The sequence below is a fragment of the Castanea sativa genome, chromosome 1 (assembly GCF_040712315.1).
Source record: "Castanea sativa cultivar Marrone di Chiusa Pesio chromosome 1, ASM4071231v1".
Lineage (NCBI taxonomy): Eukaryota > Viridiplantae > Streptophyta > Magnoliopsida > Fagales > Fagaceae > Castanea > Castanea sativa.
The window spans coordinates 24,752,355-24,824,443 of NC_134013.1; the positions used below are offsets into that span (position 1 = coordinate 24,752,355).

General features: G+C 33.6%; 4 protein-coding genes across 5 annotated transcripts; 3 read left to right on the forward strand and 1 right to left on the reverse strand.

Moving 5' to 3' along the window:
* Nucleotides 1-20,943: 20,943 nt before the first annotated feature.
* Nucleotides 20,944-30,872, reverse strand: LOC142639703 (vacuolar protein sorting-associated protein 45 homolog). Its single transcript, XM_075813848.1, has 13 exons — nucleotides 30,490-30,872; nucleotides 29,784-29,985; nucleotides 29,553-29,632; nucleotides 28,826-29,053; nucleotides 28,242-28,367; nucleotides 28,046-28,126; nucleotides 27,814-27,955; nucleotides 27,526-27,704; nucleotides 25,117-25,272; nucleotides 24,869-24,976; nucleotides 24,664-24,785; nucleotides 22,228-22,359; nucleotides 20,944-21,678 (listed from the first exon to the last, which is right to left on the reverse strand). Exons 1-13 carry the CDS (start codon nucleotides 30,577-30,579, stop codon nucleotides 21,618-21,620), a joined length of 1,707 nt encoding a protein of 568 aa, XP_075669963.1. The 5' UTR covers nucleotides 30,580-30,872; the 3' UTR covers nucleotides 20,944-21,617.
* Nucleotides 30,873-38,363: 7,491 nt separating this feature from the next.
* On the forward strand, nucleotides 38,364-41,902 carry LOC142622425 (uncharacterized). The gene is made up of 2 exons (XM_075795888.1): nucleotides 38,364-38,549; nucleotides 39,251-41,902. The coding sequence occupies exon 2, from the start codon at nucleotides 39,271-39,273 to the stop codon at nucleotides 41,728-41,730; it is 2,460 nt and encodes an 819-aa protein (XP_075652003.1). The 5' UTR covers nucleotides 38,364-38,549; nucleotides 39,251-39,270; the 3' UTR covers nucleotides 41,731-41,902.
* An 11,756-nt stretch (nucleotides 41,903-53,658) lies between these two features.
* Nucleotides 53,659-60,290, forward strand: LOC142622104 (putative UDP-glucuronate:xylan alpha-glucuronosyltransferase 3). Of its 2 annotated transcripts, none has more exons than XM_075795533.1 (5): nucleotides 53,659-53,784; nucleotides 53,905-54,047; nucleotides 57,213-57,419; nucleotides 57,680-58,311; nucleotides 59,098-60,290. In XM_075795533.1, the coding sequence occupies exons 2-5, from the start codon at nucleotides 53,992-53,994 to the stop codon at nucleotides 60,126-60,128; spliced, it is 1,926 nt and encodes a 641-aa protein (XP_075651648.1). In that variant the 5' UTR covers nucleotides 53,659-53,784; nucleotides 53,905-53,991; the 3' UTR covers nucleotides 60,129-60,290. The 2 variants fall into 2 exon arrangements, with proteins under 2 accessions (XP_075651648.1, XP_075651649.1); XM_075795534.1 differs by having other exon boundaries at nucleotides 53,670-53,784; nucleotides 53,908-54,047.
* Nucleotides 60,291-61,218: 928 nt separating this feature from the next.
* On the forward strand, nucleotides 61,219-66,297 carry LOC142605563 (uncharacterized). Its single transcript, XM_075776971.1, has 5 exons — nucleotides 61,219-61,776; nucleotides 61,877-61,947; nucleotides 62,058-62,233; nucleotides 63,500-63,608; nucleotides 65,841-66,297. The coding sequence occupies exons 1-5, from the start codon at nucleotides 61,458-61,460 to the stop codon at nucleotides 66,147-66,149; spliced, it is 984 nt and encodes a 327-aa protein (XP_075633086.1). The 5' UTR covers nucleotides 61,219-61,457; the 3' UTR covers nucleotides 66,150-66,297.
* Nucleotides 66,298-72,089: the final 5,792 nt, after the last annotated feature.

The window sequence follows — 72,089 nt, forward strand, 5'->3', positions numbered from 1 at the left end:
ACGGGTTGAGTTTGTGTCCAACCCAAAACCGACCTGACCAGATCGGGTGGTCAAAATTTCAACCCCCCGCCAACTGAAGTGGTTGATTAGATCGGGCAGGTCAGAGCTTCCACGGATGTTGGGCGAATCGGTTGGGGTTAATGATCTGGAAAACGACGAGAATCCGGCCAAGAAAAGGTGAAAAACAGCAGAAACCCAGAGAAATTTTTTTGCAAAACAACAGAAATCCGGCCAGATCTCCCTAGATCCAGCGAGATCTAGGCCATTTTTGGCAAGATCTCGGCTAGATCTAGCAATATCTCACTGAATCTAGCCTAAATCTTCCAAAAAAAAAAAATCCCAAAATACGCTGGATCTACACCTTCGCGCCGGAAAAACAGATGTGTCGGTCGAATCGGGTTTCTCGAATTTGAGAGGAGGAGATCCGATATCCGATCCGCTAATCTTGGTTTTTTGAGGATGAAATCTGTCGCCGACCGCCGAAGCAATCGATTGATCAGCGGTAGTGGGTGGGTAAGGTCCAACGGATCCTTGGACAACCCTAACTGGAACTCACAATCAAGTAATAGATGTTTAGAAGTAAAATGTACTTTTAAACTAAGCTATTTCTCAAAAGTAATCTCATGGCAAATATTTCTAAGGTTTTCTAGTAAAAAAAAAGACTAGAAAATAGAGAGTGATAAAGTATTTTGAGGTAAATTGTAGGCCAAAATGGGCAATTAGCCATAGTTCCTGAAGAATATAGTTAGTAGGCATTGGGTTGAAAGTAAATATAATTCTAACATCTCGAGTCTAAGAGAGTCGATTTTGGGCTATAAATCAAGTTTTTGAAGGTCGATTTTTATGGTCCGATTTCGTTTAATGTGGCATTTTTTCCACGTGGCGTTTACTTGGAAATCGAGTCTTAGAGACTCGATTTATAATTTGACATTTAAATGGTCGATTTATCCTACAAGACTTATACGAAAAAAAATAAAACCAGAAGCCACAGAGGATAAGGAAAAAAAAAAAAAAAAAAACCCAGCTGTTCTTCTTCCTCCCAAGTCTCTCCATGCTTTTGTCTCTAATTTCCCAAAATACAAAGTGATGAAAACCCCAGAACCCACAAGAATCTGCATGTGCAGGAAGAAGGCATGGGTTCTTCGGAATCGGAGCAACACAGCCAACGGCGATCTTCGATGGCATGTGGGTCGACGGCAAAACTTCAGGCCGCATGTGGAGGCGCGTCAGGCTAAAGATGGACGCTTGCTTCTTGGGTTTTACACATCGGAGGCCGAAGAAGAGATCCATGGCGTTGGTTTCATGAACCACCAGTCGACGGGAAATCTGTGACGGCTCGTGGGTCGACGGCCACCACGAATGGCGGCATGTGTCTCCTAAATGGAGATCGAACTCTTGGGTTTTGCAAATCGGAGGCCAAAGAAGAGATTTGCAACGTCGGTTTCGCGAAAGGATGGAGAAAAACTAGCAGATTTGAAGGGAGGCTCGAACTGTGGCTGTGGCTTCTTCTTCTTTGTTTGTTAAACTCAGGTGAAAGAGACAAAGGGGAAAAGAAAGAGAAAGAAGGAAAAATAATGGAAATTGTATTTAAAGTTGTTATGCTCTGACCCTTAGGAATGTTTGCTTATAAATCGAGTCTTAGAGACTTGATTTCCAAGTGGATGACACGTGGAAAAAATGACACATCAGACAGAATCAACCATGAAAATTGAGTCTTTGAGACTCGATTTTGGCCCCAAAATCGACTCTCTTAAACTCGAGATGTTAGAATTATATTTACTTTCGAACCAATGCCTACTAACTATATTCTTCAGCAACTATGACTAATTGCCCATTTTGGCCTAAATTGTAAATTCAAACAAAAAGAGAGAACATACTTGCGCTCCAAGCTAGAACATTCATGAAGGCTGGGATTTCCATCTCTATTCTCTAACATATCAATTTTTAGTGTTATTAGGTCATTTTTTCAATGGAAGCTAAAAATTTTTAGTTATTAGATCATTAACAAACTGCATCCAATGTCAATAGCGAGAGGACTGGGGCGCAGGGAAGAAAAGATTCATCTGTGAACGGTCACTCATTCCAAGTGTTTCGGGGTGGGAGGCGTCAATCTTGTTGGCTTATCAGAATGTCAATAGCAAGTACTATTCTTTCTTGTATATCTCTTTTATATATGAAGTTTCATTAAAAAAATATATAAAGAAATTTTTTCTATTAAGTCAATTTTTTTAAAGTTAAAAATTATTTAAAAAAAGGATAAAAAAGGAAAATATAGAAGAAAATTTTTAATTCAATATAAAAAAAAAGTAAAAACATATTGTTATGAGTAACTTCGTGTCTCAACTTATTATTTTTCCTAAAAATATGTATTAAGTAATAAAATTTGGAAATAATTAATAAACTTCAAAAATTGATATTGTTTTCAAGTTAAACAATAAATTTTTAAACACACAAATGGTTACCATATGGTTTAAAATCATTATAATTTAATCATTTTAAGAGTTTAACAAAAACCAATTTTCGTTGTACTTGAGATTTATCTAATTGTTAAAAATCATTATATAAGAATTATAAGTGGAATTTTGACACTAGAAAATTTTATAACACTCATTCAAGTTATAAAATAAAATAAGCAAATAAGCACAATGTATATGTTATTTTTATGGATTTTCTATTATTAAAATAGCATGTAATATTCATGTGAGTAACATTTTATTGTATAACTTGGTCTTAAGTATTAGAGCAAGACTTAGATACAGTACTTAGGTACTGTTCCTTAGGTTCCTCTCTTAAGATTCTGCTATGTGGCTTTTTTCTTATTAATAAAAGTATATTTTTTAAGTTAAGTAACCACGTAGTAAAATTAAAAAAAAAAAACCTAACAAACAGTACCTAAGTTACTATATATAAGTTTTGTCCTAAGTATTGTATAATATATATACAATGTGTGCTGTGCTCATCTATACTTTGTATTGATTTGCATATCTTTGCGGGAGCATCTTATGTGTGTAGATTATAAATTTTGTCCCCTAAAGTCAAATCTTAGCTCCATCATTGCTTGAAGCTATCGATGCAATCTTTACAAGATCAAACATTCTATTAAAAAAGAACTTAACTCTTTATTGAATGTGTTTCTCCCTCTTAATTCTCTTTTTGTATACGTTCAATTCAGTGAATATAATGGAAAATTTGAAAATTTCTTCTTCTTTTTTAACGATAATTTTATGGATAGAGAATGGATCGGTCAGTATCCTTGTGCAATTTAATCTCTATTTTTTCATAAAATAGTCACTTAGACTTCTCTATTTGCCAATCAAATAAAAGATAATATAAGGATATGTAATCGTATAATTTGGACATGAGTTATTAAATGTTAATTTTCTCAAGTATATTTTGGTGACAGTAACTAAATAACTTATTAAAATTATCATATAGTACACGGAAGGCTTTATAGATTCACATGAAATAAATTTTTGTGTTTGGATAAGTTTTAGTCTTAACTAATGTAAATTTCCGTTACTTTTAGTTTTTTTTTTTTATTAAATAGTAATACTTATTATAATACACATGAAAATAGTAATATTTCTATTACTATTACTATTTCCGTTACTTTTAGTTAATAGTGACTTGTCAAAGAACTTGAATTAAAATAATTTTAAAAGTTTATAATTCTAATAAAACTTTTTAAAATTCAATATTTAGTTCGAAACTATCTTAAATTATGGGGGAACTATTTAATTTATTCAAATTTTTAACAAAGAATAACCACTTGGAGCATAAAAAAGATAAATATTAGAACGATCATGATTTTTAAAATAAATGTTTATTATATAGTATATAAAATAAGATTTTTGTGACTTGTAAGCCCCTACTACTACTATTTTATATTATCAAGAGTCTTTTAACTTTTATAAAATAAAATAAAATAAAGTTTTGTAATTCAACTAATTGATACTTCTTTTCATATCAATAGTATTAATGGTTCAAAACTCCTCTCCCTTAATTGTAATTTATTGAATTAAAAAAACAAATATTCATCTTCTCAAGTCAAGTCCTTGATCACAGCACAAGTCCAAGTATTGGTGTGGTATTATTAAATTTTATGGATTTTTTTTTTTTTGAGTTTTAACCTATGGAGTCCTTTATGGACTTTTTTTTTTTTTAGTTTTAACCTATGACGTCCGCTTCTGATTTCTGATCATAGCTCTTTATCATTAGACCAAGACATCAATCAATTTTTTGTGTAGGCAGGGATTGAATCACAGATATTTTATTCAACCATCAGAGATTTTACCAGTTGAGCTAACTGAAACCCACAATTTTATGGACTTAAATTAATTAGTTTAAATATGATTACGTGTTCTTTATAAAAAATAATTCGTTCAAATAATAATAATATAAAGATAAAAACAATCAGAAAAGCAAAAATAGAAGAAAGTGTATCATTGTCAAGAACTTGAAATACTTTAATTGAGAAGAACTACTAATTATAATTTTATTATTATTAGATAAAATGCAAATCTGATCCTCTAAATTTTTTCAGATTTCATTTATGTCTTCTAACTTTGTTTTTGTTAATTTCAGTCCTCTAACTTTCAAGTTTATTCGATTAAGGTTTTTTCTATCAACTTTTATTATATGTTGTGGTTAATTTTTCAATTTTATAAAAATTTCTTCAAATTTTTGTAATTAAAAAAATTCAATTAATGATTGAAAAATATTTTTCAGATTTTTTTTTTCAAAAAATTATAACAAAAGTTAACGAAAATGTCTTTATTGAATAAATCAAAAACTTAAAGGACCGAAATGAACGAAAACAAAGTTAGAAGACTGAAATGATCTAAAGAAAGTCAAAATGTCAGTTTTATATTTTAGCTTTTATTATTACTCATAGCAGAATATATACAAAAGAAAGTATAATAAATTTGAGCAAGATTTAAGTACAATACTTAGGTGCTGTTATTTAGGTTCTCATTTTAAGATTGACATAAATTTATTTTTAGTCCCAACATTTTGACTTTTTTTTCCATTTTAGTCGCTACATTTTATTTTTACCACTTTTAGTCCCTAAACTAATTAACGTGGAACATTTAAGTCCTTGAAGTACCATTTCATCAGTCAACTAACTGGAAAAACTAACGTGGCTGATGTGGGTATTAAAATATTATAAAAAAAATTATTTGACATTTTTTAAATGGCAAAACAAAAAAAAAAAATAATTACTCAATTTTAATTAAAAAAGTTTAAACAAAAAACAAAAAAAATTTATTTTCTTTCAAACAAAAATTTTACTTTCTTTTAATTAAAATGAATTTTTTTTATTCCAATCTTTTTTTTTTTTTTCAGAAGAACATATTCTTGTTCTCTATGTTATTTCCCGTATATGGTTCATATTCTTACCAAATTAATCCTTATTTTCTTATCATTTTCTTTTCCTTTCTAGTACTTTCTTATTATTATTTTCAGAAGAACATGTTCATGTTCTTTACGTTCTTTCCTAGAATTCTTCCCTATAATCAATCTCCAGCAAAAAACAAACCCTAAACCCAGATCCTAACTAAACCCCAAACCCATATTCCCAGTAAAGCAAACCTGAGCCTTCAAACTCATAAATTTTATTGGCAAACAAACACAAAAAAACTCACTGGAAAGAAAAAAAAACCCCAAATCACCACCACCAAATCAAAGAACATGAAGATCAAACCTAAGCAAAAGAATAGAAACCCAACAACGAGCAAAACACCACCACCGAATTAAATCATCCACTACCACATCAACGAAACCACTCCCAGAAAATACCTTGCAATCCGAAGCCCAAACCAACAACAAACCCAACCAATGATCACCGATTTGACCAACCAACTAACTACTCCTGCAATCTGAAACCCACATGAACAGATGAGACCACCAGTCACCACCATTGTTACCGATCAGTCCATCAAGCCATTGCAACCCACACCAATGTCAAACCCAACCAACAATCCACCCCCACCGACCACCGGACCAACCACCACTTCACAACCATTGATTCGAGAAAGAGCTTTAGAGATTTTTCCAAATCCACAATCTGAGAGAGAGACTTTAGAGCTTTAGGAAGATGAAAGAGAGAGGGAGATTTTGGTCTGAGAAAGAGATCTTTAGAGATTTTCGTTTGGGTAAGCAAACCCAAATCTACGATCTCTTTCTTCTCAACCCAGCAAACCCACCGACCAGCGATTGTTGTTGTTGTTGTTGTTGTTGTTGTACGCAGCCGTTTTATGGGTTTCATTGTGTTTGTAAATGTCTTTGTGGGTTTCATTTTATGGTTTCATTGTGTTTATAAATCTGACTGATTGTATGGGTTTTGTTGCCAAGGAAATACAAGAAAAGAGGAAAAAAAAATTGATATTTTAAATTTCTGAGCAAGGTTTGTTGGGAAGAAAATGAAGAACATGATTAAAGGGGAAGAACACATGTTCTAGATTCTTTATGTTCTTCCCCAAAAAAGAGAAACAAAATTAATTTAATTCTTTTATTTTCTTTTTAAAAAAATAAGAAGATTATAAATTTTATTATTATTTTATTGATCCGTCAGTTTCTTCGTTAGTTTGGTGACGGAATAGTGCTTCAAGGACTTAAATGTTCCACGTTAATTAGTTTAGGGACTAAAAATGGTAAAAAATAAAATGTAGGAACTAAAATGAAAAAAAAATTAAAATGTAGGGACTAAAAATGTATTTACGTCTTTAAGATTTTGTCATGTAAATTTTTTTCTCATGAATAAAAGTATATTTTTTAATTAAATAGCCTTGTAACTAAATCTTAAAAGGAAAAAAATAGAAAAAAAAAAAAAAAAGTTACCGAAGATACTATAACTAAGTTTTTTCTAATAAATTTGATATGTGAATTGTGAGGAGAATAATAAAAAACCATGTAATGAGATGTGACAATGAAATGATTACCAGAGAGATACGCTGGGATATATCGGTAATCGATACTATGCAACAAAAGCAAAGAATCTGTGAAAAGATTTATAAAAAAAAAACATTATTAACTGCAGAGGCAGTAGAAGATGGCAGTCCAAAATTCAATTCGAAATCCCTTTCCTTTTTCTTTTTTGTTTGCCATTCTTGGATTGGATCAGAGGGGTTGAGAAATTTGCCATCAATGGGGGTGGCGGTTTGGTGATGGTAGTGAGCTTGTCAATCTCATGAGTACTGTAACTGGAATAGTGTAGTTTTTGCTGGCTTGAATCCGACAGGTTCATAATTTCAAAGGGTTTTTCATCATCATCAAGAGTCTGGGGAGGCACCGAATGGATGTGGATGTGAAAACTTTGTCAGATCTATATTTGCACGCCCTATATCTGCAAACCCATCAAATAGCAATCAAATCTCCCTCTCTGTGTGTATGGGAACTGCCGAACTGTGGTTGGGAATCACGCAAAAGTGGCCGACTCCAGGTACATTATGATGCAGAACTTTATTTGGGTGGGGTATACTCGTATCCACGTCGTAGCTGCTTCAAACGCGGAACATTGTATACCATATTTTTGTACTTGTGTTTCGGTTGTCTTTTTCTAAATAAAATTAAAATTAAAATTAATAAAATCCGGATAAAATATAATTACAAATTTAGTCGCAATTTTAAGTTACAATTTTACTTTATATATTTTTATTTAAGATGAATTTTCACGAAACTACCATTTGATTCATTGCAAAAAAAAGCTACGTTTCTAAGGGTTTGTAGCCACATTTTTTTGGATAAGGCCTATAGTCGCGTTCATATAGTTCTAGCCGAATAAAATTTTTATTATTTTAAAAGAGGACTTATACCCGCGTTTAATTAATGCAGGTATGGGTTCATCTGGAAATTTTTAAAAAAGGCCTATAGCCACATTTTTGAAACGCGACTATAGGTCCATCAAGAAAGTTATATATAAATATTTTGAGGACCTATTTTTTTCAATTATACGAACTGCAAGAAGAACAAAGAGATCTATAGCTGTGTTTTTTAGGGTCTTTAGTCGCATTTTTGTAAATATGGCCTATTGCCACAATTGAGAAGTGTGGCTATAGGTCCAACAACTTAATAAATAAAAAAGAGAAAAAATCGCAGATTTAAAACTGCAGTTTCAATTCTCTCTTTAACCTGATCTCAGCTTCTCTTTCACTTTCAGTCTTCGACTCTCCCACACCCTTATTGCCGATCTAGCCCTCTCTACTGCCGATATTATATTTTATTCTTATATCTTTTATGTTTGCAAAATTTATAAAAAATTAAATATAGGCTTATAGATTATATAGTAAATAATATCCGATTGACACAAAATTTGACATGTGTATTAAGAACGTAAAGAACATGCAATTCAATAGTTAAATTTTCAAAATATGTAGTAATATTTAATTTATTGAGTAAGGTTGTAGTCTTAGATTACAACCAATTTTGTAACTAAACTTTGTTCCACTAAAAAATTCTTATCTTTTATTTATTTTTTTAGTTTCAATCTAAATTCTAATTTAGTTATCTTTTATTTATTTATGATTCTAGATTTTATTTTTGATTTGTATTCTAATTTCTGGACATTATTTTTAGTCATTAATCATGAATTTAATTTATTTTATCCATTATTGCTTTTAAATAAATACTTAACAATATTTCAAATTATAAAAAAATAGAGCAATGCTACAAATACAAACTATTTAACAAAATTGATACAAAATACTAATGTGCATTAGCATTTTCTAAATAATTATTGATAAATAAAAATGTGATATTAGTGGCGGGCCATATTAGAAATAGTAAGAATTTGTCATATCAATAGTTTATAAAAATATTGTAAAATAATTTATAACTGTAATATTAGTCATAAAAATATATTTAATAATTACTTAATATGCATATTTTCGCCTTATCATGTCCTCATTTTTCCAAAATAATCGTGTTACTATATTGTAACCATGCTCGTATGCATGTTTTAAGTACAAAAAGTCTATTTTTCATTCAGATTTTATTTTTCTTTTCAATATCATTTAATAATGTAGTAAAAGTACTAGAGTTAAGACTCGAGTATGTTCAGAAGGATCAAATTATGATACTGATAAATCAATTAAAATAAACTCAAACTTATATATACATAAATATAAATATAAATGTATGAACAATACAAAAATTAATTTTATAATACTAGAATTTGCTTCATAAATATATTTTATAGAAAATAATGAATTTTAAAATGTATATTCACACACAAAATTTTAAAGAAAGCTTATTATCTTCTTGAACTCTAATAATTTTACAAAAATTGTCTTGTTTGTTATAGATATGTATAAAATATATTATAAAAAAAGGATTTAAAATATCTTATCAATATCATATCTATATTATATTAAAGCTGAAGCAAAGAGAAAATATAATTAGATTCCAAATTAGATTTTAATTAATTTAATTTTATGTTATGTATCCTATATAAGTTTTTAAATTTTTGTGTGCAAATGAGTTAATTCAATACAAAAGATAAGGAGTCTAATATAAATAAACTATAAAAAAAAAAACTCAATCATATATTTAATTTTATATATATATATATATATATATATATATAAAATTATAAGAAGAGAAATTTTGATCGATTTTACTTTCCTCTACCATTTGTTTGTCTAATTGAGAATAGTTCAAATTTATTAGCCTTTTAATTAATACTATAAATTTATACAATCTATTAATTACTAGATAGAAACTTGTGTGTGTATGTGTGTGTGTGTTTAAGTGTACTAGTGTATATGCATGAGGTTATAAAGTAGAAGCATAACAAGAATCCAAATCAAATTCAAATTAGCTACTGATCATGGCTTAATTTGATGCAAAGTGTCTATAATAGTTTTCTTAATTTTTGGTGTCAATCGATACATTTACTACACTTGATAATCGAACGTACCATAATAATAACACATACTCACCTAAGTAAGATTACCATGTCATTATTGTACACTTTAAAATTACACTACAAAACTTTTACTTTAAAATTGCTTGGGCTCTTAAGTAGAAACTAATTTCTTAGGATCTATTACAATTATTTAAATCAAGAAGTCGTGAAATTATGACTTTATTGTTAAATACAGTGAGCACTTGATTACTTAATTACAAAGGCAACAAGATAAAAATCTTTTACTCCAAAACATTTTATATGGAGAAAGAGAGGTGAAATTTCACAAAAGTTACACTTTTATTTATATTTTTTTTTATAGCTATTTTCATAAGATCTAAGGGTAAAAAAGACAACACCAAACTGTCATTACTATAAAGTTTTATATATATTCAGTAGTCACACACATTAGCCTAGACCACACATGTGAGGTGCTCCCATTGGTTTTGTGTATGTTCACTCAACAAAAAATTTAAAAAAAATCACCCGCACAACTGCTTGCTTTTTTTTTTGGTCAGAGAATCCTTATTTCTCCAACTAAATGGTTAGCCAATAAAAATGATATTATGCATAACCTTAGCTATTATAGTCTAAAGTCATAGTGTAGGTTCTAGTTAGCTCAATTAGTAAAGTTTTTTTATGGTTAAATAAGAGATCTGAGATTTAATCCTCGCCTACACCAAAAACTTATTGGTGTCTTGGTCTGATGATAAGAACTATCATTTGGAGCAGCAAACGCCATAACTTGAAACTCTCTTAAAAAAAAAGTCACAGTGTTTTCTATGGGAATGAAAAAGAATTCTCTTTATTTAGCCTTTCAATTCATTAAAATGCTGTATTTATGTCATAGTATTAATTGAATGTCATGTGTTAATATAGTAAATGCATTTATTTTCATGTATAATTATATACAGATGGTATGCTAAACATTTAAGATAAAAATTAGTTAAAGCTTCTTCGGTGTTATATCTTAGATTCCCAATTAAATTCAGCCATATGTTAGCATTAACGAATGTACCACATGGTCGAACTTAATTGTCTTTGGGGAAAAAAAACATTGTTTTATTTGTATTTATCAATAGACTCAATACAACTATGTGGTTAAATTCATTTGAAGAACTTGAGATACACCACTTCAGGAACGTATAAATCTATATAAGAAATATTTATTTGGAATGTTTATTGTTGATTTTTTTTTTTTTTTTGGAATATGGCATCATTGTTTTGACAACAATTGAAATAAAGCAAATTAAATAACCAATGCAAATAATAGTATAACCATTCAGTTAACAACAATTGAAATAAAGAAAATTAAATAATGTATGCAATCAATAATTTTTTTTATCATATAAAAAATAAGAATATAATTTTTTGGTTAAATTAGTCAAAATAATTATGTATTTATCAATTTACTAATATAATTGTTCTCTTTTGTAGTAAAAGAGCATTACATAAATGATTTTTAAAAAATAGCCTCTGAGTTTTTGTGTGCATGCTGCGTGCAATAACTCTAATGACTTTAAGGCTAATTTATTTTTCCCAACTTATTTATGTACAAGTTTTAAATTCTCTTTTATTTTTATTTTTATTTATTTTTTATTGTTGAGAAGATCATGTTTTTTTAGTTAATTTATATAAATGTTTCACTTTTAAAATCAAAATCATGGTGCCCAAGACAAGTCACCCGAATGGATAGTGAGAATAACTAAAGTGAAAAGAGGAGAATAACATACTCACCACATGTTAGGAAATACAATTTAACAAACGAGCAAAATTCTTATGTTATTTGTGAGTTTGAATGACAAATGTGTGTCACTTCACATGATTCAAGCAATTAAATAAGGGATACTATACAAATAAATAATTGGTATTGTATATAAGATTTATTCATAATGTCTTTAACAATTAACAATTAACATTTTAAATTTTAAATTTTTTTTTTTACTTCTTATCGTTTCTATCACTTGGAATATTGGTGAAAACCTAAAAATTAATAAGTAATATGCAGAAAAAGCGAAAATCTAAAGATTAATAAGTAATGAGCTGAAGGAGAGAAATTTAGTGGTTTTTACGCACATCACCAACCAACTGAAGATTTTCTTAGTGAAAATTATTTATGAGCAAGATTGAAACAGAGAAATGAAAAACACACACACAGAGAGAGAGAGAGAGAGAGAGAGAGAGAATATCTTTGGTGAAAGAAATTATGATCTTGCTTGATTACTCTATGAGTAGCTCTGTATTTATAGTACATCAGTCTCTCTTAACTGAATAATTATAGTTTCCTTTAATCATGGAGAAGCTCCGTGAATCAAGGATTACAAAACTGAAAGTCTAACTAACTTTCGAGCTTTAATCAACTGATAATAGAATTAATAATACGACACCATTCTGAGCTTTCTATATCTAAACTAACTCAATACAAAACGGTGCGTTTGTCTTTAAAATGGAACAATGTGTTTGATCAAGTTGACTGTTTTAAACATGCGGTGTCGTTTGGGACCTTCTTCTTCTTCCTATCTGAATTGCCTTCAACTGAACTATCTTCAACATCCCCCCTCAAATGAATGGGGGAAGAAGTCGCCAAGAGTTTGCGCTGTTGAAGAAGAAACAAAAGAGCAATTAGGGGCTTTGTAAACACATCAACCAAATTATCCTTGCCTGAAACAAAGCGAGCACAGAGATCCTTGCAAAGTACTTTCTCATGAACATAATGGTAATCAACCTTGATATGCTTTGTTCTAGAGTGAAACACAAGATTCGCAGTCAAGGCAATGGCAGATACATTGTCACACCAAAGCACAGGGTCAGAAAGAAATAAACAAAGCTCCTTGAAACAAATTTGAAGCCAAGATAGCTTAGTTGTAGTAGTGGCTAAGGCCCTATATTCTGCCTCTATAGAAGACCAAGAAACAATGGATTGCTTCTTGGAGACTAGGAAATTGGACTTGGGCCAAGAAAAACAAGAAAGTCAGTAGTAGACCTATGATCTGTTGGGTCACCAGCCCCATCAGCATCAGTGAAGGCAGTAAGTGCTAAGGGGGCTGGAGAGAGATGAATGTCATGATTCAAGGTACCTCTAACATAGCAAATGACCCTCTTGGCAGCCTCCAAGTGAGTAGAAGTGGGCTTGCACATGAATTGGCACAATTGATGAACAGAGAAAGCCAAATCAGGGCGAGTAAATGTGAGATATTGAAAAGCCCCTACCATACTCCTAAATTCAGTAGGATCAAATAAAGACATACCCTTATATGGAGATAATCTAACCAAAAGGCAGCAAGGGGTCTTAGTAGGCTTGGAATTCACCATGTGGAAGCGATGAAGAACATCCGATGCATACTTGGATTGAATGAGAGTGAGACCAATTTGAGTAAGGTTGATTTGAATGCCTAAGAAGTAATTGAAAGGCCCCAAATCTTTAAGCTCAAAGGCATGACTAGGAGTAGAAATGAGATTGGAGATATGCTGGGAGCTATTACTAGTAATAATGATATCATCCATATATAATAGAAGGTAGATGATTGTAGTCCTTGATTGAAAAATAAAGAGAGAGCTATCAGCAGGTGAGGTAGTGAACCCCAAGTGAAGTAAGTGAAAGGTAAACCTTTCAAACCAAGCCCGAGGAGCTTGCTTTAAACCATCGAGAGACTTCTTCAATTTGCAAACATAATCAAGATGAACTGGATCCACATACCTTGGAGGTTGTTGCATATAAACCTCCTCCTTGAGATAACCATGTAAGAATGCATTTGAGACATCAAGCTACCTCAAAGGCCACCTGCAACTTACTGCAATTGCCAAAACCAGTCTCACAGTAGCTAGTTTAATCACTGGACTAAAAGTCTCAGTATAGTCCACAACAGCTTGTTGATGAAAACCTTTTGCCACTAATTTAGCCTTGTATCTTGCAATTGAGCCATCACTGTGAAGCTTAAGCTTAAGCTTAACTACCCACCTGCAGCCTACAAATTGACATGAAAAGGTGAGGGAAATAAGGTCAAAGTATCTTGTTTCCGAAGTGCTTGAAACTCAACATCCATTGCCTCATGCCATTTAGGATATTGAGAGGCAATCTTGTATGTGGGAGGCTTAGTGTATGTATAGTCAAGAACAGCCTTATAGCACAGCTTTGGCTTAGTGATGCCACTTTTAGATCTTGTCTGCATAGGATGGTGATTAGCAACAAGAAGTGACACATGATTAGAAACAAGATCTATAGAATTTGTAGAAGTGAAGGGATCATGAGAGGGAGAGTGGGAAGTATGAACAAGCTGAGTTGGAGTAGGAGTAGACGGGATGGAGAATGTTGATATGATATCTGGAGAGATAGGAACATGTTGGTGATGGACAAAGTCAATTGGAGTGGAAAATGATGGAATAGAAAGATAGTGTGTATGGGAATTAGAAGGAGGAGTATAAGCACCTAAAATGGAAGGTTGGTTGGATGAATGTAAGTGAAGGAGATTAAAGAGCCATATAACACTAGATAGAGAAGAAGAAGGTGATGAGGTAGAGACACAAGATTCGGCAGAAAGAGTGCTAAAGGGAAATATGGATTCATTGAACACAACATACCTAGATGTATAAAGATGATTGGACTGAAGATCAAGGCAAAGATAGCCTTTGGAAGATGTAAAGTATCCTAAGAAGAGGCATTCTTTAGTTCTAGGTTCAAGTTTATGAACGCTATATGACCTGAGATGAGGGTAGCAAGCACAACCAAAGACCTTTAATTGAGAGATATCAGGATGAGACTTGTATAGTTTGTACCAAGGGGAAACAAAATGAAGGACAGAAGTAGGGAGCAGATTAAGGAAATAACAGTTTGGACAACATATGGCTAGTATGCAGTGGAAATGGAAGCTTGAGATAACAATGTAATAGTAGTTTCAATGAGATGTCTATGTTTTCTTTCAACTAAGCCATTCTGCTGAGGAGTGTAAGGACAAGAGACTTGATGAACAATACCATTTTGTAGTAGAAAGGATTTAAAGGCATTTGAGTTGTACTCTCCTCCTCCATCAGACCTAAAAGTCTTGATTTTGACAGAGAATTGTGTTTCTACCATGGTTTTAAATTGAACAAACTTAGAGAACACCTCAGATTTAGCCTTAAGAAAGTAAAGCCAGGTAAATCTTGTGAAGTGATCAATAAAAAGCATATAGCATTTAAAATCATTAATAGCATCAATAGGGGTAGGACCCCACACATCAAAATGAACAAGTTCAAAAGGAAAAGAAGCAGTAAATTGAGACTTTTGAAAAGGCAAATTATGCATTTTTCCATGTAGGCGATGTGTACAAGAATGAGCATCATCAGGACATTTATTCTTTACAAACTTAGAAGTAGGGAAAATAGCACGGAGAACTTGATCATTAGGATGTACAAGCCTCATATGCCACAAAGTTCTATTGAAAGTAGTAGATTTAGCAATACTATTGTAGTTTTTGGAAGACAAAGAAAGATGGAAAACTTTGTGAGGATAGATGGGATAGACTCCACCTTCACTCTTGCCTTGGTAAAGCACCTTCCCAGTGGCCAAAGCCTGAATGAAAAGAAGATTCTCATCAACATAACACCAGCACTTGTTATCATGACAAATCTTATGGATAGATGCTAAGTTGGAAGCAATTGAAGGGGCTCTAAGAACATTATTAAGATAAAGGGCAGAATTAACGGAAGGGATAACAGATTTACCAATGTGAGTAATAGGTAGATTTTGGCCATTGCCAACATTGAGTTGATCTTGACCATTATAAGGCTTTGGGAAACTGAGATGGTTCAAGCTAGAAATGAAATGACCTATAGCAGCACTGTCAGCAAGCCAAGGCTGTTCTTGAGCAAGACATGCATTAGAAGCTGTGGCCATTGCAACAAACTTTGTTGGTGGATGCTTTCCTTGATAAGCATAATCCATTCTATGGTAGCAATCAATTGCTAAGTGACCAAGTTTGCCACAAATTTGACAAGTAGGCCTTTCAGACCTAGCACCATTAGAGCTTGATTGATTCTATGAGAATTGATTGAAATGACTAAACTAAGCAGATTGTCCTCCATTTGGACCTCTTCCACCTCTATTATTGTAACTACCTCTGCCTCTCCCTTGATTGTAGGACTGATTGTAGTTATTACCATTTGGTTTGGAATTTGAGGCAGCAGCCATGGCAAAGATTGTATCTTAACCTCTAAACCTTCATTTAGTGATTCTTCTTCTACATTAAGCAATGTTGACAATTCATCAAAACTCAATCGTGTGCTTCTAGTTCTTATAGCTGATCTAAAGGCATTGTAATCCTTAGGAAGACCCTTGAGTGCTATATGAAGCAATTCCTCATCATCTACAGACACCAACAACAAGAAGCTTATCCCTTACTATTTTGATATTCTGCAAATAGAAATCTATAGAATCTGACCCCTTCTTGAGATTATGTAATTTTCCTTTAAGATTCATTATGTAAGGTCTTGAAATAGATGAGAATCTATTCCCCAAGACCTTCCACACCTCCAGAGCAGAAGTGCAACCAATAGTTAGAGCCAAGACAGAAGGAGATAAAGTTGAGCTCATGAAAGTAAGCAAAGCTTTCTCCTTTGATCTCCAAATCACATAATCAGGATTGAGAATTGTGGTATATGAACCAAAAAAATCCTTGAGAAATTTATCAGGAGTCAATTGTGGTTCTTCTAGGAGCTCAGACATTGAATAAGTCTCCAAGACCATATAAATCTAATGCTTCCACACAATGTAGTTTGTGTTATCCAACTTGACAATCATCATATTGGCCATGTTAGAAAAGAGCAAAAGAGGTTGATTCATGACATTGATTGAAGAGCTTGTAGAGCAAGGTTTTCAGTCCCGGACTGTTCATTGAACCATAAAAGGGAGAGGTTCAAGGTTTTTAAGGTCGAACCAAAGTCAAACCGAGGTTGAACCGTGATGATGTCATAATTAATTTAATAATTAATTAAAGCCTAATATAGATATTAAATTTATAAAACTAGCAAAATTGACTAATATATCTATATATGTGAGGGAAATTTAATGATTTTCAAGCATATATTTAATAATTAAATAAGAAAGTTAATAAAATAAAATAATAACCATGAAAACATTAAAATTTATGATTAATTTTTGAAGTAAAGTTTAATATCTTTGAAGGATTTTAATTATAATTTTGTTTAATTTCTTGAAAGAGATGGATAATTTAATTAAGTAGAATAAAATTGTGTTAAGTTGTTTTTATTAAAAAAAAAATTGCTAAGGGGTTGGACCGTGCGTTTTAGGGGTTCATGGAATTGCTACATATGCCCGGTTTTCTATGCTTAAAAAACCAGATTTCCATCCGGTTCCTGGTTTTTACGATCCGACCTCCCGATTTGGTCCGGGTTTGAAAACCTTGTTGTAAAGGCTAAAGTTGAAGAAGCCGTGGTAGAGCTTGAAGCAACCATTGTTGAACTAAGAGTAGGGATCAATTGCTCTGATACCATGAAGATTTTATTAGTGAAAAGTATTTCTGAGCAAGATTGTAATGAAGAAATGAAAAACACAGTAGAGAGAGAAGAGAAATATCTTTGATGAAAGAAATTATGACCTTGCTTGATTACTCTATGATTTGTATGGTGTCGTTTGAGACCTTCTTCTTCTTCCTATCTGAATTGCCTTCAACTGAACTGTCTTCAACACCAACCACGAGTTGAATGCAATGATCATTATCAATCATCAACATGGTATGGTGCGCATGCTATATAGTAGAGATGCCGAATGGGACTAACAATTGTACGTATCGTTTGCCACAACTAATGTTGCCTTCGTGCTAGTATGCACTTGGTGAGTGAAAGATAGAGAGGGTTGCGAATTGGGGGTTTGGCCTACACCGACATGACTGAGACCGGGAGCATATTGTGGATTATGATTTGGGGGTTCGTCCTACACAGAGCGATTGATGTGAACACTAGTATGATGGTTTCTAATATGGAGTTTTCTAGGCTGCAACTTCGCACAATTAGATAAGGTTTTATACAAAAAAATAATTGATATTGTATGCAAGATTTATTCATGATGCATTTTGTGTTTTTGAATCCTAAATGAAAAAAAAAAAAAAAAAAAAAAACGCAACCATTGTTTTGGTTGGTTATAATTATAATACAATACAAATATTATCATTACATGTTTGAGTATTGCTGCTTTTTTTTTTATCTTACATTTTCATAGTTTGATTTGTGAAAAAAAATTTCTACCAGTAGCGTAGTTCCTTGCTTGGTCCAATTCACAGTATTTTTTGTTCACTCATTGTCTAGAAACCATATAATTACAAAATGGAAAAACTTAGGTACAATATTTATGTGCTGTTTTTTAGGTTTTCATTCTTAAGATTCAGCCATATAGTTGTACTTAACTAAAAATATACTTCTATCCTATAAGAAAAAAGGCATGTGACTGAATTTTAAGAGGAAAACTTAAGAAATTGTATCTAATGGTATGTTTGGTACATTGTAATAGACTTCGTAATGGAATAGCTATTCTGGGGGAATAAGTATTCAGTTGTTTGGTAGTGTTTTGTTACAGGAAACAATTATTCATAAAATAATGGTTATTCTTTAAAATAAGGAATAACTATTTTTTTTTTTAAATCTATGTAATCTCTATTCCTCAAACCTGAAAATATACAATTCCTAAAATCCCCTTGGCTCCCCGTCAAATTTTTTTGCCACAAATCTCTCTCTCTCTCTCTCATTAGATTTAGACCCACAAACAACAATTAGGTAGGTCATCTTTTTTGCTACTATATTTCTCTATGAAAGACCTTCAACAAGTATTGATTCTTGTTGCTAGTCCTTGGGATATTGGTTGATAGATGATTAAGGAATTGATGGATTGTAGTTTCGCAATTGACAGTAATTTTTTGTTTTGTTTTTTATTCGACAAATCTGGATATTTCATCACAAATTGAAAACAACGAAGTACAAATGAAGGTCCAAATCAAAAAACAAGATTACAATCCATGAGAGTTGGGGTTGCTTCGTGCCATTAGATTAATCTGCATTAATAGTAATCAATTTAATATTAATAAAAAATATATTTTAATTGATCTTTTCCATTTTTTATTGGGATATTTGCCATTTCTTTTGTGAATCATGAGCTTTATCATCTCAATCATTTTTTGCTTTTAACATTTATGCAGATATTAATTTTGAACAAACAACACATGTTATTAATTGTAAAATTATTTAATCTATACTTAATAAAATGTTAAAGGTGGAACCACAAAAATTGTAAATATAATTTTAAAAGAGAAGGGAATTTTTAGGAAATTTAATTTAACTAGGCTTTAACTTCAACATCTTTATTGTATTGTTACCAAACAAATGAATAGTAATAATTATTCCATTATATCTTCTTCTATTTTTGTAATTTTTATTCATATTCCTATATAATTACTATTACAACGTACCAAATGTGTTCTAAGTATTGTACTTAAGTTTAGTCCATTATAAGAAGATTTGTTCTTTTACCTTAAAATTCTTTGTCTCAAAATATGGGATCATATCCTTCCAGTTCTCCATTGTTTTGGTTAAGTTGAAACTACGGAGTATAATACAATACATGTTATGAATTTGTTAACATGAGGGGAATAAAAAATGCAAAGTTCTATAAGTTCATGCTATTGAATGTTAGGGTAAGGACATGCGGAAAGGGACAACAACGAAAAGGTGAGCACACTAATTTCACTGGAAATTGGTGGGAGAGAGGATAACACTCATTTCACAACAAAAAAAAAACATTCATCCTTATCATCTCTACCCTAAGGGTCCATACGTTTGGGGTGAAAATAGGGAGGATAGAAAATAGAGAGAGGAAAATAAGGTGGAAAATGTTGTTTTCTACTGTTCGGTTGGAGAAGGAAAATAGGAAGGAGAGAAAACCCGGGAGAAAGTTCTCATTCCGAGCCCACATTTTTTTTCCTCCCAAATTAGAAGGAAAATCTGGGGAGAAAAGTGCTATAGAAAATGTCCTCTCCTCACCTTTTTTTTTTCAATGTGACTTGATCTATTCAACATTTTTTTTTTTCAACTTGACCTAATCTATTCAACGTTTTTTGTTTTTTTTTTTTTTTTTCAACATGGCCTGATCTATTTTTTTTCAACGTGACCTGATTATGTAACCACCTTTTTGCTGGTTACAAAATCTTTTGCCCAATTAAATTTATATGTACACTATTATAATTTTTACATTATAATAATAAAAATTTATATATATGATGTGATAAATTTTATATTATGTAATGAGTACTTATATTTTATATTACACACATACTTTAAAAAAAAAATTATTTTCATTGTACCAAACAAAAATACACGAAATTATTAAGAATTTTTTTTAACATATAAAACACATTAAACATTTTTCTTATTACACGTGTACAAAAATATTTCAATTTTACTTCTATACTTTTATCCATAGTATACTTATTTATTTTATTTTATTTTAATAAAGTAAGTCATTACCTATGTAATTCTTCTTCATTTTTTGATAGGCTATGTAATGCTATTTACCATTCAACTATGAGTAGAGATATAAATTAATTTACTTCTCTGATTTAAATGAATTCTTTTTGATTGGTTTAAATCCATATATTATTCAGATAAAAAAAATCCATATATTATTATGATTTTTATATATAAAAAAATGATTTAACCCAATCAACTTTGATAAGTGTTGCCCCATCATTTTTATTGTTTTACAGTTTTTTTTCATTGTGTATGCTTTGCATGAGAGAGAGAGAGAGAGAGAGAGAGAGAGAGAGAGAGATTGATATCACAATTCACAACCATCCTTCTTTAGTAAGTAAAAAGAATCAGGTAGTACATTTCCGCAGCAATCTACAAGCAGCTTGGTTATATGACCGATTGTCTGTGTTTGCGTAAAGGCAAGCTTGCGTCGTTGGCAATTTGGAAGATGGCTAGAATGCAACAGTCGCATATAATTGGACACAATGCCAATCAAATTAAGCGAAAGATGCTGCCGATTATCAACAAAAAAAAAAAAAAAAGCAAAAGATGCTGCCTGATATTATTGATTCATCATACAACACACCAGGAAAAAAAAAATCCTGGTCAAAATATATGTAATCACCAGCACAGCAAAAGTTTCAATACCCGTTATATACACAGAAATATTCAAAAACTTCCCATGTCACCAGAACATTGATTTGCTAAAGTATAAACAAAAACCGTGGCCCTGACTCAACCATATGTGCCCAAATGTAACTTTTCACAATATTGTCCAATTATACAACTACCCAGGATATATCAAACATGTATACAACCAAAAAAAGAAATATATATATATATATATATATATATATATGTATGTATGTATGTATGTATGTGATTTTACATCTTTAACAATGCAAGGCAGTGCTGTTAAACAAGCGATATGGCTATCTGCAAATTGTTTCTCGTGAATCAGTAATATCTCATATTACCTAATGGATTTAGCCGCCTCAAAACCTATTTACCTTTTATTCCTTTGAAAATTGGTGAATATTGGATGTCTGATGCAAGAAAAGTGGGTTGATTCTGTTGACCCCCCATCAAGTCCCTCCTCCCAACATTCATTAACAATCTCACCACTGTGAGTCACTGGTCAAAAAGCTCCGTATAAAGCCATAAAAAATTATCTAAATGGCTCTCAAGACACATATGATGGGCTTCAAACCACTGCTGTGCTGGAACGAGCCATCCTTTGAGCTTCTTCCAAGTCCTTCAGAAACCTGCTTTTTTTTGCCAGAATGAATATTGGATCAGAGGAACATCATGTAAAGAAAGGATGGTTTCCACTTAACTACGTTCCATTGATTGACTAAACTAGCCTAAAATTATCACTATATAACTAAACATATCCTATACATATGACAGAAGTCTAAAATAAATACAATTTATGGCGATTTGTATTAGTTGAGATTTAAGTTCAGTAAAGTGTGACTGAAGTTATATGCTAGACGTCTGCTTACAACCTTCCAATCTCTAGGCTTGGGCCAAAATGGAACTCAAAAAAAAATTTTAAGAAGCTACAGATCATTGCATGCTAGCAACCTACATGGGATGAATAATGTCAAACCCAAATCCACAAGCACAAAAAAGTTTCACCAATTGTCATATTAACCTGAAGCAATCCAACCTACAACTACATTCTCAATTTTGCAGCTGATGCAAGAAAGATGAAGGCCATAGAAGTTTGCATTTAAAGCTAGTGTGTGCCAAGCATGAACCACAGATAGCATGCTTCTAAAATCACAATGATGATTCCAAAGCATACATACCTCTTAGAATTCAAAACCACAGAACCACCAAGTATAAAACGAATTCCAGAATTGCTGGCATTTTGTAGAGCAACAGAACGTGACTCTTCATATGTCGTCCCTCCAACAATGAATATGACTACTTCCTGTGGCCTGCTCAAAGATGAAGTGTTTATCATTCAAGCTATATTACCCAAAACCTTTTGAAAATCTTTATTTGAAGCCTATAACTTTCACTTTAAAGGCTATCTCACATATAAATTAATGTTCAATCCTACAACAGTCTGTCCATGCTTGAAAAGCCTTTACTGTAGGATGTAATAGCAAAATGAAGGGGAAAGATAGGAGACTTGAGTAAAAATGGTAGAGAGACTTTTTTTTTGATAGGCAAGAAAAAGTATTATCAAAAAAGGACTACTTCATGCAAAAAACATAAATCAGCCAAAGATTACAAACATTGTATACAAGAAAGAAGCGTATCTACAGACATCAGGACAGATTCACTAGATGTGAGTCCCCAAACCCAAGACCAATCAAACATGGTGTCAGCAATGGAGGCAAGCAGCTGATTGACTTAACTCTCCACATCCTCAAAAGTATGACTATTAAGCTCCCTCCAAGTACACCACATCAAACACAACGGAATCAAATACCAAATGTCGGATGAGTGTTTCCCAACCAATTCTTACATCCAAAAAGAAGATCTATCACTAGGGGAAACCCAAGAGACCCCAAAGGATCTAAGGACAAAATACCACAACTGATTTGCCTTTTCACAATGAATCAATAAATGATCCAGAGTCTCCCCACTATACCTACACATACAACACCCATCTACAATAGAGAAACCTCTTCTCCTCAAATTATCACTAGTAAGTATCTTCTCCCAAGCCGCAGTCCGAACAAAGAATGAAACCCATCTAGGTACCTTGACCCCCCAGATACCTTTCCAAGGAAATATGATAAAAAAGGAACCTCTTGGTGTATTATAATACCAGCGAATATCAAATTCCCCTTTCTTCTTTGGCACCCACCACATTTGATCCCCAACCTCCCTAGCAGGAGTATTATACTCCAATACAAAGAAAGTCCACTACTATCTCCAATTCCCAATCGTTAAAGGCATGATCAGGGGCATATATATCTGATTTTGACATCAACATCTACTTCTAGCTTACTATTACTTTTGTTTCTGGAATTTATAAACATTAATTTCATATCTTAGTCCTTTTTCCCCTCTTTTTAGCATTTTTTTATTGGTAATTACACAAGCTCACCCTCCACCTAGCTCTTACATGGGAAGGAGATTCTCTTTAAGCTAGACCTCATTGGTTTTAGTGTTTCTTTTGTACATGTCAATTTTATTTCTTTTGGGTCTTCTTTTAGTAAAGATCCCATGTACAAGGATTGTGCCCCTTTTTGCACTTAATGAAAACCATTATTTATATAATTTTTTATGTGTTTTCCTCGAAGACATCCCATGCACTAGGATTGCTCTTTCTTTTTTTTTTTTCCCCCTCTTAATAAAATTTATTACTTATCAAAATAATATATCTGATTTGGATGTCTGGTAGTATGGGAATCAAGATGCTACGTAGAAACAGTAATAGTTGCCATTAAATGAACTATAATCTAAGTTCTGGGGGTAGGCTAGATGGCTTAAGAACTGCCTGTCTTCAACAAATTGAGGGGACACAGCCACCTCAGTTAACTCTTATAAATCCCTATGACTGTATATAGCATAGTGTTACGGTGAAGCATCAATGCCCAAAATATATACAAGGCCAAACTCCCAAAGATAAGAAATGCCTAATTAATAAATCTTCCACCCTTGGTGTGTGACTTGCCATAAAATATGTGGATATAATGTGGTTGGCTTCAAATGAGCCATTTACGGACCAGAATACCTTTATTTCTTTGTATTGTTATTTTTTTTGGGGGAGGGGAGGGGGTTGGGGGTGGAAGTTACAGACCAGCATAACTTCTTCCAACAAGTGCTGAAAGTTAAGACATTTGCATCATATATCTGATGAGAGATAATATGTTATTTTAGACTGAGAAATTTGTATGAAGTGGGTCTTTCCTTGTAAACTCTTCTCATTATTAAATAGTAAAATTAGTTACATAACTAGTATTATCTTGGCACAAGATAAAATGCAAACATATATGTACATACATACAAACACACATACATGAACATGTACATGCACATGCATAACAAGTTCTGGTTGCCAGGATTTGCAGTCTGACCACAGGATATTCAGTTAAGCGCAGTTTTTCAGAAAATCTGGTTTTAGGCCATATTTGGATTGGTATGGAGTTCCTGATTGAATTGGTTGAATCGGCTGGTATGGTCCAGTTTTTAAAACAGTGGAAAGAAACCATGCTACCTTCCAAAACTTGCAAGAGATAAACTGCAACCTTTCTGGGAAGAAACAGTTATTTTAGAAAACAAACCTGCCCTGCTGAAAGTGATTGCCAACATATGGGTAGTCCACATCTCTCAACCGTCCCTTGAAAATGCTTTCCATGGTTTGGAACAAAAGAGGTTGGTGCTGGGTGTAAACATTCTCAACCCCCTACAGCAGGTGGGAAAATGATGTATAAGCAACTAACCACATCCGCAAGCTGAAAGCCTGAAAGTACAGTGTTTCTAACCAACCTTCAGTCCACGAGCCATGTTACGAGCAATATTCAAAAGATCTCGATTTCCAAAAAGATCCCCAGTTCGCTTATCAACACCTGCTTGCTTCAAGACGAACTGGACAAGCTGTCATACCATGATTGCCAATTTTTCAAAACCAGCGAATCATCTAAAATTTAGCAAGGACCACAACAATTTCAACAAATTTGCTGCTCTACTAAAGCATCAAAGCATGCAAAACAGAAATGCTGGTTTGCTTATTTTACCCCTGGTTTGTACTTGGCAGACCGAGAAGCCAGTTTGTTGAAAAGCTGCATCAATTGAACAGGGCTTTCCTTCTCGTAGCGCAAAGCATAGAGCATCACTAAGCGTAAACAGTCAATATCAGATACACTTTCATTGTTTAAAAGATTTGTCACTGCCTGCATTGAAGTTTGGCAAGGGAAGGTCATTGCTCAACATTCGAACCTTATACTATATATTTCCTGCTCTAATTTCAAGCTGTCAAATTCAGGTATTATCTCAAATCATATATCAGTAGGTAAGTCTATTGACACCACTGACCTTTTCACTCCCCCTCTCCAGTGTTTTGTGGTGCGCCCATGTAAGAGTACATGTGTCACAGAGAGAGAGGGGGGGGGGGGGGGTGTGTGAAAATGTCTCTAAAAATCGGTGCATGTAGCAACACTCAATATCAGTAGATGGACACTTTAAGGGCACAAACATGATATGCTAATATAAACAATAATTCAGAAGACCAAATAGCATTATAATCTTTTAACACAGAAAGGAAAATTAGGTAATCAAACAAGCAGTATTTATGTATTTATTGCACAGGCCTTTCATTTTAATGAGAAGACAAATTTTGTGTTAATCCTATTGAATAATGTCATTAACTTCTAATCGCCTATGAAACTTCAAAAAAACTTACATAAAACCTCTAGAGAAGCTATTTATCACCAACAAAAAAGAAACTGGCTTATCTGGCTTTTAAATCTCTCCAAAATGTGTTTGCTTATGGTTTTATCATATTCTAAAATATATTTTGAATCATTATTGTTTCTCCAACCATAAGATATTTGTATAATGCATATTCCATGCTCTTTAATCTCTCTCTCCCCTGTAACATTTTGTTGGCCTCTCTCAGTGTGCCTGCATGTTTGATGTGGTTAGTGTCGAAGTAATGGAATAACCATATGTTTGAAGATGCTGATAGATCCCTTGAGCAACTGCAATCTCTGCTGATCCATACCTTGTTTGATTGGGCTAGGACATGGGGCTTTACAGTTTGTAATTCCATTATTGACTTCAAAAACTCCATGGTACCTTCTATATAATTGCTTGTAATTTTAAATACTTTGAATTCATCATAGTGAACACAGTATTTCTCATTTTCAATTAAACTAATATTAAAAAAAAAGATGTTAAAGAGAAAAGAAAGAGGGAATTGAAAGTAAGAACAGAACATTAAGACCAAAGTTCCCTCAATACTCAAAACACTCATTTTTTTATTAATCAACTCCATCTTTCTTTAAGTGCAATGACACTTGTATAGACTCTAGATCTTAACTTTTCCCAATAGAACTAGAAGTCTTCCTTTGACTAATAAACAAACTCCTAAATGAATTGGACCAAAGACCACACATAAAAGCCCATAACTAAGACAGCCTTACCCATTAGTAAATTTAAACCCAAGGCCAACAACTGACCAACAACCAACAATTATGTAATTATTATTTTTTACATACTTAGAAAGATACCCCTAACTCTAGAAAAAACCAAATACCAGACCACCTTCCTACCTTCCCTGTCCAACTTCTCCCCACTATGCCGCTGCAACCCCAACCCCCCCCCCCCCCCCCCACCCACCCCCCACCCCCCCATAAGATAACCCAGAAGCTCCTCCCACCACCACCTACTAACTTTTTGTAGGTTTTAACATGAATTTTGTGCAACCTTAGTCCCAAAATTTTGGGGTTGGCTATGGATCCTCAACAGGTTAGTTAGGATTGACCAAATGTACTATTTTCCTCCATTCTAGTCTATTCTTTTCCTCAACAGATTAGATTTTGCGCAACCAAATGGTAGAAAATTATTTTCAGGGTCTCAATAAAAAAAAACAATTTATTTTCCTTGAAAATATTGTGTAATGCTTTACAAATAGTAACACAGGGAGCTAGTAATGCAGTTGCTGTTGGTGTAGCCACTCAAGTTTATTATAAGTTCCAATGTGTAAAACTAAAAAACTTCTTTCACCAGGTCATCATTTTTCTTTTATATATATTTTAACAAATTACAATTTGTAAATTCATTTCCCCACCATATTTGAACATTGGGTAAATAACATAACCCATCTTAATGTCTGCTGAGTGTATGTGCATACAACAAATTGATCCAAGACAACACTTTTTCTTCAACCTTCTTTACAAGGATAATCTACTCATTGCGCTTGATTCATGATCATATAGCTGTCCAGAAAATAATATCATATCCTCAATTTATAAGAACTGATTGTTGTGGGACTACAAATGTGAAACCATACTTATGCATCTTATAATAATTTCTATTATAAATTATCTAGAAAAACATGTATCTAAGTAGGCTCATGGATAGATATGAAGTAACATAAACAATATTTAGAGAAAAACAAGACACTATACAATTGATTACACTACCTCAAGTGCTGCCACTTGACCACCATTACAAGCCAACTCCTGCTCTGTTTGTGAAACTAACATGAGTTTTCTCTCTTCAACTATCTTGCTCATTTCTGTGACCAATGTCACATGCTTTGAAACATTTCCATGCATTTTTCTGTACTCAGGGTAATTGTCAACAAATTTGGCCATGTCTTCTGCAGAAATTCAAAATGTTGGAATGGTGGAATGTTATACCTCAAGCAACCGTGCTCATTTAGTAACAAAATATCTCGTAAATCTGAATTTATCAAGCTTCATACAAACCTATTGTCTGGATGCTCTGGTTACTCTTTGAAATCTGCTGAAATTCATCTACCAATCGCTTGATATTCATCCCAATATCTCCAAAATTCTCATACATGTTAGCTTTGAAAAAGACATCTTGCTCTGATGACAACACAACCTCCTGTGAGTATGAATTGAACAAAGACCATTTTCTTAGCAACATAAACCATAAAAATAAATATGTGCACTATACAAGGAAATGCAATGCAACCTGTTGATCCTTTGGAAGTTTGCCAATGTTTCTCATATCGACCTTGTTGTCTTGAATACCTATCAATTCATGAACCATTGCCTATGGAACATGATATAATAATGAGTTCAATACATAATAAAACCATCCATGTTATATCAAAACAAAGAGGCATTTCTCATACAAATAGTAAACCTGTACTGACAACCCCAAATACCTGATATGTCCACTGGTTTAGCAACGGGGCCACAGGATCATCCCTCCTATCAATTACCAGCAACAATGGGGAAACTTCCATTCGTCTGAAATCAAAAAGCCCACTTTCCTGCTGGTACATCAGCCTCTGATACATCCCAAAAAAGAATAAAAGTCAGGTTTCTATGTACCTAATATTAGAAGAAGAAACTGCATCCAATAAAATAAACAACGATACAAAATATCATGAATACACAAATCATCAATCAGTTTCTTGGAAAAAAAAACTACGCATGTGAGTGCATGAAATTCTGAAAACAGATCTCCTGGTGTGTCTATGACATCCAGGTTTCAAATCCCCCCTCCCCTGTTGTAATTATTGAATTTTCAATTAAAAAAAATTTACACAAAAAAAAAAAAGAAATTCTGAAAAAAGAATGTGCAAAACTAATATGAAACTCAGTGATACATATATCATGAACAAGTAATATCTACATGTGTGTGTATTAAATTCTGAAATCAGAATGCGCAAAATTCATATCAAACTCAGTAATACATATCATGAACAAGTAATATCTACACTACAGTTTCTAGTACTTCACTTACAGCCGTTTCATGTGCTATCCTCTTAGCAATATCAGAAGTCCTTTGATATCTAATAATAGGTCTTCCTTTTAAGGACAAAAAAATGGATGCAATACCATCAACAACTCGGTCACAGAAGTGCGGCAAATTTGAAGTATCTACAACTGCTGGGAGCATATAAATGTGATTTGATGGCATATTCAAAGTGAAATGGTATGGATCAACTGCTACAAAGTCTGCATAAAATTCCTGCAAGATTAAGATAATAATTTTTTATAAGTAATAGAAATTCTATTCTAACTTAATCGGAGTGTATGTGTGTATGAAACTCCCTTCTGAAGACTTGAACCTCAGCCCTTACATCTTACATCCCACACCCCACAAGCACTTATATTTGTGGAGTGACTATCGCATCAAGGGTGCACGAGGGTTTGAGATAATAATTATATCTAACTTTGAAGTTAATATGAGGTGACAAACAACGAGGTCAAATAAGATAACATCCACTCATGCATCAGAACAAGAATTAGAACCATGTTTAACCAACCCCATAAATGCAAGCCCGTGACAATGACATGCTAATGGTACCATAAGTTTACCCATTTTTTCCCAAATTATGATATATTTCCAAATTTGAGCTGAATATGAATTTTCAGAATAGCTAAAATGAAAAACAGTAATGTAAAATATCAACCACAAATTTTTTTTTAGTAAATGCAAAACAGCGTTTAGTCAGTGAAAGAGTTACCTGAATCTGCTGGACAACTTCCTGTTCATCTGAATCAGCTAAATTATGAATCTGAGTATCCTTCAATATATTGGAGAAAACTGTACGAAACTCAGTATACAAACAAAGAAAGCTTCAAATCAACAGCTAAAAATCACTAACGTAAATTTTGAAACTTTTTGAAGTACAATTTCAGTGGCAAGATGACATTGTTGCTCCTCTCAAATTATAAGGTAATTAAACAAAACTTACATAGGTGGTACTCTCCGAATCTAGGACTAGCTAGCTGTCGCCGCAAATGCTGGATATTCTCTGACCTGGGGCGAAGGAAGTAAACTGCCTTAAGATGTGACATAGATTCTTTTGACTTGGAAATGGAATCTACCAATTCTACCAAGAATACTTCTTTCTGAAGAAGCTCCGACTGCGAATACCCGACACTAACTACACTAACCTGCAAATCATTAATCAAATTGATGAGCATCCCTCTTTTCCCGCTTAAACCCACTAGACCCAATTCGTATGTAACAAACACAATGCGGCATTGTCAGATTAGCTAATCCTCGTGAAAAAATCGAATGGCCACATTAGCAATTCAAGCTAACAATCTCTCATACAATAAGGGTTTCATAAAAAAATTTTAAAAAAAAAAATCACCAGAATTCACAATTTTTCACGACAATAAATTTGTACACGTGACAGCACGCGTGCACACAATACAATGAAGCATTGTCAGATACTCGAAGAGGTCTGAACACATTCGATTAGAAAAAAGGAAATCCAAATCCGTTGAATTGAAGCCTTTAATAGTTACACGTAAAAGGGGGAAATTCAATTGCTCCTCGAAATTTATAAATCATTTCCGTCAAACTTTCTAGGAATCCAAAATCCAAATAGAGAGTGGATATAAAATGATAAAAAGAGAAATGAAAAGAGGAGTGTTTGGGAATGAGGATACCGTGTGAGAATCGAGGATGAGAACCTTCATGCCAGAGATGTCCTGCAGCATCCGGTTGATGTAATCGCGTACGGCCGATACTAGCACCATGTTTGGGCTCCACTCCGATCTACGGCTGCGATCTAACGACGATGATGGTTGATGGAGTTGAATAGCAAATTTGTGATGGATTTTCGGATTCGAAGCGAGAGGAGTTGAGAGTCAGGTTAGGTGGTTAGATCTGCGACTGCGACCAGAGAATGCATGAGACAAATCCAATTTTGAAACGCACCGATTCAGGTAGAAGCCATTAACCGCTCCCCCATCTTCAAAGTTCAAACAAACTAGAAGATGTTTTGCCACCAAAATAAAATAATAATAATAAAAAAGGAAAAAAGAAAAAGAAAAATGCAAATTGCCCGTATCACTATTTATTTCAATCTTCTTGATTTTTTTTTTTTTTTCAAATAACTATCCTATGCTAACAATATCGTTAGTTGCCCGGATTAAAAAGAATGTGAGAAATTAGTATATCGAGTTTTTAAAACTCGAGATTCATATAAAACTCAAGTTTTTAATACTCGATTTTAGAGGTTTTTCATATCTTGACGTGGACCAAGTTTTTTCACGTGGATATCGAGTTTATAAAACTCCATTTAGAAAATCGAGTGTCCAAAACTCGATTTCTAATCCATGTTTTTACTAAAACCGAGTTTTAGAAACACGTTTTTGACCACTTAAAACCTAAATTCTGGCCTCACTCGTCACTCTCGCTTTCGTATCGGACAGTATCACTCTCAGACACTCTCACTCTCACTCTCACGCTCACGCTCACACTCATTCTTCTTCTTCTTCTTCTTCTTCTTCTTCTTCTTCTTCGCCAGCTCCACCTTCGATTCCAGTCCTCAAGAGCGCACTCAAGCTCCCCAAACCCACTGCTCCCATTACAGGATCTCGAGTCTTTCCCCACTGCTTCCATTGACCCACCGTGCCGAAGGTACTCTCTCTCTCTACTGAATACTCTCTCTCTCTCTCTCTCTTTCTCTAATTTTGGAATTTCATGATTTTGGGTTTTGGTGATTCATGTTTGGTTTCCGAGAAAAAAAATTGAGGTTTAGGATGATAGAGAGCTCTTATGAGACCTTGCTTAGTTAGTCTAAATTGAATTGAGTCTTTATTGTTTATTTGCTACTGCATCAGTTTTAATTAAGTATTCCTGAAATTAGGTCAATCTAGTAAATGAGTTTTTATTGTTTATTTGCTACTGCCCATGAAGCATACACACACCCACATAGATAACACCATTTTTATGTAGAATGAAAAGGTATAAAGTGAACCAAGAATGACAAATTTTAAGAAAACACACACACACATACTTCAAAGTTGGTTTGGATAGGATAGAATGGCAAAAAAGCATACCTGAGGCTGACTTTGATTTGTCTGTTGAGGATCTATAATCGAGCCCCACATATTGGGCTTAAGGCTTTGTTGTTAGTGGTGTTGTATAGGAAAAAGTTGGTTGGTTTCTTTCTGATTTTCTACGCTTTATGTGTCTTGCAGATTGCAAATCAACTTGGTTGAGTGGTTGCAAGCATTGGGAGAAAGCCTTTGAAGGTCTTGGTCCAAGTAAATACCAATGGAGAAGAATGTTAGTTGATTATGTCTGCTGATTTTGTTAAATAACTTTCTTTTTTTTTAATTGGTTATCTATAGTGCATGATAAATTTACCTATTTCTTGTGGATTTGATTAGTCTGGCTTAAATTCCAAAATCTGACCTGTTATGGCTACTTGAACAGTAGAATGACATGCTATAACAATTAATTTGGTTATGTCGTACAACATTTTGTTTTTGAAACTCATAGTATCAATCAGCATTTGGATTAATTTATAGGTTTTGTAATTCCTTGTTTATATGTTTTATTGTTAAACTGGTTGAGTAGTAGTGGTCTGTAATCTGCATGGTAATATTATTTATTGAAAATGAGCTATGGTTTTATTTTTCCCCTATTTTTTTCATGTGAAGTTTTAGTACCTATTTTATCCATAGATGTGCCTCAGTTGTCTTTTAGCATTTGTGATTTGGTGATGAAGGTTAATACATCCATTCTCTCTGTTAGGCATCTTGTTTTAAGCATTCCAAAATAATTACACAAACAAACAAACAAACCCTGAAAAATGAAAATCACTCTAAAAATGTCAGGAATTGTTGAGGTTATTAGTAAGTGAACAGTGTCGTTTTGTCTTCTACTATTCAAATTTGAACTCTTTATTTTTTTGGGGGCCTATTGATATGTATGGGTTTCTTTTTTTGTTGGGTAATAGATCTGGGCTGTTTTTTTTTTTGTTTTTTTTTGTGGTCAAATTAAGATAGGACTAGCCGCCCCAAGTTTAAAACTTCCTCATGAAAAAAAAAAATTTATAAATTGAGTATTCTAGGTGACAGATTGTTTTGATTCTAATTAAGGCCCATTTATGTTTAAGACTAATAATAATATGTTATAGATTGTAAGATTCATTCCACTCCAAAAGACAGAAAGGAAAGAAGTTTTTTTTTTTTTTTAATTTGCTAAAAAAGAAGCAAATCAAATATAAAAGGATTTTTTTTTCCAATAAGAAAAATAATAAGGACTAAAGAAGCATTGTATTTTGTGTTCTTACAATTATAATAACAAAAACTAAAGTTCACATGTTATTAATACCAATATCAACATTTTAATTTTGATTACAATAAAAATTTAGGCATTATATTATGTATTGTATTGTTCTTAGAAGTGAAAGAGATGGATTTAAATTACATATGGTAATGAATGTGTTTGATATTTTATATCGTTATGTGAAATCATTGTGTTGTGGTAATGCCTGATTTGTGATGACTCTCACACCAAAAAATGTATGTTTGCCACTATGTATGATAGAACAGTAGCACAGTAGCACTCTTTGCAGCATGGAGCTTGGGATCGATGATGAGCCAGAGATTGTGCGCCCTGGTCCAGAAGATCCTTCATTGTTGATGGAACAACTGCATCATCGATCAGAGGACATTTGGAATGGCGAGGTGAAATATCTAGTTCTAACAACCACTTTAATTTTTACGTTGTCTTTGACTTTTAGCAAGTTCTTTCGAAGTTGTATATCTAGTTCTAATGACCGCTATAATTTTTATCCATTTTGCAGGACCCAGGCCCACTTACGTGCCATGGTTGCGCTAAGGAGATGACAAACATCACGATGCAAGATAATCGGGTGATTGACATTATCAAGTTGGTGGGGCTAGAAGGATTGTTTAGGGCCCATTCCAGAGAGATAGATCACTACCTAATATCGGTCCTAGTTGAGCGATGGCGGCCGGAGACTCATACATTCCATCTTCCACGTGGTGAGATGTCAATCACCCTAGAAGATGTGGAGGTCATTTTGGGACTTCCTATAGACGGTGAGGTCTTGGTTGGGCCGACTGTTGTGGAGGGTGGGGATTGGAGGCGACTGTGCGAGGAGTTGCTTGGTTTTGAAGTTCCACGGAATGACAACAAAACTCTGGTGGGACAAAGAATTCTCATCAGCCGCCTTTTTGAGCGCATTGAAGAGCCACTGCCTCATGATGCAGCGGAGATGCAAATACATCAGTATGCCGCTATATATTAGCACTACTAAGGGATAAGATTTTCATGGACAAGTCAAGAGATAGGGTGCATTTGATGTTCTTGGAGTTCCTGCGGAACCTTCGTGATCCGCGACAGTATAGTTGGGGTAGTGGTTGCCTGGCATGGTTGTATAAAGAGTTGTGTCGGGCAAGCCATAAAGAGTCATCACAGATTGGTGGGGCATTGCAATTGGTCCAGTATTGGGCATGGGCGAGGTTGTCATTCTTGTGCCCGAGGATAGAGCCCCCACCTAGATGTGATTATGGCCCATGGCCAAATGCTCCACTTGTATTTAAGTAAGTAATTGCATGATATTCAGTGTGTTATGGAATTTACTCTTTTTACTTACTAAGTGGCATTATATTATCTTATGTTATTCGCTCATAACTGTAGGTGGGTGCGGGTAACATTATCCTCTACATGTGTAGAATACTCATATTGAGCATCCAGAACTATAACCTGTAAACTTGTGGTTGCTTGTTGGAATTCCTCGATACCAACTTCTGCACGACTGTATGTACAACTCAATCATAGTCACTTCGGTCATTCTCTCTAACTTGTCAAACATCATCTTTACATGTTTGTCTGCTTTTATCGCCATATACTTGTAATTAATCTTCTCCTTGAAGATTTTAGTTGGCATACGATAAGTAATTTGTACGTTGTGCAAAGCAGGATTCACACACAATTCTTCCATAACTGTCTTCTTCAATTTATCAAGGGTCTTCAACCTACGATCAATATGGGTGAACTCCATGTTTATACCCAACCTTGCAAATGGCAATCCCTGGTCCGCATCGGCGTTCTTAAGCGGACCATCATAGTATAGGACGATATCAATTCCACTCATTGTGAACCTATTCGAGTCAAGTTACTATGTTAGTTAACAAAACAAAGCAAGTCATCAACCTCACATTTCAAAATTGTACAGATGATTAATAAAAAAGTTTATAAATTATAGCTAACACCCAAGTTCAAAGACTAGATGATACTTTCTTCCCCTTTCAGCTTGAAAAACTTAACCAACAAACTTATTAGAGTATTACATAATATATTGTTCAGAGTTAAGAATAATTAAAGAAAAAAAAAAACAGTGAAAGAATAGGAAATAGAAAAAATTTGAATGGGTGTCAAATGATTAATCAAAAGTTCACAAATTTATTATTCAATTTCAAAGACTAGACCATATTCTGTCTCCTCCCAACTTGGAAAACTTAACCCAGAAACCAATTGGAGTGGCACATAGTAGGAAGGACACAAAATTTTTCACAACTAATGTTGACAAGAGACCTATTGTGATAATGTACGATAATACAATGTAGCAATAGTCAGTTTAAGTGAACGTGATGTTATTCCAATTTACAACAAATCATGTCAATAGTTGGGAAGCGGACTTGCTATACATGCATTATATGTATCATTTGAGGCATAACAGACTTGAACAGTATTAGCCCTTATAATTCTTGCAACACCAGCACATACATTCAAGGCTTAAAGCAAATTGCAAAACTTCTATTTTCTTTAACTTAATATATACCAAAAATAGGCAAATCCCGGAAATAGGTTAAATTATCACTCAATTTCACAAAACAAAAACTTAACCCATTTCATGTATATTGTTCAGAGTTAGAGTAATTCATGAAAAGAGAGAGAACAGTCAAAAAATGGGTCAAACAAACAATAATGGAAAAAAAAAATGAAATTTAACAATAAAAAAATGGGTCAAACAAAGTAATGTATCTTAACTAAGTTATGTTAACTATCTACAAAATAAATAGTCAAAATCTTTTAACCTACACCCAACAACAAATAATTCCCAACTACAATGAAACCCATACCTGATATATGAATTTGTTGAGAGGGAGGAGCAGTGAGAGAGGCAATGTGAGTGTGGGTGAGGCAGTGAGAGCAAAGTGAGTGTGGACTGATATGAGTACAGGTGAGAGAGTTCACTTGAGTGTGGATTGATATGAGTGTGGGTGAGAGAGTTCTAAGTGAGGCTGAGTGGATGAGGAAGAGAGAGCTGTTCTAAGTGTGTGTGCGTGAGTGCGTATTTAAGATTTGCCCAGCTAAACTCGAGTCTCTAAGACTCGAGATCTTAGTAATTTTTAATTAAATTTAAAGTCTTATAGACTCGAAATCTATGTGTCAAAAATGTTTACTTCAAGAAAATCGAGTGTTTAAGACTTGATTTTCTGTTTCAAAGAACTCGAGTATTTAAAACTTGAGATCTATGTGGCGTTTTCTGTCCACCTCATCATTTACAATACGGCTAAAAGCAAGTCTTTGAGACTCGAGTTTCACACACATCTTGAGTTTCTGAAACTCGAGATGCTAGTTTCCTTAAAACTTCAAAACCTACGTTAACTTATTATATATTTTGTCCCTACTGCGTTAGCATGCAAATTCCTTCCAATCTTCTTAACTTTACTTTCATTTCAATTTAATCCTTTAAATTTTAAATTTATTTAATTTTAAATTTACTCGATTTAAGTTTTTGTTCAATTTCATTATTAAAAAAAAATGTTTTTCTTATGTGAAAAAAAATTTATAAAATTTTTTGTTATTAGTTAATTTCGATCAACTTAAAGGTTGCAATTTTCATTTTAACAAAAAAATAAAAATAAAAAAACTAAATGCCATTTTTTCTAAGTTCAACGATGTTTTGCTAACATGATTAATTAGCCACATGGTTAAAAAAAAAATTACAAACTTACAATTACAACTACGTGTAAATTATAAAGAAAAATAATTTATGAAAGACCATTTTTTTTCTTTTTTGGAAAATGTTTGAAGAGAATACAATGCTATACAAAATATTGTTGGGAATTTTTTTTTTCATCCTCTTTTGTTATTGGTTAGCTCCAACCTCTTAGGCTTGTGTCCACATTGTAGCCTAAACTAGGCTAAAGACCTTTAGAATTAGGATTAAGACCCAAATCGCCTTTTGAGCTCTTTCTTCTCCTAGATTAGGATTAAGACCCAATTACCTCGACCTCTTTCTCCTCTAGCTTGGCCGACATGCTTGCTACCACCATTGCTAAAGCCTATCTTGCAAAGAAGTTACAGGTTTTTGTTGGAATTAGAAAGTGTTTTCATTTATTAGGCAAAGAAGATGAAGCCCATCTCATCAGTCATGACAAGGATTATTTAAGCCTAATGTTTTCTTCTTGCACATAGTTGGAAGTTTTTTTGTAGGAATTGTGAGTAGATTTGTGGTGTTTTGTTGATCGGGAAATTTCCTTTTCCTTGTCCTTGATCCCATATTTTCAAAGTGATACGGTAACTTAAAAAAAAAAATTGCTAGGCTCCTATTGACCAATGCCATAAAAATCTATTTTTATTGGGTTTCAAAGTAAGTCTATTGACATTGTGGACTATTGAGAATTTGAGATGGTCCATTGGCATTCCCTAGGGGAGGGGAGGAGAATCGGGTAGTAGTAGGTGATTCTACTCGAGCTTTAAAAAAAGTATGTTTATGAATGAAAAAAAAAAACTTTAATTTTTTCACAATACTTTGTTATTTTACTGTTAACTATATCAAAATTTTTAATCTGGTTAATGTTGCAAATTATTTTGATATAAGACCAAAATATTATGACTAAACTATCATATTTAAAATATTAGGAACCATTTTAAAATATGGTGTAAATGTTATGAATTAAAGTGATAATTAAACAAAAATAAACCACTTAAAAGTATTATTAAAAAAATGACATGTGCAATCCAAGATGGCATTCAGTCAACATAAAACTTTTTGTTTTAATCACACAAGTTATCAAGTCAGGTTTGTTCATGGTAAGGATAAATAAATAAATAAAAAGGCAAAATTGGTTATTAAACTTTTATTTTTAGGTGAAAAGGAAGATTCATTTTAATTATCTAACTTTGTTTTTGTCCAAATAAATGTTTTAAGTTTTAAATTTTTTTAATTTGGACCTTTCATCCAATTACTTTAAAAAATTGTCCTTAAGTATGCAATTAACTATTAAAAATATTTTTTAAAAAAATAATTAAAATTATTATCACATAAAATTTTTATAAAATATCTGAAATTGGATAAAAAACTTGAATTGAATAAATTTGAAACCTTAAAGAATTCAATTAAACGAAATTAAATTTAAAGTTTTAAAATGAATTTCAATTAAAAATTAATTTTTTTTGAGAAGAAATTTCAATAAAAAGAGAGTGGAATTTACATTTTACACTTATTTTTATTACCTAGGAGCAGTACCTACTGCTGCTAGTGTTAGCCAAAGCAGTTTCTTTGAAAAAAAAGAAAAGAAAAAAGCGTGAGCCTAAACCGGAGCTGCTTTCGACCCTCACACGTCCCTCAGCCGTTGGCCGTCTTCTCTTCTTGGCTGGAGAAAGTGAGACAGACAATTTCAAGGGTAACCATGGCCTTCGTAACCACCGTATAAGCCCGTTGCCAAGCTCAGTGAGTCTCTGCTTTCTATTCTATTTTGTTTTTCTTTGGTTGCTTAAGTTTAAATTTATTTGTTTTTCAATTTTCATCCAAACTTGAGTTGTAATTTGTGTTATGAAACCTAAAGGTTGTGCTACTTCTGTTGTATCAAAAAGCATGCTTTAGTATAAGTTGAGTGGTTGTTGGTGTTTAAATGTTAATGCCGTTTTTGTTTGCTTATTTGGGTATTTTGAGAATTAGTTTTGATGAATTTGGACGAGTTTATTCCTGTACTCTCTCTAGAATTCTTGCTCAATAAGTTTTTCTAGTACTACAGTCTTGCTGGTCATTGATCTGTAAAAAAGAAAAAAGAAAAAAAACTTACATTTGTCTTTTTTTTTTTCTTTGTGATTGTCATAGTGGCATAATGTGACTATTTATATTTGCTGAAAATTGAAGCAAAATTGACCATAGTTTCATTATGTATTTGTTGGGTTGTTGCTCCTATCAACTGGGGTTTCCAAGTTTTGGATTCTTTTGTTTTTAATCTGAAGTTTTGGGTGTGGTGTGTAATTGCATGAGCCTGGGTGAAATGCAAAAACTTTTAGCTCCTCAAGTATGAACAATGAAGGGCTTTAGACTCTATTGAATTTGTAATGTATTTGTTTGATTCTAATTTCTGTGTGTTTTTAATGGACATAACAATAGTATAATTTTGTTTACTTTTTGGGTAGGTGAGTGCCGATAGACTCAAATGGCAAGGCGTGTCCATCTTCTTCCCAAGCTCTTCCTCACTGCTCCAACCAAACCCCAAAATCCCATCTCAGTCCCTCTCTCCCAATCCCTCTGCTCAGCCTCTACCCCTGAAGACCCTACTAAAACCCCAACAGAAAATCAGAACCCTACCACCCTTCATGAAAAACAACGCCTTGATCAACTTCAAAAGCTCCGAATCCTCCTCCAACATGGCCAAATGGAAACCGCTCATAGGCTCATCAAGACCCTCGTTCACTCCAAAGATCCATTCTCTTCGCCCTCTGATCTTTTCACCCTCTTTTCCCTCTCTTCACCCTCCATGAAGCCTGCTTTCTCTGACATGCTATTGTTGGTTTGTTCAGAGTCCAAAATGACAACTGAAGCCACAGAATTGTATACCTTAATGAAGAAAGATGGTACTTTTCCTTCTTTGGCTTCTTTCAATATGTTGCTTGAGTCATTGGTGGCTTCAAAACAGTTTAAGAGAACACTGGATTTGTTTTCGGAGTTTTTGGAGTTGGGTATTCGACTTGATAGGTTCACGTATAGTAAGGCAATTCTGGCAGCGGTGAAGTTGGGGGACTTGAATAGGGCCTTTGAGTTGCTGAATAATATGAAGAATAGCAGGGTGAGTCCTAATGTGTTTGTTTACAATGTGTTGCTTAGTGGGTTGTGTAAAGAGAAGAGAATGAGGGATGCGGAGAAGGTTTTTGATGAAATGCTGAAGAGGAAGTTGGTGCCGAGTTTGGTTACATATAATACGTTGATTGATGGTTATTGTAAGGTTGGGGAATTGGAGGGTGCCTTTGGTTTGAGAGAAAGGATGAAGGCAGAGAATGTGGAGCCGAGTCTTGTTACGTTCAATTCATTGCTTAGTGGGCTTTGTCGGGCACGGAGAATGGATGATGCCAAGAGGATGTTGGAAGAAATGGAGGCCCATGCATTTGTGCCAGATGGATTTACTTATAGTATTCTATTCGATGGGCATTTGAGGTGTGGTGATGATGAGGCTTCATTGGCTTTGTATGAAGAAGCAATTGGAAAAGGTGTAAGGTTTAACAACTATACTTGTAGCATTTTGTTAAATGGATTGTGCAAAGAAGGGAAGATGGAAAAGGCAGAGAAGGTATTGAAGAAGCTAATTGAGAATGGACTTGTTCCAGATGAGGTAATGTATAACACTATTGTAAATGGATTTTGTCGAAGGGGTGATGTGGACAAAGCCATTTTGACGATTGAACAAATGGGAAGTCATGGGTTGCTGCCGAATTGCATCACTTTCAATACTTTAATTGACAAGTTTTGTAACATGGGGGAGATGGATAAGGCAGAGGAGTGGGTAAAGAAGATGGTAGAGAAAGGAGTTTCCCCAAATGTTGAGACATATAACACCCTTATTGATGGCTATGGACGAAAGTTATTGTTTGTTAGGTGTTTCCAGATTCTTGAAGAAATGGAAAATAAAGGGATAAAGCCAAATGTTGTAAGCTATGGTTCTCTCATACATTGTTTTTGCAAGGATGGTAAGCTTCTTGAAGCTGAGATAATCCTTAGGGATATGGTAGAAAGAGGGGTTTTGCCAAATGCACAGATATATAATATGCTCATTGATGGTAATTGTACGGCAGGGAAACTGAAAGATTGTTTTAGGTTTTTGGATGAAATGGTGAAAAATGGGATAGGAGCAACACTTGTAACCTACAATGTGCTCATTAATGGGCTCTGTAAAAGGGGAACAATGATAGAAGCCGAAGATTTGGTTTCCCAGATCACTTCTTGTGGTTATACTCCTGATGCTATCACATACAACTCCCTAATCTCGGGGTATTCCAATATAGGAAACATCCAGAAATGTCTCAACTTATATGAAAATATGAGGAAGTTGGGCATTAAACCTACTTTAAATACCTATCATCCTCTAATTAGGGCATGCAGTGAGAAAGATATAGTGCTTGTAGAGAATTTGTTTGATGAAATGTTACAGATGGGTTTGTCTCCTGATCGAGTTGTATATAATGCACTTATTTACAGTTATGCAAAACATGGTGACGTTCAAAAGGCATTTGCTTTGTATCGTGAGATGATAGACCAGGGTATTCGTGCTGACAAGATGACCTATAATAGCTTGATTCTGGGGAACTTTAGAGAGGGAAAGTTGTCTGGAGTAAAGGATATTGTTAATGATATGAAGGCTAAAGGATTTGTTCCTAAAGCTGATACTTATAACATACTTGTTAAGGGGCATTGTGAACAAAAGGATTTCACAGGGGCATATTTTTGGTACAGAGACATGTCTGATAACGGCTTTCCCCTAAATGCCTGTACATTCAATGAGCTCATCACTGGCCTTCGACAGGAGGGGAGGTTGCAAGAGGCCCAGATTGTTTGCTCTGAAATGAAGGTTAAACTAATGGATGATTGGAGCATCACTGATAAACTTTCTGTTGTTGCCCAATAGAAAGATGTTTGGACTGTGGTTAAGCTCTCAGCACATTATTTTGTTGAGAAAGAGAGACACAGATATTATATCAGAAAACTTGTTCCTTAGTTTCTCTATTGTAAACTTCTTCTGGCAATATACATGGTTATTTATTTATTTATTTTAAATGAAAAAAAAAAATTTCCAAGAAAAATACAAAAGCTTTGCTTTCCTTACACGAAAACTCACTCAAAGCAGATTTTGAGTGCAAAACTTAGGTACAGTTTTGTAGTTGAATTACATTAGGTCCTCCAATTAAATTCAAACACATGGTTGCATTAACCAATGAAGCATAAATAGTGTTATTTTTTCAAGGACAATAAATTCAATGTAGTTAGAATTGCTTATGGAACCCACAGATTTAAAAAAAAAAAATTAGATGTTTACATTCACAAATCTATTCGTTCTGCTTTTAAAAATAATACAATAAGCTGTTTTCATTAGGGAGCTCTGTATCCTTATTATACTAAAAAACATGTTTACTATTACATTTATAATTCCAGATATGTAGAGAGGGATACTGCATGTTTATTTATTGCTCAGGTTCTCTCACTCTGGAAAGGAGCTTGCTGGATATGAAAACTTAGCAGACGTGTCTTTTTCTTTTTTTTCCTTCAGGTTATTTTCTCCCTTGTATTTGGGAATACAAAAATGCATGAAATTATTTTTATACTTTCTTAAGTAGCATTAATGTATAATCTGATGATATGGTGGAAGAATATAATGTGCTGAAAAAGGAATTTTACAGAATCCTTTGTCAGTATCAAGTCATTAAAAAAAATTAAGTCATTCATGTAGATTTAATATGAGAATCTGGGTGAATTTGGTAAATGATAGTTATTGTATTTTGGTGAGACATAAATTTTCCTTGGATATTCTGGGGTTTTGAATTTTAGATGGGTTCTTATAATCAGGGTAAGGATTTGTCTATAATTGGGTTTTGGTAGATGATTGAATATATCTTCTGCATTATATAGTCCTAGGATAACAGTTTGGTATCATATATGTGACCATTTGAGATAGTTCATAGTTGCCTTAAATAATGAAATCAATTTATAGTAGATTTATGTTCCTTCTCTGCTTTTTAAGAATGTGTCTGTGTAGTCTGTAAATGAAGATGGCACGCAATTGTTTATTGACCTTCTTGTGCCTTTTGTTCAGGAAGTTTAAACATTGGGTTATGTTAATTATCAGGAGATATTGTAAGATTTTATTTTTATTTTTATATTTTAAATTCGTATTATTGATACTGTGTGTACGGGTTATGTAAATCATGTTTATATGTCCACCTCAAATACCTGGTCTCAACTTTTATGTCTAAATTTATTGCAGGAAGTTGCACAAATTGGTATGTTTATTTGAAACTGTATTATTTTTGTGGCTTTGTTCTCCTTTTTGTTTGAGCTCTGTTGTTCCTTTCATATCTGAATGACTCTTAAGCATAACCCTCGAAACTTCTTTTGAGTTTGGTGTGTCGCCTTGGCTTACTGTGAAGCTTTATAATTGTCTCCATATTTAATTCAATTATCCTTAATTTATTTCCTTTTTTTTTTTTTTGTGCTTCTCTGGTATTCTTAAATTTTATGGGGTTATGTGCACCCTTAGGGTTGTTGATAGTGAAAGGCCTTTTTTTTGGGGGGGGCTTTGGCTTATATGGTTTTTTACAGCAGCGTTATTCTGATTCAAGGAATTCATTATTTGAAAATTTTGCACCACCTTTATGATCATTATAACTTTATATAAGTATCATTCGTAAATCTCTTTTTCCAGTCTTGTTAGTACTGCTATTAATGTAATCATCATCCCATTCGTAAAGTCTTTCACATTGCAACCCCTTTTGAGTTTTTATCTCATCATGTGGGTTTAGTTAAAGTTCATACCCTGTTGACCAAAAGCACTAAAATTCATACTCTGCAAGACTGCAACTCCCTTTGGCCTTTCATTTTGTTTCCTCCTTTTGGTATGTGTATACTTTTTCCCATGAATTCTTCTGGTCTCTGTGCCTTCTTCACAGTTGCCTTGCCAGCATGTTTAATTAGATACATAAGATGCCACAGGCAAGGGCAAATTACTAAGCCAGTTGAAGTGGAAAGGTCAAGTGAGCCTGAAAGCCAGTTGAGTCTGATGAAAAGGCTGATCTCAATGAAGACAATGATCCTGAGGAGGTGATGAATGAAGAGGTTGAGTATGAAAAAGTAGAGGAAGAAGAGGAGGAAAAGGAGTAGGATACTGATAATGCCAATGGAGCTGGTGATAAGACAAAGGTTGAAGATGAGGATGAGAAAAAAAAATGCTGAACTTCTTGCCCTGTTGCTATGGTTCTGAAGTGTACATAGTTGGCATTCCCATGATGCTTAGGGGGACTTGGACCTTTTTTGTGGATCTATAGGTTAGCTCCATTTCTATAAAAAGTAATCTTATTAAGTGCCTTTTGTGAATATTTATATCAATGCCACTATGGTCATGACAACAGGTTCAAATTATGAAAGACGAAGATTCTGGTGAGAACAAGGGCTTTGCATTTGTGACCTTTAGAAGTGCAGAGAATTAGCCTCTAAAGTCATTGATGAGCTGAATAATACTGAATTTAAGGTAACATAACCTTCTGTGGATCATTTCTTATTGCCTTTCCCCCACATAAGCTGACGACTTAATGGGAAGTTGAATATTGAGTTTGAGTAAAATTATTATTGTTAGCTCAAAGATTAAGATTAGCCTTTCTTAGAACTTTTAAATTTTTTTTGGGTAAATTGCAAAATACACCCCTAAAGATTGGGGTTGTTTGAATTTTACGCCTTAAAGTTTAGTTGTTAAGTAACATACTGACATGTTGATGTGTATTTTTTTTTTTGGGCCAAATCAGCCTCCCAAAACGACGCCATTTCACTTAAAATAAAGACCATTATTGGTGCTTCCAAAACGACACTGTTTTTTGGAGTTGATTTGGCAAAAAGAAAAAGAAAAAATATACATCAGCAGGTCAGCGTGTCATTTAACACCCAAAACTAATAGAGGGTGGAGTTTTGCTAACAAACCAAACTTTAGGATGTAAAATCTAATTTTTCAAACTTCAGGATGTAAAATCCAAATAATCTCAAACTTTAGGGATGTATTTTGCAATTTACCTAAATTTTTTTAAGATCATTTTCTTATGGGGTATTTGCTGTTATTTATGTATGCTGCAATTGTTAAATGCTTTTGTGTAAACCCTTTATCTCCATGGTGAAAAAATAAAATGTTCAACATCTCAAGCAAAGCAGGGTTCATTCATTGGTAATGTTCCTAGAAGCTGGGGTGAGCAGGATCTAAGGAAGGTTAAGGTTAGCGTGAACTAGTTATACATCTTTATGGTAGTTACTGCTGTGGAACTGGTTAAGGTCAGCGTGAACTAGTTATACATCTTTATGGTAGTTACTGCTGTGGAACTGGTTAAGGTCAGCGTGAACTAGTTATAAATATTTATGGTAGTTTCTATAAATATATTTATTATTAATAGTTGATATTGTTTGTTTATACTTTATATTTTGTTTATTTTCCGAATTCCCTGTGCCTTTAAAAAATTGATGTTTTACCACAGCCAGTGGTTTGGTTCTTTTGTGTGGGTTACAACTTACCAGTGTCACGTCTATGTACTCATTTTATAAAGGTCAACTAATTTTGTAACTAAATTTTGTCTTTTTATAAAACTCTTGGTCACAAGATGCAAAGAATCCAAGCAATAATCGGGGCTTTGCTTTTGTTGACTACCATATCCATGCATGTGCCGAGTATTCAGCAGAAGGTGATGAAACTCAAAATTTAAGCTAGGTGATAATGCCCCAGCTGTGAGCTGGGCTGACCCAAAAAATGCTGATTCTTCTGCTGTTTCATAGGTCTTGTAAATTTTTTTCTTTTCTTTATATAAAACTTATAGCTAGGAGTCCACATTTGAGGACCAAATATATCAGGTAATGTAACAGCAATGGAGCCACAATAATAATTATTATATATTTTTTTGGGGGGGTGGGGGGGGGGCATTAGTAGAATTATATATATATATATATATATATATATATATATATATATATATATATATAAATTATAAGAGGGAGGAAATGTTTTTTAAAAGCCAAGCCCCCTTCCCTCTGCCAGTGGGAACATCAATGCCATTGTCAATGCTTGACACAGGTGACGGGCAAAAATTACAAAAAAGTTTTCTTCTTCTTCTTCCTTTTCTTTTTGTTGGATGAAGTTCTTGAGGATTTAATGGGATGATATTTGGGAATGTAATTGTGACTTCATGTAATCCTTGAAACATTAAAAAGAGGTTCTAGGAATGGATTTGAGGCAGTGCAATTTGAATAAATTTTTTTTATTAAAGATGTTTCTCTAAGCTTGGTGATCAATCCAAGCACCCTGTGGTGAAGCTTAAGGTTTCAGACATATTTTAGGTGGTGAAGTTTAGGATTTCTCCTGTTTTTCTTTGTTATCCACTATTTCTATTTTCTAACCATATCATCCTACATCAGTTCTATATGCATAGTGGGCACAGGGAAATCAAAGATGTTAAAGGAGGATGTTGGTAAATAATAGAAGTTATAGAGTTGAAGTTCATTAAACCTGGAGGAGTTGAATGTAATGAAATCGTGGCTTCTATGATGATGGATTGCTCTAAAAATATATTAAAAAAAGGATAATTATAGATTATTCACATTAGGTTACACTTGATTTTATGTTGCCTACTTGTGATTTGAAAAATGTCACTTTACTCACCTGAGTTTGCTTTGTTATGCAGTCGTTACCCACCTCTCACTTTCACTGTTGAAAAAAAAAAGGTTGTATATTTAGAAAAAACAAAAACAAAGAAGTAAAGATTTAAAATTGATATTTGTAAAAATTGGAAGTTTGTATACCTGGCTCAAGAACAGTAAAGGTAAAGCCTAGAAATGGATTTGGTCATGATCTAGATTTATAGGCTTTAGGAGTTCCTCTTTGAAACACGCTCGAAAGATTGGCCCAACTGCCCAACAACAAACGGGTTGCTAAACAAATTGTGCAGCTTCGGCTTCAATGGCAAAGGTAAACATCGGACCAGTAAGAGGAATGGAATGGAAAGGTAGAAGAGAGGGAGAGTTGATGAGTCTTTGTGTGGGTGTTTTCTCTCTCTTTACATAAGTAATAGTTCATCTACTGTTTATGTTAAAAATATTACACAATTTATTCTAAAAACACATGCTCATTCCAAACACCAATTGTATTTTTAGTTTTGAAAAAAATGTTTATGGTGCCAAATACCTTTTTTTTTCCCCATTATGAGTACTGTAAACACATGTTTGCAGTACACTTTTAACTCTTGGTTATCACATTGTTTTAAAAGCAAAACCCCCAATATTGCTACCAAACATGCCCTTAATATGGCTTGATCTTTTGGTCAAATTGTTTGAATCTTAGGATTATAAACGAGCCAAATATTAAAAGTTCAAACTTATTTGTTTAAATTTTTTTCGAACACGAGCTGAGCTGGAGCTCATTACCAAACAAGATTTTATATTCAAGTTTGTCTCATTTTCTTGTCGAGCAAGATTGAACTTGTTCATGAGCTACTTGATTAACTTATTATTTTCTTTTATATTGTGAAACTATGACTAAAATGTTTTACCTCTTCACAATTCTATGAATTTTTACTACTAATAGACTGTTATATTAACAATAAGCTACAAATAATAGTTTAATATTATATGAAGCTATTGACAAAGTTATACAATCCACTTTCAAATCTATATAAATATATTTTTAGACAAATATACATGGTTAAATTGAGCCCTTTTGTTCACTAGCTTGTTCATGAGCACATTATTATGTTTCATCTTGGCTTATTTAATAATCGAGCCTAACTTGAACTTAACTTGTTTTCTAAACAAACCAACATAAATGAGCCTTTTTTTGAGCCAAGCTCGACCTGTTCATAAACAATTTGGTTAATTTACAGCCCTAGGTTTGATGTCACATTTGACATGCTATTTTGATTATCATGAACTTAATTATATTTTGGAATGGGCTTCCGGTTCATCAAATGACTCAAATAAGGTTTTATACTCCTTGAATGTTTGAAAAACGATTTTTCTCATGAATGCTTACTTAGTTTCAAGTGGGGTGTCTATAACTAATCAGGCCGATTTGGCTTATGAGGACTATTTGATTGCTAAAGGCAAATTTTGAAGCTGGTGAGGCCTTTCTAGTTGATGCGGCCTGATTGAGTGATTGTGATTGATAGGTGAGGTCAATCTAGATGGTGGGACCTAACTTACTAGTGAGGCCTATCTGGTTAGTGAATCCTAACTGATTGTTGAAACCCATTAGGTCGATGGATCTTAATTGACTGGTGATGTTAATTTGGATGATGAGGCATAACCAATTGGTGGATTAGCATCCGGCAATTCACCAATTTTCTCTCACAATTTTTTTTTTTTACTTTTCACATTTTTAACTTTCAGTTTTTACTTCTCTTAGTTTTTTTGAATCAATGATTAATATTAAAAGTTGTTTTTTATAACTATCAATCTCAACCATTCATAAGAATTGCATTTGACGCTGGTGAAGGCTATTAGCTGGCTAATGAGGCCTATCTGGATGGCGAGGTTGATTTTGAAGATAAGGCCTAAAATATTGGTGTGGGGTGTGTGCAATAACTTGATATAGTCCTTAAGTTTAATATTTTTTTGACATGCAATTCACATTGGCGCTAATTATGGGTGAGTCAAATTTGTGGGACATAAGAGCATTCACATCAATTTCACCGATTTAATATTTCAGCAAAAATTTATCTAAACTCAATCGAAACAAGCGTGTACCAATCTCACTAAATTAATTAAAGTTTTTAACGAGGATAGTCTCATCCTTACATGTAGTGAGCCTCTATCATCACTACATTAAATTTCAATGTTGATAAAATATTGAGGTTGATGTATGTGTATGAAAATAATAGATAGCTAAACAAGCAAAAGTAGAGTTTTTTGAATTAGTTTGAAGGAGACTGATGTGAATGCTCTAATAGAACCACAACAAAAACCTCTACCTTGATATAATTGTGATTAACCTCTTGATAGAGCTAGTCACTTGCTAAAGAAGGGACCTTAGATCAATCAAGACCATCCATGCCTATAGGGGTGGCTAGGGAAGCTCTAATTTTTAAATGAGAAAATTGGTGGAGAAGATGGAAAATGGAAGACTAATAGTTGATGCAGGGCTGTAAACGAACCAAACCGTTAATAAACAACTCGGTTTCAGTTTGATAAAAAGCTTGTTCATGTTTGTTTGTTTACAAATAAGTCAAGCTTGAGCTTTAGTTTTAGGTTTGTTTAATAAACAAGTCAAGCTCAAGCAAAAAAAATTTGTTCATGAACAAGCTCATGAATAATAGGGCTCGATACAAAATATGTCGAGCTTAACCTTATTTATAGCTTGATATATGTTTACTAAATAAACTTATTACTATGACATTGTACATATGTTTTGGAATGTTAATTTATAGTTTGTTTATTCATATATGTTTTGGAATGTTAATTTATTTAGATTTGTGAAGATTATAGTTGTATGAATGACAAATGTGGATGTAAAAATTGTATTTTGAACAGTTACTCAAGCTACAGACAATAAATGATGATGGATGGATTTAATTATGTAAAGTTGTAATGTGAACAAATTCTAATCACAGGTGCTAGAAGCATGATAAAATGAGTATATTATATATATGTGCGTGTATATATATATATATATATATATATATATGTGTGTGTGTGTGTGTGTGTGTGTGTGTGTATATATATGTATGTATATTTGTTTACTTGATTTTTGGTGATGTAAGCATTTGATGATGCAATTTTTTTGGATCCCAAGCTAAAAAACTTGACTTGAGCTAGAGTTTGAGCTTAATATTAAGCTCGAGCTTGGCTTGGCTTGGCTAGGCTAATTAATGAATTTTTTTTTTTGAAAATAACTATAAAAATCAAAACTATATTATTAGTTAGCTAATGTTTGAAACTATTTTGGTATCTAACTAATCGAGTCTAAAGGACTCGATTTTGGAATACAAATTGAGTACACTGAACTCGATTTTAGCTCAGTGTTGCAGCTGATGTGGAAATTTGTCCACTTAGGCATGAAAATCGAGTCTGTAATGCTTGATTTTGTTACCTAACAGTAACGAAGAACGAAGCAACCCAGGCGGCGAATGCTTCAGGCGATGGCGGCGAAGGTTGAACACCAAAGAACGAAGAACGAAGTACCAGAGAACAACTAAACCCGAGTGATGGCGGCGAATGCTTCAAGTGACGGCGGCAAAGGTTGAACACCAGAGAACAAAGAAAGAAGCACTAGAGAACGACTAAACCCAGCAAGCGAAAGCTTCAGGCAATGACAGCAAAAGCAAGGGAAATCCGATTTGATCAGGTCTTTTGTTTTGGGTTTTGTATTTGGTTTTGTTCATGGGTTTTTGGGGCTTGGAAGAACAAGGAAGTGGCTTGGAAGAACAAGGAAGTTCGTTTGCAGTTGTTGAAGCAAAGGAAGCACAAGGAAGTTGAAATCGAGTTCTATGCCTACGTGGACCAAGTATCCACATCAACTACAAAAGATGTTGAAATCGAGTTCAATGCAGTCGATTTAGCATTCCAAAATCGAGTCCTTTGGACTCGATTTGTTAGATACCAAAATAGTTTCAAACCTTGGCTAACTAATAATATAGTTTTGATTTTATAGTTATTTTAAAAAAAAAATCCCTAATTAATCAAGCTAAGTCAAGTCAAGTCAAGTTAAGCTCAAACTTTTTGGCATTCTCACAAGCTCAAGTTCAAACATTGTTTTTAGGCTTGTCTCAAGCTCAAGCTAAGCTTGAGCATTTGATTTTTATTGATGAGCCAAACTCAAATACACACTATTCGACAAAACTTGGCTCGTTTACAGCCCTAGTTGATGGAGCCCATTACTCATATCGTGTTTTGTAGAGTAAGGGGGTACTTATAGAACATAGAGAGAGATTTTTGGTGCTTAATTAACCAAAGACCTAGTAGGAGACCTACCAGTTAGTTGTCTACTTAGCTACTATTAATTTTATTACAAAAAATTTACAAATTAATATGAAAATTAATAGGATTGAACACATCAAAGTACATAATATATATTTTTTCTTTGCTTTGTCTTGTGTGTAGGAATCACACAACAAGGTACAAGGCATATATGCATTAACATTCCTAAAAACACTTGTAATTCTTATGGCTTTGCCATAATTTTTTTGTTTATTTTAATTTTTATGGCTTTGCCGTCATATATATATTTTTGGAAATCAAAATACAAGTTTATTTCATATCTGAATATTAATGTAGATTGCTTCTCAAAAAAAGAAAAGAAAAGAATATTAATGTAGATCGGTTATCAAAAAAAGAATATTAATGTAGATCAAAGTACAAAGCCTCTGTTGCAAAGTGGAGGGGAATCTTCCAACCAAACTTTCCTAGACTATGGGCTAGAGAGTTGGCAGTACGTGGAGCTACAGATAGACAACACCAACGCCAATCCTTCAAGTTTTGAATCTGATCAGTCACGACATGTCCAAGTTTGGAGGAATTCGGACCATGTGAATGTAGCATCTTTCTTACATTTTGAGTGGTCCCTTTCGAAAACTAATATTATTTTTTGCATAATCATTGTCATTCTATACAATCAAAAGGAACAAACATCATAACCAACAAATAATTAAACACTTTATAAAAAATAAATAAGACAAAAAACGATCAAGTAATATTTGACTGGACAATGGGACATAATAAAACCCTTCTTGACCTCTTCACTCCTCAGTAGTCAGCAAGCAACTTTCTTGATTCACTTGAAAAAAAAAGTCTCAATCTTACTTGATGCTACGGACATAATTTTTTTTTTAATATATAAATTTTATAACTACTAAAATGGTTGATCTAGGATGATGGACACAAATAAAATTTAAGCATTAGTATTACAACTCCGAAATTGCCATTTTACATTCCCAAAATATAAAAAAACCCATTTTATCCGGGTGTGTATATTTAAATTTTTTTACATCTATGCTACAGTGAGTTGGTAAAAATACCAACTCTTGTAGCAAGGTTGTTTAATTTTTTATATATTCACTTTTCTCTCCTCTATCCTTCATTTATTATCTATACATCTCTCTCTCTTTCTCATATTTATTTTATTAGATAGTTTATATTATTTTATTGGTTGTATATAAAAATGAGAACTAAAATGTTGAGTGCATTGTTAAATGAGTTAGTAATATAGATAAAGTAATATTTTAAAATGTAAAATATGTATATTTTTATAAACCCGGATGTGAATGCTCATGAATCCACATTATCCACTACTTTTTCTTTACTAATTACAACCATTTACTTTACTAACAATTATGAAATTTGTAGTGAAAATAAGAGCTATTTTAAATACTTCGATAGTTACAGCAGAAGAGGGAAGATATTTCAATTTTGAATGCCATGGATATACTAAAGTGAAATACTATCTCCATAACATTTTTACAACAAATCTTAAGTGACAAGTTATTAGTAATTATTATTGATAGGTAAAAAAAGTAGGCGAAACTACACTATTGGTCCTTGAAGTTTACCCTGTGTGCGCAATTGGTCCTTCAAATTTGAAGCGAGCACAATTAGTCCCTTAAATTTAAAAACTGAGTTGTATTGGTTCTTTTACTAACTGTTGTTAACGGTGTTACTTACCTGGCTAACAGAATAATGACTTGGCATTTTTTTTAATGATGTGGCATGTTTTTAATTAAAAATTAAAAAAATTATTTTCCATGTGAGATGAAATTGAAAAATCATAATGAATTTTTTGGGGACCTTTGGATGCTTGATGACCTGGTTACACATCATCAACAACAATGTCAGCTTTTGTATTAGAATCTGTTCACTGATCTCCTTTGCTTTTGGCCTCACAGCCACAACATCCAAACCCAGGGCTTTTATAGCATCAACCATTTCCAACTCTATCTCTTGCTTCCTCTGCACAATTTTCTCCTTTAGCTCAAGGTCCAAATCCTGACCCGCAGTCACCCCAGAACTTTCAATTTCATCCTCCAGTGCCTTGTTTTTTTCTTTCATATAGGGCCGATTCATGATTTCGACAAACTTTTTATTGACTTGCTGCTTTAATTTGACATACTTTTTTTTATTTGCAGAATCAATCTTGATTTTTAATAATTCCATTAACATGTCGAGTCTAGACTTCAAGGTTTCATAATTAGGAGCTGCAAAGGCGCCCTGGGCATACTCATCCTTAAGTTTTTCAATCTTGTCCTTAGAGCTGGAGGCATGAGTTGTGCCAAATATTCAAATATGATTTTTCAATTTCATCTATCGTGCAAACTATTTTTTTTTTTAAAATTTTTAATTAAAAACATGCCATATCATTAAAAAAATGTCAAGTTATTATTCCGTTAGCCACGTAAGTAACACCGTTAACAACAGTTAGTAAAAGGACTCAATACAACTCAGTTTTAAAACTTAAGGGACTAATTGTGCTCGCTTCAAACTTAAGGGACCAATTGCGCACACAGGGTAAACTTCAAGGACCAATAATGTAGTTTCGCCAAAAAAGTAATTTCAGTAATAGATTAAAAAAAAAGAAGGGCCTTTATCCCTATCTATCAACTTAATACTTATAATTTATTATAAAAATGCGATGAACTTTTACTTTTACTTTTCCATGGTAAAAGATGTCAATCATTCGAGTTTCAAATGGCTTCCCAATGAAAATAAGTTGTGTGTTACGTTGACCAAGTCCTTACATGCATGACAGTTCCAAAGGCAGGAAAGAATGAGAGATTACTTATTATAATGTAATATAATAATATAGATTTATAAATATATATAGTAAGTTAGTAACCAAAACTAGACGCTGCTCTCTCTGTCATTTTGACCATAAAAAAGAGAAAAAAAACAAAAATACTAAAACAGCCCCTCCTGAACTCTCTTTCTCTCTCTCTCTCCCTTCCTCCGCCGTGGATCACAGGTCTGTGTCTCATACCATCCTTACTTTATTATGCTTTTTAAAATTCTTTCCACACTATATATATAATATATGTATACTCAGAAAACTAAACTTGTTTGTTTGTTTGTTTGTTCCCTGCAGCAGCAAATTGAGATTAAAATTTTGATATTGGTTTTGCGTAGTGGCTAGATCAGATAGTGCCTCCCCCATGTTTGAACTGAATCAAAGATGAGAGGACCCCAAAGCCCCATTGAGCCCAGGCACCGACTCTCTACTTCAACAACGTCAGCTTTCCTTTCCTTTCTTTCTTTTTTCTTACTACTTTGTTTTGCTGCCACGGTTATTAGATATTACTAGGATTTCCTTAAACTGCCTGATTTTGCTGCTCTACTTGCTACTCTAGTTCTCATAGTAGACACTACAAGATTTTATTACTGGGTCTTTGTTTGTTTGTTTTTTTTTTGATAAGTAGTACTCGGTCTTTGTTTTTTGTGTTACTTTTCTTGTTTTTAACGTTTTGGTCGTAATTCTGTGGTTAGGTAGATATGGTGTATCCACTTCGTTTGTCATTGTTTTTGAGTTCCACTGTGTTATTTTGTTCCCAAAGGTGCATTTCTGTGTTCTGATTTAGCTGCCCAGCTTCCCCAATTGTTGTGATTAAGGGGCTTTAGTCTGGTTGGGGGCTGAGGCTGACCCACCGAGTAAGCGATTGTTTTAACTACAAATTCTACTCTAACTCCGAGTGCTCCCCTTTGCAGCATTTGCTTCTATCAAGTGGAAAGTACACTTCTACATGGAACTATAGATTATATACTAAGATGCTTACTGGGTGTTTGCCTTATTGTGCTTTGGTTGTTTGTTCAAACTTTCTATATATTACCATTACATCTGTGTAGGTTTTTCTTGGCCTATGTGTTTCCTCAATCATTTTTGTTTATATGACGAACTTGTTGTAGGATTACAATTATGCATTGTTTGCCTTCGGAGTTGAGAATATGGTTGAGGTTTGCCATTTGAAACTATAGTGATTATTTGTGGACTTTTGTACTACATGGAGCTCAAAATAATAAGAAATCAGCTAAACCCAGGAAATTAGTGGAAAAAGTCTAGCAACTAGAGTTAGTTATGGAAGCTTGGTATGGTTTGCAGAATGTCGAGAATAAAATTCAAGTTCTGGTGTGGCAGCCTTCTCAATCGATTTCAGCAATGTTGGCTTGGAGAGGATTCTATATGTTGGAGATTGAGCAGGAGTCACAATTCTGAGATGAAAGTTACTTGTGTTATGCAATTCGATAGTAGAAGTTTTCTTGGAGAAATAATTGGAGTGAAGGGGTCTCTCTTGTGTAAGTGATTACATTCCATGTACTAGGGTTGCACATTGCACTTTTTTTCAATAAAATTACCTATAAAAAAAAAGAAAAAAAAAAAGGAGTGTAGGGGTTCCTACAAAAGTCTCATTATTGTTTGGACTGTAGTATTGAGCACACTGATGCTGGACAGCCTTGAAATCTAAGTGAATAAAGGGCTGTCTTGCAAGGAATGTGTTGAGAAGTGAGGTAGATTTAGGGAAGGGGAATAGAAGCTTAGGTGGGATATGAAGATGTGAAATTGATGCAGGAAGCACATATATCTTTTTAATTTAATTTAATTTTAGAATTCGATTGTATTTTTATTGGTCATTTGTATTTTGTTTCAGGTCTAATTAGTTAATCCAGTTATTAGTTTATTTAATTTCCTATAGTTAAGTTTACTTTTATAATTTAATAATTGGCCTTCCTAAGTTCACTAGAATTAGGGTTTAGTCCTAGTACTCTATATAAGCATATTATGTACTCCTATGGAGACAAGTTTGCTTGACTAATTAAAATCCTCTTGGAATTTTTTCCAATTGTTTGATGCTTACTCCTAAAGTTATGTATCATTTTTTTTTTGTTCCTCAAATTTGTTGTTGCATCCGTTTTGGTCTTGTCCTGTGTCAGAAATAATTTGAGTTTGTTGGAAATCAGTATAGTAAAGAAGATGTTAAGGCTGCTGAGAATTACTGGAAGGGGGAAGGAAACAATTGCTGAGAATATTCGCAAGAACAAAAGAGGGTAGAGAGAAAATTAGGTAGAAGGAGGGAGAGAGGGAATTCCTTGACTCAATTTCAATAGATTCCATTACTACCAAAGCATTACATATTACATCCTTTTATACCATAAGTCACTTCCTAAGGGAGCATTGGAGGTTTCAATGGTAAATGACTGAGACAGCTCACAAGTTACTAGGATTAAATAAAGCATCAGCTAAGGGCTAGAGGCAGCCACCTTTCTTTGCCATGAAGTTGCTTCATAGCAAACTACTTCAATTCTGAGAATTAGCTTCTGTTTTACCTAAGGGTAGGAACCTATCACCTCAAGAGAGAGAGAGAGAGAGAAAAAAAAGTAGAAATTAGATAATAATTAATCTACCAAAATCCTTAAAACAGACTACCATGTTATATTTAATTTACTCTAGAGAAACTCTTCAAAATAGGTTGCTGGAGTCATTATGCTAGCTTCTGTTTTTTTTTCTCTTCACATTTCTAGTATTTGATGTGAAAGAAAGAGAATTGTACTTGATAATGGCTTACTTTAGCATATACAAGATGTTCAGTATAAATAGAAGGTGTAGACAACTTTGCAAGGGAAGAAAATAAACTCCTATAACAGTTACATACAACTATCAATGGCTGGAATTAAGGAAGTAAATGAGGAGAATTTGAATTTGAATAGAGCTGGAATTGAGGCCTTGATTTGTCACTTAACATCCCCTTGAAAAATGGGGAGCCTGGACTGCATTGTTAGTTTGTCTCAAAGATAGAAATTGAGAAGTAGCCAACCTGTTTGTGAAGATATCATCATTTTGGTTATCTGTGCAAACAATTTGTAATTTGAGAACACCAGAGTTTGAGATGCTTATGAACGAAAAGGTAATCAAGTTTAAGTATGTTTGTTTAAGCGTGAAAAAAGGATTGGCAGCGATGCATGTGGCACTGACATTATCACGGTGTAAGTGACAAAGTAATAATAGCGGGATGTGAAGTTCACTAAGTAGGGAGCAAAACAATATATTCTGCAACTATACATTCAAGTGCACTGTATTTGGCCTCTGAACTTGACTTGACTATGGTGGGTTGTTTCTTGCAAGACCATGAAAGGGGATTAGGTTTATCTACTAAATGGGTTGGTGATTCAGAAAGTTTACATTTGTGATCTCATATATCTATCTACATGATTTTTCAGTGCACTGATTATGGAACTCAGCTAGTTAATCGTGTTGCAATCAGAAATATCTTCAAACCTCAATAATCAATGTCATAAACTTTGCTGTGGTCATTTGAATTATTGCTATTCCTATTGATGCTTGTTGGGCTCTCTTCACTTGCCTTTTGTACATGCATTAATGTGGTTTGGACCTTCTTGTTACAGTGAAGAATCTAACAAAAGAAAGCCTCAAAGAAGTAAAGCTTTTAAAGATGTTGCAAGGGCCCTCCATATTTCTGTCCAAGATAGGAATTTAAATTGCAAACCTACATTGAAACTTGTGCTGGTGGTTATTATCTTGGGAGCCTTTTTGACGTTCTTCCACTCTCCAGCAATCCATAATACAGATCATTTATCCAATTCTGTGTCTCGGTATGCATTACTCACCTAGTTTTCACTTCTTACTACCATGTTTAGTTTACTCTTTGGCAGTTTCTTTCTTGACATTGAGGTTTTCTAAAACTACAATTTATTTTTTATTTTTTAAAAATTTTATGACAGACTATTAGTTGCTCATCCCTCCTTTTCTGGAACTGCAATTGTCACCTAAATTGTCATTCACTATTAAACAAAGAGCATTTTATTGTAATATTTTCTCTTCACATCATCTTGAAGAAGTTTGCTGCTTGCAGGGAAACTTTTGTAGACAGCTGGATAAGAGACAGTGCTGCTACACAATATAAATCAGTTTTAGAAATTAACTGGGATCAAATTGAAAATATTATTGAGAAGCTAATTGACAGGAATGAGTATCAGGGAATTGGCTTGTTAAACTTCAATGAAAGTGAGATTGATCACTGGAAGCAGCTGATACCAGATGCTGATCATGTTAATCTGCACCTGGACTATGTGTCAAACAACATAACATGGGAATCCTTATACCCCGAATGGATAGATGAAGAAGAAGAATTTGAGGTTCCTACTTGTCCTTCTCTACCCAGGATTAAAGTTCCTGGAAAACCACGGATTGATCTTGTTGCAGTCAAACTTCCCTGCAACAAGTCAGGGAGCTGGTCCAGAGATGTGGCTCGTTTTCACTTGCAGCTTGAAGCGGCAAGGATTGCTGCCTCTTCCAAAGGGTATCATCCAGTGCGTGTGCTTATTGTGTCTGACTGCTTCCCAATCCCAAATCTCTTCAATTGCAAGGAACTTCTCACACGTGAAGGGAATGTGTGGCTCTTTCAACCCAACCTGAATACATGGAGAAATAAGCTGCAGCTTCCAGTTGGGTCATGTGAACTTGCAGTTCCTCTCAAAGCTAAAGGTCAGTTTGAAACCAAGTGTGTTGTTGGTTGATGTGTGAGTGTGTTTTCCCTTTCCCTCTTTGACTTTTTCTAAGTCAGTTTTTGTTGCAACAAAGAGCTGATGGTCCAGCATCTTCTATTCCCATCTTTCTTTTTAGTGTATCTAGAATTTTTGAAATTTAAGGGGAGGAAAAGAGAAGAAAGGGGGGGGTGGGTAGGAGAGGTGAAGGGGGGTTTTCAGATTTGTGATTAGGTTTTGCTGAGTTTACTTAGAATGTATTGATCAAGTACACAGGTCAACTGTATGTACATATATTCTTGGGACAGTTGCAACGTGGGAAAAACATTGAATTGACCTCAAAAGCAAGCCTTTGGAGTTTGGGTTCTAATGATATTATTCACAAAGAGACTAGTACTTTAATATTAGTTTGATGAGGTAAACCTAAATATCTAACTGGACTTAGTACCGGTAGTCAAAGAAAGTGATGCTGTTTAGACTCTTATCACTGAAACCTCCTCCATAGATTTAGGTCCAGTGACTCTTGGCCGTCTTCATTATGTCACAATTGTAGAAAATCAAGCTGAGCCACAAAAGGAGGGAAAACAAGAGAGAAAATATTGAAAAAATCAGGAAGTTTAGCTTTTAGAATTAAATCAGTCTTGTCATTTCCAACAGGCGTGTAGCCCTGATTGACACCTACTCCTTTGTTCCTGTCATGTTCTTGCCCGCCCTCCCCCCACAAAAAAAAGGGGTCTTGTAATTGCAAAATACTAAAGTGTGAAACTAACCTATTCTTTATAAACAGAAAACTTTTACTCAGAAAGAGCACACCGAGAAGCATATGCCACAATCCTGCACTCTGCACATGTATATGTTTGTGGGGCTATCACTGCAGCTCAGAGTATCCGTATGGCTGGTTCAACACGAGATCTTGTGATACTTGTTGATGAAACAATTAGTGAATATCACAGAGGAGGATTGGAGGCTGCTGGGTGGAAGATCCATACTATTCAAAGGATCAGGAACCCAAAAGCTGAGAAGGATGCATATAATGAATGGAACTACAGCAAATTCCGTCTTTGGCAGTTGACAGATTATGACAAGATCATTTTCATCGATGCTGACCTTCTCATTCTAAGGAATATTGATTTCCTGTTTGAGATGCCAGAAATAACTGCCATAGGAAATAATGCTACTCTGTTCAACTCAGGAGTTATGGTGGTTGAACCATCAAATTGTACATTCCAGCTGCTAATGGATCACATCAATGAGTTTGTGTCCTATAACGGTGGGGACCAGGGGTATCTGAATGAAGTCTTCACATGGTGGCACCGGATTCCCAAACATATGAACTTCTTGAAGCACTTCTGGGAAGGCGATGAGGTGGAGAAGAAGGAGATGAAAACTCGTCTCTTTGGGGCTGATCCTCCAATCCTTTATGTCATCCATTACCTGGGTAATAAGCCATGGATCTGCTTCCGGGACTATGACTGCAACTGGAATGTGGACATTTTGCAGGAGTTTGCCAGTGACGTTGCACATAAAAGGTGGTGGCAGGTGCATGATGCCATGCCAGGAAATTTGCAGAAGTTTTGTTTGCTCAGGTCTAAGCAAAAGGCGGCATTGGAATGGGATCGGAGGCAAGCGGAGAAAGGAAATTACACCGATGGTCATTGGAAAATTAAGATAAAAGACAAGCGTTTAAAGACATGTTTTGAGGATTTCTGCTTCTGGGAGAGCATGTTATGGCACTGGGGTGAAACGAATTGGACAGATAATGCTACCGTTGCTCCAGCCCCACCTGCAATTACTACCAAATCTCTATCCTCTTTGTGACTTACACTTGTTTTTCCTCATACCTCAACATCTTTTACTTTTACTTCAAGAAATATCAGGTTTACTGACTATCATCATCATGTATTTCATTTTATACAAATTCTTTTATAGTAGACTTTATATTATACTTTTATTTTATTTTATTTTTAGTTTACATGTTTTTCCATCTGGTGGCATAGATCTATGTACCTTGAATTGAATGCATTTTGAAGCTCAATTCCTTGGTATCATGATTTCAGTCTATACTCGACTCATCTTGACGATGGAATGGATAGGTGACAAGTTTGTTTGTTTGTTATTTTTGTTTCTAATAATTTTAAATAGGTTAGGTGACAAGTTAACTAAGCCTGTGTTTTTTTCTATAATAATAATAAATAAATAAAACTAAGCATGTGATCATCTATTATCCTATGGCATGGTATGGAATTGTACTAAATTCTAACACGAAATCACTCAATTGAGCATATTTTGTTAAAGAAGCAAGTTGTCAAGTTATGAGGAGCAGCCGAGTGAATTCAGTTCCAGCCACCTTTACCTTTTGAAGGGATATTATTATGGCCAACAAGTTATTAAAAAGATGTCCAATTTTTTTATTTTAATAAAATTTGTTCCCTATTGGGTCACATGATTTTTGGGTTAATGAGAATTGAGAGGGTTAGGAATAGGAGTTTTTTTTGAGAAAATAATAATGTTTTATTAGAAGTTGTTAAAAATAACTTTGTGATGAAATTATTTTGGAGAATAGCTTATCTTTGAATTTTTTTTTACATTATTATTAGGCATTAAACTTTTAAAATTGTGTATTGTAAACACTTTGAAAACACAATTCCAGTGCAAAATTTAAAAGTTTAATGCTTCAAAACATGATGTTTTAAGAGAGATTAATCTCCAAAATATAATTTTCTTACAATACAATACAATACAATAGTAGGAGTATTTTTAATATAAAAAAAAAAAAAACCAGGAGTAGTAAATAAAAACCCAGGGTTTTTAATAAATAAAAATAAAAATACTCGGTTGGGAGTATTTTTTTTTAATAAAACAAAACAATAATAAAATTAGTATTTCAATTCCAAAAACCCCAGGAATTGGGAATTGGGATTCCAGTTCCACACACAGATTGAAACGACATCGGTTGGGATTGGCTCACCGCTGACAAGTCACAACATTAGGAAACAGAGAAAATCATCATCAGCGAGCCGAGCGGGTGGCATTAGGGCATTAGCAGTAGCAGTAGCAGTAGCAGCACAGGCAGTGGGAGAGAGTGAGTGAAGTGATCAGAATTGTTTGTTTGAAAGTTGAAAGTTGAAAGACAGACAGAGACAGGCAATGGAATCAATAACAAGATGCTATCCTGCGTCTACTCCTTCTTTTCTTAGCTTCCACAAGCAGAAGCAGAGGCCCACATCCACATCCACATCCACATCCACACACACCAATTTCAACTTCTCATTCCCATTTTGTTATAGAAACAGCACCAACTTCTTCCTCTTCTTCAAGTCCCATCATACTAATAATAATAATATAATTTATGCCCGTAACAACCGCAACACAACCTCTTCAGAATCCGACCCTGTTCTCCAACCAACCATTATTCAACAAGTTTTATTGGATGACGATGACGACGACGATGATGACTTTCAACACGGTAAACCTTTTATTTATTATTTATTTTTACTTTCTTTCTTTCATTCTCAATTATTTACTTTACTTAACTAATTCTTCCTTGTTTGTTTGTTTGTTTGTAGAGGATGAATCCATGGATGATGATGATTACTTTCAAGACGAGGACGATTATGATACCAATGCTCAACTTTATGTAAGCTCTCTCTCTTTCTCACTTCTCAATTTTATATTTTATTTCAATCTAATGAAGTTGTTGTTGTTAATTAAGTACTCACTGAGAATTATTATTATTTTGGGAATAAGGTTGGGGATGGAGTTGGAGGGGGTGGAATTTGTCTGGCAGGGACATGGTGGGATAAAGAAGCATTAAGGATAGCTGAAGAGGTGTCTCTATCATTTGATGGTGATCTCCAACTCTATGCCTTCAAAACTACTTTAAATTCCACCATTCAACTCCGCATTGACAACCTCTCTAACAAGTAATCTATCTACCTATCCTCTCAATTATAAAGTCTCATTCTACTTGAATATTTTTTCATCTTTTTAATTAAAAGAGTGGATGTTGAGTGCTTTGATTCATTAGTGGTGTCAATCCCATAAATGTTGTGATGTCATGCTTGTATCCCACCAATTATATGTCTGTTGAGAGAGAGAGAGAGAGAGAGAGAGAGAGAGAGACGGAGCTTTATGTCTAATAACAATGATTGTTTTCTTATTCTAAACATCAATCTAGAAAACTAAGTCTGCTTTTATCAGATGCCATGATGTCAAGTTTCTTTTTTGTACATTGTATTCATGATCCAATCCGCAAGACCCATGATTGGGAATATTGTTCTGGACAAATCTGGCTTAACCAAATTGAAGTTGATGTGATGAAATTTTTCCTGCAAAAAATGGTGATATCTCGAGTTCAAATAGATCCCTGGAAACTGTTTTTCTTTCGTTGATTTTTCATTAGCGGGCAAGTATGTTTTAGAAGTTCTACTTCTTTCATGCACATTCCAATTCTTTCCCGCACATTACTCCTATTATTTTAATAACTTTATGAGACTTCTCTGCTATATATTTTTATTCTTCATAGTTTTCGGTATGCCAATGTGCAAATTTAAAGTAAGTCGTGGGTTTGGATTGGTTGATAAAATGAGATTCAAAAAATACCCATAGCCCCAAATGGTTGGGCTGTACAGAAAAGGAGTTATTTGTTAAGTTAAATTATGTCTCATAATTCAATTAGGAGATTTACACAATTTTTCCTACCTTTAAGGGATTTGCCGGAAGGGAATAGTTTCATGCAGACAATTGGTCTGCGAAGGGAGAAAGGTGCATAAAATTTATAAAAAAAATTCTCAAAGTATGTTTTAAGGCTCTAAACAAACTCAACTGGTGGGCTTTGACTAAAATGATACTTCTTCTCACAAGAGTGGCGGGTGGAGGGTAAGGTTGTGAGTTTAGAACTCACTAGGTGCATGTGTAACATATCAATAAAAAGAAGACTCTAATCAAACTTAAGCCTTTTGACTTTTTGTCAAAGGTGTATGAGTGTGTCAGGCCAAATTCATTTTATTTTTCCATTAAAATTTTTCTCATATGTAATTGATTAGAAAAATTTGTTGTTGTTTTTAAAATAAAAAAAAATTTATTTAATGTGATCAGATTTTCTTGCTAAATGTAACTTTCTATAAATCATGCATGCCTTTTGCTTAATAATTAAAGCTTCTACAGCTTTAACTCAATGTGATTTGCAGGTCTGGTTCCCCCAGTATGGAAGATATTGAAGCCTTTTCTGTAACCTATAGAGCACGTTTAGATGAAGCACAGCTCAATAGATCTATTCCTGAGAATATATCTTTGGAGGTATCTGTTTCCCAATTGTTTTCATTTTTTAGTGTTAATTTGGGTGGGGGAGACTCAACTCTACAACATAGAAACCTTAAATTTAATTTATGGGTGTAGATGTACCTAGCTGTGCACTTGACATGTAGGCCTGTCTTTGATAGATCAAATGGTCAATTATATTATTTGAGATGTGTTGTTTGTTTCAAACTCTTTTCAAGATTGAAAGTTAATATAGGTGAATCTGTAATAATAACTATTGGTAATGTGTTGGCTCTTTTCAAGATTGAAAGTTAATATAGTTGAATCTTGAAATAATAACTTTTGGTAATGTGTCGGATGTAGAAGAACTAGTGGCTATTTTTGGTTGTAAGATGTAAACCCACCTATAAAATGTTTGAGTTGTCATTTGGTTGTCCTTTCAAATCAACAGGAGTATAGGATAATGTAACTTAAGAAATAGAGAGAAAATTGGCAACCTGGAAAAAACTTTATTTATCCAAAGGAGCTAGGATTGCTTACCGAAAAAGAGCACTTTGTCTAGCTCATCAACTTATTTTCTTTCTCTTTTCCCTTTGCTTGTTGGTATAATAAATGGACTTGAGAAATTGCAATTTGACTGTCTTTGGGGTGGCTTTGGTGATGAGTTCAAATATCATATTGTTAATTAGAAGACAATCTGTACGCTTATTCAATTCGGGGAGTTGGGTGTCAAAAAGCTGTTGCCTTTTGACAATACCTTGTTAGGGGAAAATATTTTAGGATTATGTAGTGGAAAGGGAGTAAGGGACCATCTTTGGAGAAGGGTCAGTAAAAGTATGTTTTTGTGGGAAGGGTGGTATTCTAATGAAGTTTGTAGTTCTTATAAGACAAGTTTGTGGAAACATATTAGGGTTGGCTGAGAAAATTTCTTCAAATTTATTAGATTTGATGTGGAAGAATGATACTCTATTCTTTTTTGGTGTGACCTATGGTGCGGAGATACTCTATTGAAGTAGACATTTCCTGAGCTATTTCAAATTCTCAAAATAAAATATGCAACGGTGTCATATTATACAAATTGGTTGAATGGTCACTTTTGTTGGAACTAAGCTTTATTAGTGTGGTGGAAGATTGGGAGCTTGAATTCTTGGTATGTTCTTACTTTATGTTTGGGAGTTCATATAGGAATGAGATGTTTGCATACTTATCAACAAAAAAAAAAAAAAAAAAAAATATATATATATATATATATATATAAATAAAGGAATGAGATGGATAAATTATAAAGGAATGGATTATTTACTGCTTCGAAATATTTTGGCATGGAAGTTTCCAAAATCCAAATATTGAGTGTTAACCTGAGGGCAAGTTTTTTTTCCAAGCGGAGGAGTTTGTCGTAGGACATTTTACACACCATTAGAAGATTTTTATTTTTAATCTTTGTAATCTTCAAAACTTTCTTGATTTTTATTTCTTGTTTTTGAGTATTTTAGTCAAAATTGAGTTCTTCTGGTAGGATATTGGTTAGAATCCTTTTGAGAATGTTCTTCCTCAGAAATTTTGGAGCATTTCAAGTTGTAAAATGGAATTCAGAAGTCTCCTATCAATAAAAATTCCAGTATATTTTTTTCTTATTTTCCTGGTGTATTCTAGATCTCTACCTTGTGGATTTTCAAGTTGTTTTTAAGGTCTAGTAATGCACTAATTCCTCTCGGTATCACACTGTGTCATCTATACAATTGGATGGCTCTCACTAGTTTTTTCTCTTCCTCAACTTTGTTGGGGTTTGCTGGTATGATAAAATTAGAGATATTCTTTCTAGGTGTTTCTTTTTATATATCTCCCGAGTAATAGGGTTAGAAATTACAATCCTTTTTCAGTTTTTTTAAAATGTATCTCTTACCATCTATAACATAGCAAAAGCAGCCCTCCATGTTTGCAAAATATCAACATGGTAAAAAATCAATCATTATCTCATCTATAAAATGTTTAAATTTCAAGGTTTAAAAAAAAATTATAATTTTAAAATTGTGCTCAAAACATTTGTTTATAGGTCAGTTAGTTAATAATATCCGATTGATGCGAAATTGGCATGCATATTAAGAATAAAGAGAACATGTAATTATTTGGTGGAATTTTCAAAATATTAATTCCGTCAAAAGTTATAAATGGTGTAAGATTAACAAAGACTTACACCAAGTGAACTATATGTAAATAAAGAAAGAACATTATATTAAATTTTTGGATCTTAAGTTACCTGTCTCCTCTTAGGTGTCATCTCCTGGTGTCGAAAGGGTAGTTCAGATTCCACATGAGCTGGATCGGTTCAAGGATCGGCCTATGTATGTGAAATATATTGATGAGGTTACAGCAAATGGTTCATCAGCAGAAAGTGATGGTGTTTTTAGGCTAATTTCTTTTGACATGGAAAGTAAATGTTGCACCTGGGGTTTAGCGGACGTGAGGATAAATAGAGAGAAGGCAGGGAAAGGAAGACCACTTAGCAGGAAACAAAGGGAGTGGCGTTTGAACACATCATTTGATTCCTTACGTTTAGTCCGATTGTATTCTGATATTTAATTTTGTTTTGTTCTTTTTAATTACTTCTCTCCAAAATCATGTGCCTCTGTAGAAACTCCAGAAGTATACACAGCATTGTAGATGAATACACCTGTACAATTAAAAAGTTATCTTTCTCAATTTGCCATTTCTGGCACAATCCTATCTCCAAAATAATGAGTTGCAAAATTGTTATGTTACTGTAAACATAGCATATAACTAAACTTGTTTATTTACTTCAAATATATTAATAACTTCTGTTTATTTGTTCTGACACATACCCAAAAAAAAAAAAAAAAAAAAAGAAGAGAAAAAGAGAGATATTATGGCTAGGTGTTGGAGAAGCCATCTGGGTCAATGTTTGAAGAGGTTTTGACCTTGATCAACTCCTTATAGCTTGAAACATTTTCTTCATCTCCTTGCCTAGTTCAAGGAAAAGCTAATAGTAGATAAGGGTTTCTGATACCATAGAGTTTTAAGAAAGTAGAAATTTGGTATGAACCTGTTCTGAGATTGGCACTGAAGTCAAGCAGGGATGCTGTGTTAACTGAGAGTGATTTTGAGTGTGAAAATTCATTTTTCCAAACCCAAGTGAATGGTGCAAGAGTAGGTGCAATGTCTTCAGTGATACCATGGGAGCCATTTTGAAACTAGCCTTTGAACAAGATGAATCAGATGTCCTTTCTACTAGTTGGAATCAAGGTATGACTACACTGTTGAAACTAGCGACATGCTAGGTGATAGGTCAAGGCTCACAGTGCTTGCTGTTGTTCCTTGACCAAATTGGATATATATCATATGTCTGGCTGCATAACTTAGATAAGTTAATTGGGGTAGCATTTGTATTTTTACTTAATATGACAGCAGAGCTGCATTTTTTACCTCTACTTTTGGGTAGCATTGAAGTTCATCTTATTGTTTGGGTCAGGCTTGGTTGTGCTATATCATTATTGTTATGGCATGTACATTACTACTTAAGATATATTGCTGATTCGGAAGGTTCTAACAAATGGTAAACAAATCTGGTCACAAGTCATTTTTTAATATGTATACATGTATATAACTCAAACTTGAAAAGAAGGAAACATTGTTCTTTAATTGTAGCAAACTATTTAAAAAATCATAGGATTGCTGTTTATTTATCTTTGATTTAAAAATAATTTATGCATGAAAACTATCTATTAGGAGAGGGGCGACATAGTTATGGTTAACATGTGAACGATGGATTTCTATTTTTAATTCATGGATCTTTTCCTAACTGTCTCAAAAGGTTTAGAATTTGTCATAGTTTGGTTATCTAGGTGAACATATTTGTTTCTTTTCTAGTAATTTATCTTTTGGTGTTGATCAAATATACCTACCTGACCTTAAAAAGTTCATGCAATTGACATCAATCTGCCTGGTTTAATTTTTAAGGTTCAGTAAGTTTAGGTTTAGAGATGAAATTATATGCAACTCATATGTGATGATGATGCTAAAAAAAATGCATGAAGTTAAAATCCATTTGTCTCCGTACTTTCAGCTTGGAGGTATTCCCCTATTTAAATCTTGACGATAAAGTGGATTTATGGGTTCTACTTCTAGATACAACCCCTGTGTGTGTGATTAATCTATCTTTGTCTTTCATTCTCTCTAAGAATGTGTGAGTTATAATATGTTGACTGTTACAGCAGTGAGAGGGGGATGACATATCTAGTCCGACATCATTGTTTCATTATCCACTATGTTGGGTCAACATTTGAATCATATACTTCTTATCTTTTTGTTAAATGGAATCATATACTTTTTATCTTTTTGTTGAATGCTAGTTCATTCTTCCATCATTCATTTGAATCTTGAACCAAATGATAAAATCTCTTTTAAAATAGCAAGACAATTTGGTGATAAGATGTCTCAATGACTTTACTTTTGTTTGGTACCTTTTTATTAGTTTCTGTTAATGTTAATTGAATTGCTTTTGTATTAATTTCATCAGTGTGCTCTCCCACAAATTAAGATTAATCTTTCAAGTATGCTTTCTTTATTGCTAAAACCAAACTATTTTCATCATTTTGTTCTAAATTTCTGTCATAGTAATGACAATCAAATGGAACATAGAGATGTGATAATTGATTAGGATCCATTTGGTTGAGCTAAAAATCAAATTATCATCTTAATGAAGAGCATAGATTCGTTAAAAGCTGAGAAGTGATAACACAAAGAAGCATAAGAGGTTGAATGGTTGGGGACCTGTGTGGACTACAAGGCACAAACTTGTTGATTCTTTATAGGGCTTATGATGCTAATACTATGCTTTATGTATACCATCTTTTGTAAATTTTTTGGAAAAAGTTGGTTGTCAGCTCCTCCACTGTGTATACCAGATTTAAAAATTAACAGTCAGCCACAGACTTTATCTTTACGGTTTACACTATACTCCAAGGTGCCCCACAAATTAGTGCATGTGTCATTGAGAGGAAACATATCCACACACCACACACACACACACACTCCAAACTCTTTGATCTTTCTGTTTGATTTTCACCAAGCTCCTCACAACATTCATATTGGTCCACTTTGATTTTGCAAGGATCCCTTTAAATTCTGAAATGGATGTTGACTTCTCAGGAAACTATTAACTGCATAACAATTAATTTCACTGAAATGTCTATATATATAAAGGGTTTGACAGCTCCATAGCACAGTGACATGGCATGCTATAATTGTTAGTAAATTTTATTTATTTTTTTTAAAGAGAGGATAAAAAGAATTACAATGCCTTTATTCTTTTGAAGGATGTAGCTCTAGATTCTTACTAGTTACAAGACAAATTTGTTCGACTGCATATTGAAATGGATTATCGATTTGGAAAAACTAAGATTATGATATTTCAGATGTAACCTTTTTTGTTAATTGTTCTTGGTGGAATGATTAACCATGTTTATGGTTGTGGAACTCATAATTGGTCTTCAATTTTGTTTGACTGAAAGGGTCATTTCTCTCTTTTGCTATTTATATGGACTTTGCTCATCATCTCTCTCTTTTTATCTTTAATTTTTTGTCACTCCTTTCCCCCTTACCATCAATGTGTGCTTGACTTTCAATTTCAAAAGTTGGGTGGGTTCTCGAAAGAAAAAGATGTAAGCCAAACCAGAGCTTCCTTGGATTCTTATCCTAAACTTATATTATATTATTGTCTAGTAATCTTCTTTCGGAATTTGTGTAATTTTGTTGAAGCATGGTTATAATTGTTCAACTCTTGATGGCCTAAAAAAAAAGGGAAAATTTTGTTACACACTTGTTATTGCATATTCCGTACACACTCCATTTGAAATCTTGTTTTTGCATATTCTATTCACACTCCATTTGAAATCTTGTTAGGAAAACATTAAACAAAATTTCTTAATTTTAACTAAAGTCGCATTTTCAAAACATGAGTATACAATAGAATGTGTCATGTGATAATCATTACTCCTAGGGAAAAAAAAAAACTCATGATTCAAAATGTTGCTCTTGCTTTAGGTGTCTTTTAATTCATTAGATTATTGTTGTTGTTACCTTGTCATCATTCACTGCTTGTTACGCTTGTAATTTAAAAAATAAAACTGCTTGTTATGCTTGTGGAATTAATTTTCTTTCTCTCATATCCCAAATCATTATGGTGCAAATTGCGAAAAAGCAGACCGACTTCTCGGGGGCCAACCATTTCCTCCGATGAGTTATTGTACTTGTGGTTGGGCCACCTGTTCTGCTTCTCCAAACAGGTTGGATACTTTCAAATTTCAATAAGAACAAAACCAGCTCATATCCCATACAAATGAATTTCTTCTTTTCCATTCAGTAAATGTTACGGGCACAACATTTTTCACAACAAATTCTATGATGAAGGTGAACAAAACTGGCATAGATAAATTTATCACTTTTTCTCCACCATTTACAGACGATCACTATAGCAATTATAAAATTTGCTATATGTTAAAGATATATGTAATAGACCACTGTTTGAGATTTGCTTATTTTATTGAAACTGAAAACTTTTTGTTGAAAATATTGTAGATAAAGGTAAATGTTAGTTGAAATAGTAAAGTAAGACCTATGAATTGTACTAAAAAATGCAGTGGACCTATGAATAGTATAAAAAATAAGCTAAATAGTAAAATAAGTTGGCTAACTTATGAATAGTATAAAAAATAAGCTAAATAGTAAAATAAGTGGCAAAAAATAAGTTAGCCATATAGACACATACTCTCAATCAAGTCGTTCCAATTCTACTTGGTGTGAAAGCAAAGCAACTTATTTGATGTGCAAGCAAAGACATCTTAATCTATTTCTATTGCAAGTCTTGCGTAGTCGGCCCTTGGCCATAGCAAACCCTCCTTGGTCATTGATGCAGCTGTTCTCGAGCCTCTCTAGCGGTCTTCCAGTATTCATTTATTGTCGTTATTCAAGGCCATCATCAATTCACTTTATAGTTTGCTCGGTCTATTCGTTATCCAAATTTTTTTTTTCTTTTTTTTTTTTTGAGGGAAAAGACCATAGTGCTATTATTAAGTTAGGCCACTTAAATCAATATGAAATACAGAAGTAACTTCCAAGTTTTATAGTAAAAATTGCTCTTGTATTTATTAAAGTTTTGTATCATTCATTTTTTTTTTGAAGACTTTGGTAGTTCCATTAATTTTTTTTTTCTTAACTTTGGCAGACAATTTTGTAAGTTAAATTTAAATAAAATTTTTAAGAATTTCATTATGAAAATGGAAAAATAATTGTATTCTATAAAAGATCAACATTGAGCAGAATTTTTAAAAGAGATACTAATTGATCGTTTGATAAAGCTAAAAGTTTCTTTCAGCTACGTTAAAATCAGTGGGTCCTGTGCACTGTTCACAGGATACACAAATCAATCAATCAATATATTTATAAAAACAGAGATCTCATTGTGTGAGGGTTTAAGCTTTTGCCAAGTGGTATCTCTTATGAAGTTTCTCTACAATCATCCAACTCTCCCATTCAGTGGCGAAGCTAGGATTTTAGTCTAGAGGGGGCAAAATCAAAAGACGATATTAAAAGTGAAATTTATCTAAAAAACATTAATCAACAATAATAACAAAATAAATAAGCAATTGTAAGCAAATATGAATATATTTCATATTATTAAAATAAATAAACAAAAACAACTAGTTTATAGCTACTAAAAAATTACAAACTGATGGAGTAAAAATATGATTAGTGTTACTTAAAAAATATAATGAATAAATGTTTGAAATTATTTTTTGTGATTGGTGACATGCCAATTTGTAAGACATAAGTAGTAAAATTTGTAATATTCCTAGTATCATTCAAAGATAAAATGCTGTGAAAAATATTATAAATAATAAAAATGGTGTAAATAATGATATAAAATAAAAAATAAAAAAATAGTGAAATAGGGTGGTTTGGTCACTTTCAAGTTTCAACAAGTAGAAGTCTTTCCCCCCCCCCCCTCCATGTGACTATTAATACAAAAAAAAAAAAAAGGAGTCAGGGGGGCAGGTGCCCCCCCCTCGCCCCCCTCTGGCTCCGCCAGTGCTCCAATTAATTGACTGAGTTTACACCACAACTCTCTCTCTTCTTCATGTCTTTTAGTACCAAATGTTTCAGTTTTTTATTTTTTATTTTTATTATTAATAAAAAGGGATACTAATAACTAATGAGATCAAGACAGATAATCCTCTAGCATTTCTGTTGCCTAAATTACACAAATCCATATCTTTTATTTACTATAATCATTATTATTTTATTTAATTCTATGAGAATCCTTATTATTTTATGGTGATGAATTTACATACAAACATCTCATAAACAAAGTCTTCCTCCTCTGTAGTCTTTTTTTTTTTTTTGGGTATGGCAAGTTTTTACGTTAGTTATATAAAAAAGTTTCTACCTTTATGATTGTGTAGATGCATTAATCACAGCTTGCCTTCAAAATGACGTTTTGGTTTT

Coding starts and splice junctions, on each gene's coding strand:
- LOC142622425 (XM_075795888.1), top strand. CDS start 39,271: ATGGCAAGGCGTGTCCATCTTCTTCCCAAGCTCTTCCTCACTGCTCCA.
- LOC142622104 (XM_075795533.1), top strand. CDS start 53,992: ATGAGAGGACCCCAAAGCCCCATTGAGCCCAGGCACCGACTCTCTACT. Junction 54,048..57,212: donor CGACTCTCTACTTCAACAAC/GTCAGCTTTCCT, acceptor TTCTTGTTACAG/TGAAGAATCTAACAAAAGAA. Junction 57,420..57,679: donor TTATCCAATTCTGTGTCTCG/GTATGCATTACT, acceptor TGCTGCTTGCAG/GGAAACTTTTGTAGACAGCT.
- LOC142639703 (XM_075813848.1), bottom strand. CDS start 30,579: ATGGTGCTAGTATCGGCCGTACGCGATTACATCAACCGGATGCTGCAG. Junction 28,127..28,241: donor TAAACCAGTGGACATATCAG/GTATTTGGGGTT, acceptor CATGTTCCATAG/GCAATGGTTCATGAATTGAT. Junction 24,977..25,116: donor CTGCCAAGTACAAACCAGGG/GTAAAATAAGCA, acceptor ATGGTATGACAG/CTTGTCCAGTTCGTCTTGAA.
- LOC142605563 (XM_075776971.1), top strand. CDS start 61,458: ATGGAATCAATAACAAGATGCTATCCTGCGTCTACTCCTTCTTTTCTT. Junction 62,234..63,499: donor ATTGACAACCTCTCTAACAA/GTAATCTATCTA, acceptor TGTGATTTGCAG/GTCTGGTTCCCCCAGTATGG. Junction 63,609..65,840: donor CTGAGAATATATCTTTGGAG/GTATCTGTTTCC, acceptor GTCTCCTCTTAG/GTGTCATCTCCTGGTGTCGA.